Source organism: Colobus angolensis, unplaced genomic scaffold (assembly GCF_000951035.1).
Source record: "Colobus angolensis palliatus isolate OR3802 unplaced genomic scaffold, Cang.pa_1.0 Scaffold137, whole genome shotgun sequence".
NCBI lineage: Eukaryota > Metazoa > Chordata > Mammalia > Primates > Cercopithecidae > Colobus > Colobus angolensis.
This window is the reverse complement of record NW_012114455.1, coordinates 3,894,741-3,966,829: the sequence shown is the minus strand read 5'-3', so window position 1 is coordinate 3,966,829 and position 72,089 is coordinate 3,894,741.

The following is a 72,089-nucleotide window of genomic DNA, read 5'->3' as shown; positions in this document are numbered from 1 at the left end:
AGGTGAGCTAAACAAACTACAGGCGAACAGCCTGAGGATGATGGTGGTAAACTAAGAATGAGTTGAGAAGTAACAGTTAACTCTATTGTGTTTTCACCAGGCACTGTTCTAAGTGTTTTGTGTGTGTGTTAACTCCTTTAATTTTTTTTTTTTTTTTTTTTTGAGACGGAGTCTCGCTCTGTCACCTGGGCTGGAGTGCAGTGGCTGGATCTCAGCTCACTGCAAGCTCCGACTCCCGGGTTTACGCCATTCTCCTGCCTCAGCCTCCCCAGTAGCTGGGACTACAGGCGCCCGCCACCTCGCCTGGCTAGTTTTTTGTATTTTTTAGTAGAGACGGGGTTTCACCATGTTAGCCAGAATGGTCTTGATTTCCTGACCTCGTGATCCGCCCGTCTCAGCCTCCCAAAGTGCTGGGATTACAGGCTTGAGCCACCGCGCCCGGCCAACTCCTTTAATTCTTGCAGCAAACCCATAAGTTAGATGATATTACTACCCTCATTTTATAGGTTAGGAAATGGAGACATAGAATGTTAAGTAAGTTGCCCAAGGTTGTGGGACTAGTGGAGAAATCAGGGATCCAGGGAATCTAGTTTAGAGCCCTTACTTTTACATCACAGTCTAAGCCCTCATTGATAATAGTTCTGCACAGTTAGAAAGGCGTCACATTAGACCCAGTGTTTACATTCCTGTAGCCACGTAAGGGAGACTCATTCAGTAGGACAAGAAATTGCAGTTTAAAAGAAAATAATATTGTAAAAGGAAATAGCTACACTTATTTAAGACCTAAAGTTCCATTCAGTATTTGTCTATTTAATAAATGTTCGATAAACATGTGAGGATGTTCTAGAAGTAGAGATAAAAGACTTACTCTAGAAAGACAGACATAAGTAACAGTGAATGATATGCTGAAAGATACTGGGAACTCTGATGAACTTAGGCAAGATTAATGTAATTTCACAGGTATTTTGGAAATGACACTTTGACAATCTGAACCGTGGTGAGGAGACTACAGGGAGAGAGGTTTGGAAGTAACACATATATCAAAATCAGATATATTGGCTTAAAATATAATGCCATCTTGGCTTTTCTAATTCAACAAGTAAATATATAAACATATATGTGTATATATATATGCATGTTTATATATTGTACATATATATTGTACACATATGTACATATATATGTAAAACATCATCTGAATTGAATGGTAAAATATAGAAAGTGGTGACTCTTAGTTTGGGTAGCATCCAGAAAGAGAGGGGACCCTACTCTAGCTGGATGTTGTAATAACTGTCATATAAGGACCATTTACAGAATGTGTGGGTAGAGTTTAAAACATGCAGCAGGGGTTGCACGGTGTCCTGGAATTGATGCCATCAGCAGGGAGCAGCTTTTACTACCTCCAGGTCCAATGGCCACCAGGAAAGCAGCTGTGTGGAAAAGGATGCCTGATGGGACCTGACCTTGTATCCGGGATGCAGCCGGTCCATGGCAACCCCACAGGGAGAAGAGTGGGACAGTAAATACAGCATCATCCCTCTCCTGCCTCCTCCCATTCTCCTGCCAGTGCTCACCAAAGACCAACCCCAGGGAGCAGCCAGAGGGCAAAGACAGAGCCTGTAAGTCAGGCTCCTTAGGCACGCACTTTGGAGGGAGGGAAAGTTCATCTGGAGGTGCACCTGGAAGACAGCTAACTCGGTAACTGTTCGCATGTGGCAGTCAGAGAGGGGATGGAATCTGCCAGGAGTCTCAGGTCTTTGGGTATGGGCCATTATTTCTAAGTCTTAAAATAGGGAATATGGAAGATGTGCAAAATGAGGGGAAAATGCTGTGTATGTAACAAATTCATGTACAACTTCTAGCAGGTAATTATTTTATATCAACTATGGAGAGGGTGTGAGAGATACAGAAAGTGCTTACCATCAGTTTAAATAGGTGAGAGTTTAAACCATGATGGCAAATGAGGTCTCTAGGGAGCATATGTATGTGGAGCAATTAGAAGAGATGACCAAAGACCAGGGGATCTCAGATTTGTAAAGATATAATGAAGAAGACACCCGAGAGGACGTAGCCTGGGGTTTCTGACCATGTCAACCTGGCTTTTTTCTATGTACCAGGAGTCATGGGTTTGTATTTGCTTTTTAAGGATTCCCACAGTTCTAAGGGGGAAATGCAGAGTGAATGGAATTTTAAGCTGAGAAATTAAAGACCTGAGCTTGTCTACTGGGCCTCAGAATAGAACCTCCACCGATGACCTTTCCTCTTCAAGCCTTCCGTACCTTTCTGGGGTAAAGTTATTTGACTACATGCTGCTCGCAGAGTGTTTTTAAGGATAAATGAGATAACGTCTGTAAAGCCCCTAGAGAGGAAGCCCCAATCTAGATAAACACACCCTCTGGTATTTTTAGCCCGAGAGTGCTGGGTGTTCAGGATGTGCCATTTAGCAATTCCTGGAGCCTTGAAAAGGAAAGAGAAAGGGGTGTTGTGGGGCCAGGATCAGTGGCATACAACAAATGTTTTTCGAGAAATCCCTCCTACCCTAAGTGTAAGAATCCACGTCAAAGGAAACAAACACCATGAGTAGATAAAACAGGAAGGTGACAGGTTTGCTTGCTTGCAATCAAGACAGGGGGATGCCAAAGGGCTAGTTCTGGCTGCTGGCTCACTCGAAGGGGTGGGGGTCCAATTGCTGGCTCCTCCACTGATAATGAAACAAGAGTTAAGCAACTCTCTGTCCTGCAGAGAATGGCAGGAAACATCTTCATCACCCATGACTCCTTGAAAGAGTGGTGGGGTTTGGGGAGGTTGCATTTCCTTTCAAGATTCCAGAAAGGGTGCTCACTCCCCCAGGGGCACGAGTGCTGGCATATGCTGACCCAACACACGCAAGGCTGCCGGATGACCGTGGGGTCCGGCCCACCCTTCTGTCCCTATCTGCTTCATAAGCACAAAGCCCTTCAGAAAGTAACAACAGGAACCTTGCAATGATAACTCATTCGGAGAAAGGTCTTACAAGAGTTCATTGAGCTGCTTCATCAATGCTCTTTTCTTCCTTTCCATTCTGTAGTGAGAATGTTTATCTCTCAGTTTCGTGCTATGGGCCTAATCTCCTTATATATGGAAAGGGAATAAAGTTTGAGTATCTCCCATGCTCCAGGTTCTGAGTTCAACATTTATATACATCATGTCATTTAAATCTACATTTAACTCTATTCTGCTATGTCTAGATTCTTTCCACAACTGTCCTGTTAAACTCAGAAACCAAAGCTGGCACAGAGCGAAATCAGGGTGCTTCTTTCAAGTGGCTCTATCCCGAGTATCCAAACTGATTCATAGTAAGATTAATAGGAGAATGAAATTTTACGTTTCCCTTGGTCATCTTGTTAGTTTTTATTTTCTTAAAGCAGATAGAGTTTGCCCTCTGTAGACACCCACTGAGATATGTAGGTCGTATAGGATGAGTTATTGGTTGTGAAGTTCATATCACATTCTCCCTGGCTTTTTTATTATTATTATTATTTTTTTTTTTTTATGAAGTCTCACTTTGTCGCCCAGGCTGAAGTGCAGTGGCACGATCTCGGCTCACTGCAACCTCCGCCTCCCGGGTTCAAGCAATTCTCCTGCCTCAGCCTCCCAAGTAGCTGGGATTACAGGCGCATGCCACCATGCCCAGCTAATTACCCCCGGGCTTCTTAGGTTGAGTGGTTTAGTACCAGACCAGAAATCACTTGCAAGATAAAGAATTGGGAGAGACACAATTTCCTTAGAAGATGGGAAGGTTTTAATCAAATGAAGTCGTAAAACATTAGTTTTACCAAGAATCCAGTTCTCCTCATTAAACAAATGGAGTAATTGGGAACCGGTTGAGCTCAAATTCTCACAGCCTGCTGAGGGTAGAACTCGAGGTAGAGTCGAACCATCCTCACCCACAGCCTCATCATATTCTCCTTTATGTATATCCTATTCTCTATATCTTCTCTTAGCAGACTCTCCCCCTTTTCAAAGTATTTTCCCCTAAAACAATGGAAAGTGTCTGTAATAGTGTCTTCCCGTGGAAAGGGTTCGTAAGCATCATGAATGACCAACTACACACCTAGGATCATTTTACTCAAATTGTCTCTCAAATCTCTGGCTAGCTCTTCCTGTTAAAAAATTTGGATTTGAATCCAGTTAGTTCAGACAGTGTAGACAGTAATTCCCTTGAAGTTACACAACGAAGAACACCTGCTCCTTCTACAAAATGTGCCAGTTTTTTTTCTATCTTCTCAGGATTGTCCCTCATTTGGGGAATATTAAATATTACAGCTGCTATCAGTGCAAGGAATCACACCCCCAACGACAAGGCAGTGAATGCTTCTTACCAATGGAGAATTAGATAAAGTGACAGGTTTAATTCCCAGCAGGACAAAAAGGTGTTGGCAGTGTGAAGCGATTGTGCTCTGGGAGACACATCAATTACTTCCCTGACAGCCTGAAGGCAGTGGAGAAAGGGCTTTGTCTATGCCTAGAATATTACCTCCTTTCATCATTCATCCCAGCTTTGATGGTCTTCATGATGCGAAGGTGGAGGAAATCAAGGTGCTTTCTTCAAATCTGAGTATGGAAATTCCATTTCCGTCAAGTTTGAAAATGATTGGGTGGAAGTGAACTCCTAATGTGAAAAGGAAAGAGTAAACCTTGCATTAGCATGCCCTTGGTAACTTGAGTCTTCAGTGAACCTCACCAACATTCATCAGGACGGAGGGAATTATCAGCCTATTGAGCGGAAAGGTGAAATGAGTTTTATCATCTTCTCAGTAACATGACAATTCTGATGTCAGGTTTCATTTTGGTGATGAGTGTCACCTTGGGGAGGGACAGCAGCATGCCCGTGGCCTCTGGGGCCGCCTGCCTGAGGGGCAGCTGGGCAGAAGGATGTTGAGAGGGAAGGTGATGAGTTGGGGGGAAGGTACATTGTGCTCTCTGCTCCAGAGGGATGGTCTCTGCTCCCTCGAGAGTGTCTGTGAGTTATGTTGAGTTTCAGAACAACCTCTGACAAATAAATTTATGTCAATACCAATTTATATCATCCACCACAACACAACCATGAGTCAAGCCAATATGGAGTTCAGAACTCTTTTGTAAAAAACTTAAGTCTGTTTTCTAATTGCTTTTGTAAGGGAAGGGATGATTAAGGCTTCATAGAACCAGACTCCATAGCTGATACTCAATAAATTTATGTTGAGTGAAAGAATGCTAATTGGATATAATGTTGTAGAATTTGATTCTTTCCTTAAGACCTTGCTACTCCAACCGTGCTCTGTGGACCACTAGCATCCACGTTATCTGCCAAATTGTTACAAAAAATGTGAAATCCCAGGGTCCGCTCCAGACAGATTGAATCAGAATCTGCATTTTCTTAATAACAAATTCCACAGGTAATTACACATCTGTTGAAGTTTTAGAAGCGCTACTCTAAAATGCAATGCCCATAGTTGGATGGTTTCCACCAGGTGAATAGTAATATCTTTTATGTTTGTTAAGCTTGATTGTATTAAAAGAAAAAAAACTCAGATCTGGATAACAGGAAGAAGTATATAGCACAAAGCCTATTCACATTTTTTTTTCTAGAAAAAAATGTAGGTTTTAAAATAACTTAGTGATAAATCTCTCATTTCTACTTTTATTTGTTGTTGTTTTTGTTTTATTTTGTTCTGATTTTTGTTTTTTTGAGATGGAGATTTTTTTGAGGCTGAAGTGCAATAGCACAATCTCGGCTACTGCAACCTCCAACTCTTCGGTTCAAGCGTTTCTCTTGCCTCAGCCTCCCGGGAGTATCTGGGATTACAGGCATACACCACCACACCCAGCTAATTTTGTATTTTTAGTAGAGACGGGCTTTCTTCATGTTGGTCAGGCTGGTCTCAAACTCCCAACCTCAGGTGATTCACCTGCCTCGGCCTCCCAAAGTGCTGGGATTACAGGCATGAGCCACCGCGCCCGGTCTTATTTTTACTTTTAAATACTATTATTTATCTATCGATGTGCCTGAGTCCCTTAAAAGGTTTTCAGCTCTTGAAAAGTAAGGATCATATATCAATAATTCCTGTATATCCCTACAATTTTACATGGAATAACTACTTTTAAAATGCATATTGAATAGACACTCAAACTTCTAGGTAAAAACAGATATTCTGTCTCATAGACACTGAATACTCTCTCTTCAAAACACAAATCATAATTCATAATTATGTATTTCAGTGTCTGTTTCCTTAATGTCTGCCCTTCTACTAGATAATAAATTATATGAGAACGAGTCAAGGTTTGTCTCATTCACTCTTGTATCGCATCTGCCAAATTGAAAAATGTGTAATGGTAAGTTTAGGTGTTTCTAATGCTTAACTTAGCCCAGTCAACAGGTGCTTTCTACTTTGAGGAAAGTCTTATTTACTTTATACAAGAATAGTTGTAACGATTGTCAGTTCCTGCCCGCTCCACTGCTTAGCGGATTGAAAATATCTGTCATCTCCAAAAAGGCCCTAATTTGGACTTCCCTTGCTCCATCTGCCACCTCCCTCAGAAGGAAATTGTTTTCAATTCTCCAGAGTAGAAACTCTCAGTTTCAAGCTCCAAGAACTATCAGTCTTTTTTTTTCTCACTCTCAGAACTGCCTTCTTCAAAGAAAGTCATATAGTGCCCATCTGTCTGCAGCAGAGCCCCAGTCCCCCAACTTTTCTGCCACCCAACAAGTAAGTGTAGCACCCATTCGTCTGCAGCAGAGCCTCCGTCTCCCAACCTTTCTACCCCCCAACAAATAATGCATCTCCCGCTTTGTTTTTTGTTGGCGCACAGCACGTCCTCCCGCCTGGGGCTTTGGCTCACACTGCTCTGGTGTGTGCATGAGTATGTGCTGCTCTGTGTTTTGTGGTGTCTCTTTAGAAGCCTCTACCATTCTGTGGGTGTTTGCTCGATCTGAAATGGAACCACTGAGTCTATGACACCCGCTGTTGTTTGTGCAATTCTCTGCAAAAATGGCTTCAAGTGTTACCTTGCCTGCTCCACTTCAGGGCAACCACAATGATGAACAGGCACGAACTTCTTGACGCATGCACTTCACCTCCCTGACAGGGCCCGATAAGATCAAATAGCAGGGCTGCAAGTGGTCTGACAGGCTCAGTGTGCCATGATCAGAGAGCAGAGGTGGGTGAGCTGAAGGCCCCTGCTACACTCCTGCCATGGGGGCTTGCTTGGGCTGCAGTTAGCTCTGGGAGGGGCTGGCCTCAGGGGTGGGAGACACAGCTGAGTTTCCAGAAGAGTCGACGGGTGCATTTCAGGCACAGAAATCAATCTAGAAAAATCTCCTTTCTAGGGCCTGGGTTTCTTCCTTTATCTTGTCAGTGTGGTTGTTTATTTCCCTCCTTGGTTATTTCTTCCCCACAAATCACTATAATAGGAACAATTTCACACAGAGTGAGCATTCACATGGAGTCAGGTTCTTTGCTGAGGCCTGTACCTGTTTCCTCTAAGCCACCTCTCTGCTTTGAAAACAGTTCCCTCTCTCTGCTTCTGAGCTCATGAGGGGAGTCACTCAGGCGTCAGCATCCAAACCACAGGGAAGACTCATCGATCGACCCCACAGCCTGGCTTGGGGGATGGTGCATGTGGTGATATTTCTGGTAGGCATTTCAAGTTTTCATCTTTCATGTAATAAGGATTCCTTGTGACTCGAAGGAGAAAAGAAACCCTTGACTGGGATGGATTAGCTAGTAATCGTGTTGTGAGCAGGGATTATTGGGATCTAATCTGTATTGCAAAAGTCATATTCAGTGAACTCTGAATGGCCTGATGGTTCCACACTCGCTATTAGGAGCCTGAGAACCCACAGCATGAGGATCCTGTGGAAATCATTTCTACATGGGGGCTGCTATAAGATCTAGTGTTGGTCTAGTGGCAAGGAAAAGAAAAGTGCCTGGATCTGGGATACGCAACAAGTCAGTGGCACAACTAGCAACGAAAGAAAGGTGCTGGGGCAAGGGAATTATTTTTTCCATAACTCTATAAAAGACTCCTGTTCACAAGAAGACGCTACTCATTTCATTTCTTTCCAGAAAGGTGCTGAAAGGCAAAAATTACCAAGGGTCAAGCAGAGAAAGCTCTAATAGAGAAATGCCATTATGCTTCAGATTCCTTAAGTTTTAATGAAATGTTGCTAGTTCTGTTTCATAGGCAGAGAATTGAAGGCTCTGAGAGGTTAAGGGGCTTGTCCAAGGTCACTCGGCAAATAAGTCGTGGAGTTGCAAGAGAAATGCTGCCAGGTCTGACAGTCTCATCCACACTGCCTCCTCCCGTCTGAAATGCAAAACAGGCAGATGAGGCTCCAGCTCAGACTCATGAAAGCTCATAATCAGCCTTAGCGTTTCTGGCTGTCCATGTTCCCAGCCTGTGAATTGAGCCCTCTCTCCTGGAGCCTGTTTGGGCTGGGAAGCTGTAGTCATTGCTTGGCCTTTCTCCTTAGCCACAGATGGTTGGCCCAATATAAACTGCTTATTGTTTTTGTTTTTGTTTGCTTTCATCTCCAGAGTCAGGGGAATGAGTGCTCCTGAGATTACCTTGTCAGTAACTATGAAAGCACCCCCTGCCCATCTTCATGTTCCAACGAAATCTGACAACCATGATAGCAGCCTTAGTGGCAGCAAGAATAAAATCAAGAGTCCATAAACCAGGCAGAAGGATCATCCAGTTCCCAATGGGAGCCAAGGCAGCAGGAGGAGGACAAAGTTCTGGCAGGCCTATGGGACTGCTGACAAGATTTGGATACCCCAGAGCCCAGGAAGGTGAATCTGAGGATGCTTAAGGAAGCTGTTGTGCCTAGATGTCACTGGCTCATGTGGGAAGGGCAACCCTGGCAGAAGGGAGCCCTCTCCCCTCAATTTGTCTGTGTTGCACCCTTTTCTCCCACTCTGCTTTGGTCTCTGTGTGTCAGCTCTCAGTTGACCTGCCTCCCTTCTTCTAGGCCCGGCTGGAGCTGACAGCTCAGTGCTGCTCAGCTGGCTATCCCTGTTGGAACAACAGCTTTCAGACTTTATTAAGTACCTAAGCTTCCAACCCTGAGCAGCAAGCATGCTGTCTCCAAACGTCAGCATCCCGGCTTCCAAAGCCCCAAAGACTGGACGAGCCCACTCAAGGTCATGCCATCCTCCAGGGGACTGTTTGCTTAGCCAGAAATCACGAGTGAGTAGAAAAATGAGAAGAGAGCATGGGGGCATCAGCAAACCCCCACACTCTTTTCTTCTTCTAAACACCAAACTCGTTCCTGTCACAGTTTCTTTTTCTTCAATAAAGAGTAAGACAGGAGCCACTTACATACACATCAAAAAACGGAGTCGCCTCATGGTGTCTCAGAGGCCACCGGTGCCTCTCTCCTCCCAACACTCTCTCTTGTAGAGGTGTTGGAAAAGTTGACTCAGTCATATCATCTTCTTCATTTAGAAGTTTAGTTTGAATCATCTTAGTGTTCCATCTTTATTAAAAAATGTTGAGCTGCTGGCTGGGTGCGGTGGCTCATGCCTGTAATCCCAGCACTTTGGGAAGCCAAGGTGTGTGAATCGCTTGAGGTAGGAGTTTGAGACCAGTGTGGCCAACATTGTGAAACCCTGTCTCTGCTAAAAATACAAAAATTAGCCGGACATGGCGGTGCACGCCTGTAGTCCCACCTACTCGGGAGGCTGAGGCAGGAGAATGGCTTGAGCCTAAGAGGTGGAGGTTGCAGTGAGCCGAGATCACGCCACTGCACTCCAGCCTGGCTGATGAGAGTGAAACCCTGTCTCAAAAAAAAAAAAAAGAAAAAAAATATATATATATAAAAGAAAAGAAATGTTGATCATTGAGCTGCTAAATGTGCAAGTTTTGCTCCTAAAGACAGTGGCCACTTCAGGTCAGGATGGTCTTATTTTGTTCAATCACACTCTTTCAAAGCTGGGGAAGCCCTTAGAGTCTTTCTCTTCCACCTCTCCCATTTTACAAGTGGGAAACTGAGTCACTAAGAAGTAAAGTGCTATAGCTTTCATGGAGGAAACAGGACTCACTTCTGGCCTCCAAGCCCCCAGCCTGACATGCCCATGACCACTGTTTTTTTCTTTTTATTGAGTGTAGCATTGAGACAAGAAAGCTTTAAAGCTCAATGCTCTTGTCACATTTTCTTGCCTGTTGTTCTTGTATTCCGTTACAAATCTGCCCCTGACCCTTTTCGAAAGGGGTCATTGAGAGAGGGGAAGGAAAGAGAGGCAAATAAGCTTGGGCGTGACCTGATCAATCCATGGTTACTGAGTTTCTCAGCAATGGAGCCTTTTTTCTAAGAGAGAGAAGTGGAGGTGGAAAGAAAGCAGGAGCCACAGAGAGAGGATCTGGGGAAGGGGTAGGGGCCTGGCGACACCATTAGTTCCGGGGTTACATGCACTCCCAGTGGCCCTCACTGAGCCCAAAGCCTAACCAGAACACAGTCATGAAGCAACATCTACCTACAAAATTGGTGGCCTGGAAATTCATGCACAGATTTCATTCCATCACTGACGAAAGAGGTAGGAAGAAAGAAGATGATTATTAGAAATATCTTGAAGAAAAGGTGGTTCTTAAATTTTAAAACTTATTAAAAATAAAGTGCCTTGCCCACCTCCCAACTCTAGAGATTCTGATAGTTTAGTGTGGAGGCCAGAAATACGTTTTTCTTGTTGTTGTTGATGGTGAATGTCTAGTACTCCATTAGTGGCTTAAAAAAATCAACTATTTTGGAAAATCATTTTAGAGTAACAAAAAAAGCTGCACACATAGTATTGTCAATTTAGTATACCCTTCACCTCCATTCCATTTCCCCTAATTTTAATTTAAAAAATTGTAGTAAAATATACATAATATAACATTTACTATTTTAAGTATTTTAAGTGTACAGTTCAATGGCATTAAGAATATTCATTCACGTTGCTGGACAACCATCACCATCATCCATCTTTTATCTTCCCAAATGGAAACGATGTAGCCATTGAATGATAACACCCCATTCTCTCTTGCCAGCCATCATTCGACTTTCTGCCTCTATGGATTTGACTCTGTTAGGTACCTCATATAGGTGGAACCATGCAATATTTGCCCTTTTGTATCTGGCTTATCTCACTTAACGTAGTGTCTTCAAGGTTCATTTATATTGCAGCATGTGTCAGAATTTCATTCCTTGGTAAGGCTCAATAATATTCAATTGCATGTATATACCACGTTTTCTTTCTTCGTTTGTGTGTTGATGGATATGTGGATTGTTTCTACCTATTGACTATTGTGAATAATGCAGCTGTGAACATGGGTGTGCAAATATCTGTTCAAGTCCCTGCTTTCAATTCCTTCGGGTAAATACCCAAAAGCCTAATGTTAATTTCATATACAACAGTGGTACATTACTATTCACTTAATTTTCACATACTATTCACTTACTATTTACAGACTTTATTCAGATATCACCAATTTTTCCACTAAAATATAGTACTATAGTAAGCACTCCAGGAGATTCTGGTTCACGGGTCAAAGTTCTATAAGCATTATTTTTTAAATGACAGATTGGGTCCAGGAAGCAGTGCCATATGTTGGAAAGTTGACCTCGGACTGAGGTACTGTACGCTGAATCCGGAACAAGTTCAAAAGCAGCCTGTGGAGATTCACTGCCCTCCACTGGGCCTAGTTTTCTCCATCTTTCAAAGAGAATGGTTTGAGAATGATCTGGAGTCTTCTAGAGAAAAGAAGCTCTAGCATGTAAAGTTGTTCTCTAGGTAAAAGCTTTCCAGACAGCTGCTGACAAAAGAGAAATTGGCCAGCATTTTTGAACTCTCTTAATAATGGTATTATTATTACTTTGCATAAAAGAAGCAAGATTTCAACTAAATGACAATGGTTCCAGGATTCTTTCACAGTAGTGTTAATTCGTTATAAAGCAGCATGGGAGTATTTTTCTGTAGGAATCAGCCTGACAGAGCCCTATAGAACTGAGCCTCTGAAGACATGCACTGACCAGCACAGGGAAGAAGAGTTAAAGATCTCTAAACATGTGAAAAGACATCATTACTGCTGCTCCAGGCATATGGTACGTTTCAGGCACCCTTTTAAGTTAGTCTTCTCATGAGGAAGATTTGGGAGCAAATGCAAAATGAACCCACGGGAACATTTTTATGACACTGCTTTGGATGCAGCACAGAAGTGTGCCTTTTATGGTAAAAGGATGTGAAACCGTAAACTGGTGACCAAAGATACTCCAAGGAAGCATTAAAACAAGGAAGCAGGCCGGGCACGGTGGCTCACGTCTGTAATCCCAGCACTTTGGGAGACTGAGGCAGGTGGATCGTGAGGTCAGGAGTTCCAGACTAGCCTGACCAACATAGTGAAACCCCATCTCTACTAAAAATACAAAAATTAGCTAGGCATGGTGGTGTGCACCTGTAATCCCAGCTACTCAGGAGGCTGAGGCAGGAGAATCGCTTGAAGCTGGGAGGTGGAGATTCAATGAGCTGAGATGACACCACTGCACTGTAGCCTGGGTGACAGAACGAGACTCCGTCTCAAAGAAAAAAAGAAGAAGGAAATAAAATAAGGGAGCAACGGTAATTCAAAGAGAGGGAAGGGCCTGGGCTGAAATCTGGTTTGGATTCTATTAATCTCAGTGTCTTGGGAAAAGCCCTAGAGGGCCCTTAACAAAGGGAGAGGCAGTCATGACCTAAGCACTAGCATCTTAACATCTTTTCAGAGAGGTGTCAATTCCTGGGGACCCCCTTGTGGCAGCCCTGACTCAGAAAGAAACACACCAGCTACTATAGTACATCATCGCATACCACTTCCTGAAGGGCTTTGGGTTTTCCCTAGAAGGCTATATTGTTATGAGCAGGTCCTGCCAGGAACAAGCTTGAGCTCAATAGCTAAAGCAGGGGTGGGGGGAGGAAAGAAGCAGAGCAGAACATACACCTTTTGTGTGTGTGTGTGTTTACATACATATACATACAGACTTGCCCCCACTCACAGTTTATTATCTGTGCCTTATAATCCATATATGGAAGATAGGCATGGAAGTAGAGAAAAACAAAATGCACCTCTAGAAGGAAGAGGGAAATAAATCAGTCAATGGCCTTTCCCAACTTTGTGAGCTTTGAAATAGCAGATGTTATGCAAAGGCAGAAGTCTATAGTTGGATAAGGAAGAACTACCATTTGATCCAGCAATCCCACTGTTGGGTATCTACCCAGAAGAAAAGAAGTCATTATGTGAAAAAAGACACTTGCTCATTTGTGTTTATAGCAGCACAATTTGCAATGGCAAAAATATGGAACCAGCCCACCAACCAATGAGTGGATACAGAAAATGTAGTGTGTGTGTGTGTGTGTTTGTGTGTGTGTGTGTGTACCATGGAATACTACTCAGCCATAAAAAGGAACAAAATAATGGCATCCACAGCAACCTGGATGGAGTTGGAGATCATTATTCTAAGTGAAGTAACACAGGAAGGAAAAACATTGCATGTTCTCACTTCTAAGTGGGAGCTAAGTTGTGAGGACACAAAGGCATAAGAATGATATAATGGACTTTGGGGACTCAGGGAGAAGGGTGGGAAGAGAGTGAGGAATAAAAGTCTAACACTGGGTATAGTGCGCACTGCTCAGGTGACAGGTGCGCCCCTATCTCAGAAATCACCACTAAAGAATTTATCCACGTAACCAAAACCCTCTGTTTCCCAAAAACTATTGAAATAAAAATAAATAAATAAGCAAATACACACATATAAACATTTACTGTTAGATCTCTTACAACTGTTAATGTGCTGATGGAATTGTACATTTCTTTTCTCACATTTACGTCATTAAACAAATGTTTTTAAAATCATCGTGCAGTAGAACTCTGTGGAGCACCCTTCGGGAAACACTGGACTAGCTTTGCTTGAACAGTAGCACTGCCTGTGCTTCTTGGCAGGCAAGATAATTAGAGAAACATGATGGGCTATTGTTTTATAACCATATACAAGTCTATCTTCTTTTTCAGATTCTAAGTTGTAAATAAATTTTTGGATTAGTTATGTAGTGCAAAGAGTCACTGAACCACATAATGACACATAATAAAGTATCCCTTTAAAAATGGTTTAATTGTACATCTAGAATAATTTTATATGTTTTTATTTTTACTGTATCAAATATTGGGTACAAGACATTTTGCATTGGGAGAAGGGGAGTAGGCCTGTTGCTTTCTAGCAGTCTAGTTTGATAGAAATCACTAAATTTAGAATACCTTGAACTTCTTTTCCTTGAACGCAAATTCATTTATCTATGAATAAGCATTATGATTATGACTGCAGTTGAAATTCCCTAACTTAACTTTCGAGTCTCCAGCAGTATCCAGAAACTGCTTCCCAAATGAACAAATTTCCATAAGCTTTTGATACCAGAACTGCATATGAGACACTTTGGATATTTTGGTATTTGAGAAGGCTGGTCTCTTCTTTCACCTAAACATAAGCTCTGCCATCTCCTCCAAAGATGAGTCCCAGGGCAATCCTACAGGCAGGATTGAGACTTTCTCTGGAAGCTTCCTTGGGTTTGATGCAATGCTCAGGAAGGCACTTGAGCAAGATCGTACAGACCTGGCCAGGATAACTTAATAAAAACATGCCATTAGCAGCAAGGAAGAAGTTGTCTTTCCTTCTCTGATGGCAGAGCGTTTCTTAGAAAGTAGAGAAATGCAGAAAATCTTCATCACAGCTATCTTATCTACTTGATCTCATTACTCCTTATTAACACAAGAAGACTCTGAACAGTTATAGTGAAAGTCCCGGTAAGAAGGAAGTGATCACTTTCAAACTAATCTAGCATATCAAGATGATGATAAACAAAAAAGTCTAATTATTCAATAATAAATAATATTGATTCTTAATTGGAGATATAACATTTGTTCCTCCCTATCTCTTCCATCATCTCACTACATGATGCATTTGCAAATACACACACACACTAACCAGTTGGGTCTGGTTCCTTTTTTTGTTCACCTATTGCACCCAGTTTTGCTGTTTATCAGAAAATTACCACATGATGTTGAAATTAACTGCTTATGTGTCATCTTCCTCATAAAATTACAGATTCTTTGAAGATAGGTTCAACATATTATCATCTTAATATTCCACTGACCAATGCAGAAAATATTTATCAAATGTGTTGAGTATATCACCATTACACTAGTTACATGGACACTCATTTATGCTATGCTTACTGGTAAGTTTGACCAACTGTTTCCTTTTATGATTTAACACACTCATTTTAGATGAGTGGCCCATCAGAAAATAAGTTTTTTAGTACAGACTTTAAAATGGAGATAGCACCTTTAAAGGACCTACATTTATTGGTTTCGAGAGAAATATAACTTTGAGACATGACAACAATATAAACTTTAAGATAAATCTATCAGTATCATTTGAGAATTCAGTTTAACTTGAGAGAATCAGAATAATGATTTGATATGGTTTGGATTCATGTCCTCACCCAATCTCATGTTGAATTGGAAGAAGGGTCTCATGGAAAGCAATTGGATCATGGGGGCAAATTTCTCCCTTGCTATTCTCCTAATAGTGAATGAGTTCTCATGAGACATAATGGTTTAAAAGTGTGTGGCACTTCCCCCTTTGCTCTCTCTCTTCTGACATCATGTGAAGAAGGTGCTTGATTCCTTTTAGCCTTCCACCATGATTGTAAGTTTCCTGAGGCCTCCCAGGAACTTCCTGCTTCCTGTACGGCTTGCAGGACTGTGTGTCATTTAAACCTCTTTTCTTCATAAATTACCCTGTCTCAGGTAGTTATTTATAGCAGTGTGAGAACACACTAATACAGAAAATTTGTACTGGGAGTGGGGCACTGCTATAAAGATACCTGATAATGTGGAAGCAACTTTGGAACTAGGTAATGGGCAGAGATTGGAGCAGTTTGGAGGGCTCAGAAGAAGACAGAAAGATGTGGAAACGTTTGGAACATCCTAGAGACTTGTTGAATGATTTTGACCAAAATGTTGATAGTGATATGGACAATGAAGTTCAGGCTGAGGTGGTCTCAGATGGAGATGAGGAATGTACTGGGAACTGGAGTAAAAGTCACTCTTGCTATGCTTTAGCAAAGAGACTGGCACATTTTGCCTCTGCCCTAGAGATCTGTGGAATTTTGAACTTGAGAGAGAATATTTAGAGTATCTGGTGGAAGAAATTTCTAAGGAGTAAAGCATTCAAGATGTAATCTGACTGTTTTTAAAAGTGTATGCTCATATACATGAATGAAGAGATGATCTGAAACTGGAACTTATATTAAAAAAGGAAGCAGAGCATAAAAGTTTGGAAAATTTGCAGCCTGACCATGCAGTAGAAAAGAAAAACCCATTTGCTGGGGAGAAATTCAAACCAGATGCAGAAATTTGTTAATAGCCAAGAAAATGGGGGAAAATGTCTCCATGACATTTCAGAGACTGTCATGGCAGCCCCTCCCGTTACAGGCCTGGAGGCCTAGGAGGGAAAAATGGTTTTGCCTTGGAACATGGCACCTTGCATCCCAGCCATCCCAGCTTTATCCATGATTAAGAGGTGCCAAGGTACAGCTCAGGCTGTGACTTCAGAGGGTGTAAGTCCCAAGCCTTGGTGGCTTCCACTTGGTGTTGGGCCTGTAGGTATGCAGAAGGCAACAGTTGAGGTTTGGGAACCTCTCCCTAGATTTCAGAGGATGTATGGAATTGCCTGGATGTCCAGGCAGAAGTCTGCTGCAGGAGTGGAGCCCTCATGGAGAATTTCTACTAGGGCAGTGTAAAGGGAAAAGGTGAGCTCCCACACAGAGTCCTCACTGGGGCACTTCCTAGTAGAACTGTGAAAAGAGAGCCACCATCTTTCATGCCTCAGAATGGTAGATCCATTGACAACTTGCCCCATGCACCTAGAAAAGCCACAAACACTTAATGCCAGCTCATGAAAGCAGCCATTGGGGCTGTGCCCTGAAAAGTCACATGGGTGGAGCTGCCCAGGGCCTTGGGAGTCCACCTCTTGCATCAGCATATCCTGAATATGAGACATGGAGTAAAAGGAGATTATTTTGGAGCTTTAAGATTTAATGACTGCCCTACTGGGTTTTGGACTTGCATGGGGCCTGTAGCCCCTTTGCTTTGGCCAATTTCTCCTAAATGGGAGCATTTACCCAAAGCCTGTACCCCCACTGTATCTTGGAAGTAACAAACTTGCTTTTGATTTTGCAGGCTTATAGGCAGAAGGGACTTAATTTGTCTCAGATGAGACTTTGGACAGTGGACTTTGAGTTAATGTTAAAATAAGTTAAGACTGGGGAACTGTTGAGAAAGGATAATTGTATTTTGTAATGTGAGGAGGACATGAGATTTGGGAGGGACCAGAGGCAGAATATGGTTTAGATTTGTGTGCCCAGCCAAATCTCATGTTGAATTGGAGGAAGGGCCTGGTGGAAGGTGATGGATCATGGGGATGAATTTCCCCCTTGTTTCTCTCATGATAGTGAGTAAGTTCTCATGAGATCTGATGGTTTAAAAGTGTGTGGCACTTCTTTCTTTGCTTTCTCTCTCTCCTACAGCCATGTGAAGAAGGTGCTTGCTTCCTCCTCACCTTCTGCTATGATGGTAAGTTTCCTGAGGCCTCCCAGACATGCTTGCTGCACATCCTGAGGAACTGTAAGCCAATTAAACCTCTTTTATTCATAAATAACCCAGTTTCAAGTAGTTCATTATAGCAGTATGGGAACAAATACATGATTGTATGCCAGATAACAGACAAATAAGTAATACTTCTATGATTACTTGAGTTTAAGAGCCCTAGTTCACTCTGTGTTCTACCAAAATTCATTTGTTTCATGTTTAAGAAAGAAACTGATTAAAACCATCATGTAAAAGGGAATTTTTGCTACAACCCTTATTCCTTATACAGTAATTGCACCTATCTTAAAGGGATATGTTCCAAAGCTTCCACTGGATGTCTAAAGCTACAGATAGTATTGAATTCTTTATATACTATGTTTTTTCCTATACAGACATACTCATGATAAAATTTATAAGTTGGTACAGAAAGAGATGAGCAATAACTAAAAATAATATAGAACAGTTATAGCAATATACTGTAATAAAATTTACATGAATGTTGTTTCTCTCTCCCTCAAAATATCTTATTGTACTGTACTCACTTGTTTTTTGGACCTCAGCTGACCCTGGGTAACTGAAACTGCAGAATGCTCAACCTCCCCCGATGAGGTGGGACTACTGTACACAAATAATGTGAATTCCTCTAAAGAGGATTAAGAGGTCAGGTTCTTTACATTTTGGTCTGCATCCTAGCATTTCCTCAAAAAGGTGTTTCAGGCATTGGAAAAGTGTATTCTGGAACAGGATCTCTCCAATAGAAATATAATGTAAGACATGTATATAATTTAAAATTTTCTAGTAGCATCATTAAAAAAGAAACAAGAAACAGGTAAAAAGTATTTTAATAATATATTTCATTTAATCCAATATATCTAAAATATTATCATTTCAATATGTAATCAATATAAAATGATTCCTGAGATATTTTCCATTCTTTTTTTATCCAAATTATTTGAAATCCAGTGTGTATTTTATACTCACATTTTAATTTGGACTAGACACATTTCTGTGCTCAATAGCCACATGTGGACAGTGGCTAATATTGGTCTAGAAAACCCATCACATGAGAACAAGCTATTTATTTTTCTTACATCATGTATGATTTTGTTGAGAAGATATCAGCTTGAGTCAATGGGTCTAGTACTGCTGAGTTGAGCTATAGAATTTGATAACAAATACTTACCAAGTTCTTAATGTGTTCTAAGCTTTGTTTTAGATACTGGGACTATAGTTGTAAATAAGAGTCAAAATTTACTCCCTTATGGAGCTAACATTCTACTATGTGATACAGACAACAAACTAGACACATTTAATATAATGTAGGTTGAATGGTGGTAAGTGCTAAGGCAAAAACAAGGACAGCAAAGAGAAATAGAGAATACTGAGACAGGAAGCTAAGTTTTAGAAATAGTTGCCAGTTGCCTTCTTAGTTAAAAGGTGACATTTGGTTAAAGACCCTCTGGCAATATTACATGAAAATTATGACCTTGGGTAACTGGGATTTTTAAGTAAAAATTGTTGAAATGTATAGATGAGTTTTTCTCTTAGATTTAAAGGTTTCAGGCCAGGTGTGGTGGCTCACACCTGTAATCCTGGCACTTTGGGAGGCAGACATGGGAGGATTGCTTGATCCCAGGAGTTCAAGACCAGCCTGGGCAACATGGCAAGACGTGTCTCTACCAAAAAAAAAAAAAAATTAGCCAGGCACGTTGGCACACACCCGTAGTCCCAGCTACTCAGGAGGCTGAAGTGGGAGGATATCTTGAGCCTGGGAGGTCAAAGCCACAGTAAGTCATGATCATGACACTGCACTTTAGTGTAGGCAACAAAGTGAGACCCTGTCTAAAAAATGGTTTCACATATCTGTGTGAAGGCTGACCATGGGCTAAACAATTTTGGTTGTGATAATGCTAAAACAAACACAGGCTCTGTGTTCTTGGGATATGTATTTTAAAGGCAGACTATTAATTAAATATTTGAAATTATAAATATGTAAGTACACATGAAGATAGGTACTGTGAATTTATATAACAAAAACCCAAACCAGACCTGAGCTAGGCTAAAAGGATGTCTGAGTTACCTGAGGCAAAACTGAAAGAGGTATTGGAATAGCATTCTGGGAGGAAAGAACAATATATGCAAATGTCCTCGGTAGTGTATTTAAGAAATAAAAATACAGCTTGTCTGGCTGGCATGAGGAGACAGCTCCATGAAAATGGAGTTGAAATTGAGGCTGCAGTTTATTGGAACATGTAGACCATGTTCAACATTTGGATCGGTTTGGATAATCCTAAGAGAAGTGGAAAGCCATTTAAGGTGGTTTGTTTCTTTTAAACATTTAAGATTTTAGAGGGTAATGATAAGATTTTTGTTTTGAAATAATCACTGTGGCTGCAGTGCATGAAGGGATTGGAGGAGTGGCCAGAGGTCAATAGGCAGGCTCTCATAGTGGCCCTCAGTTCGAGATCAGAATGTGTATGTCATAAGCTTAGACAACCAATTCCTTGTGGAATCCATGGGCTTTTAGAAAGCATGACTCTCAGGTGAACTTGAGGAAGGACCATCTAAAGGTCTGAGCCCTCAGAAAAGAGGCTATGTAATGACTTCATAGGACAGTAAATGTAAATGAACATGTTAATGAAACACAGATGGAACAAAATTCTAATGAAGAAAAGATTTGGCCAGGCGCGGTGGCTCAAGCCTGTAATCCCAGCACTTTGGGAGGCCGAGACGGGCAGATCACGAGGTCAGGAGATCGAGACCATCCTGGCTAACATGGTGAAACCCCGTCTCTACTAAAAAAATACAAAAACTAGCCGGGCAAAGTGGCAGGCGCCTGTAGTCCCAGCTACTCGGGAGGCTGAGGCAGGAGAATGGCTTAAACCTGGGAGGCGGAGCTTGTAGTGAGCTGAGATCCAGCCACTGCACTCCAGTCTGGGCAACAGAGCGAGACTCCATCTCAAAAAAAAAAAAAAGAAAAAAAAAAAGAAAAGATTCAAGATGGTATGAAATTTTGGCTTAGTGTCATATTATATTGGACAATTTAGAATCCACACTTTAACCTTATATTTTGATTAACTTGCTTTGCAGGTTTCAGTTCTTCTTACCATTGTAAACTTCTTACTTTTTTTTTTTTTTGAAAATGAGTACAGTGCATAGGGCAGTTATCAACTGGTTTTCCTACCTCAAACGATTCCTTTGCACCTAGTAAAATCAAGATCCTAGACTGGCCCCCAACTTTTTAAGGCCCTTTGAAAGTGAACCTTAATGTTGTTTATATGTCATATTTGTGCAGGTCACATGCAACAGTACAGCCTAATCCAGTTGAAAAAAACTTGATAAGGAACAATCTATGATTTCCTCAGAGTCCAACAGAAAGGATAGATGCTGGAGGTTTAAAAAGCTTTTATATCAAAAGAGCTCTCTTGAAGCTTTCCTTTAATTAAAAATACACAGAAAATGATGCAATCAAGTTCCTAGTAACCTGATTATAGGATACCTCTTACACAAGAAATATTACTAGAAAGATTAATAGTAGTGATGGCCAAAATTTATTGAATTCTAACTATGGCTAAGCTCTATTCTAAATATGTCATCACATGTAATCTTCACAATAAATTGACAGTGTCAGCACTATTATCATTACCATTTTATAAAGAAGTAAAAGAATACATGGAACCATCAGATAACTTGCCTCAAAGCATGGACATTATGAGGAATAGAGTTGGGATTTGAGCCTTGGCAGTGTCATACAGAAGCTTCTGTGTTACAGGTCCCTTTACTTCTAGATTAGTGGTTTTCTCCCTTTCTCTGGTGAATCCAAGGTGAGTTACTCGCAAGGAGGCTCCTAAGCAAGTGCCTCTTTTGAACTGAAATGGTGTTGAATGGATGCCCTGTGCAACTGTGAAATTTTCCCTCAGCCTTTCTCAGGGTGCTCCCATATACCTTGGAGTTTCTTTCAGCCAACATCACAATCAACTAGGGCTTTGAAATGGATTTTTGTAAATAATGTGAATTATGTGACACTATTCTTCCACTGGACAATTTTTCATGTATCAGGCCAGGCCCTTGATGCAGAAGGTGGCAGTGAAGGATCTGGAAGGGGTGTCTTTCTGTGTCTCAGCTGTTTCCTGAAAGTTTGCTCCTGGGCACCTCCAGCTTTTCTTCACCTCTACCTTCCTTTATTAGGAGAAACCAGAATGGTCCCCCACTACCCAAAGCAGGTGCCCAGCAAGGAGCAAAGAAACAAAATACAAAGTAAATAAACACTGGGACAAGAGGGCAGCAGAGTAATGATAATGCTGTGAGCATGGAGAGTACTGTGGCCTCTCCCTCCGCATCTGATATGTTTGGATATTTTATCCCCTCCATACTCATGTTGAGCTGTGATCCCTCGTGTTGGATGTGGGCCTGGTGGGAGGTGTTTGGGTCGTGGAGGTGGATCCCTCATGAATGGCTTGGTGCCCCCCTCAAAAATAGTCCTAGGGTGACCCTGAAGTTCTCCTTTCTAGGTTGCCCCTGGACTGGGCACTATGAGGAGAGACCTCACTGCATTCCCTTGCTCCTTGCTGTCCTTGCTGAGACTTGGTCCAGAACCTCACATCCTAGACAAACAGTACATGCTCAGGGCAGATGTGCTTAGAACACCTCCCTTAACTCTCTCAAACTCTCTTCACTGCTTCAAGACTAACACCCCTATAGTGAGCATTCCTCACTGAGAGCCCTCAACTCTTTTTGTTTCATCTGCTTGTTAGTTTTCATAAGTTAAATGTTTGCACTGTACCTCAGAACTATCTTTTAATGAAAATGATTCCAGGCTATTTTATTTAAAAACACAGGCTCATAGAATGCTCGTTTCAGGAAGCAAAAAGGAATAATTCTTCTGAAATTCCTGTAGGAGTATATAGTGATAGGAAGAAACCCACTGGGTTTAGCCAACCAGGGCAATTTACTGAAAAAGGGTCTTGGGCAGAAAGAGCCCCACTGAAAGCAGCAGTACAGGAGAACCCCAAAGACCTCACTTAGCCCTTCCCTTTCCTTCAGAAGGGTTTTCAATAAACCGTTCCAAATACTAAATTTTGATTTGAAATAATTCAAAATTATAGGAAAATTCCCAAAGAGTAGGCAGGCCAAGACAGAGACAGTAATAGCCCCCTTTAATAGGACCTTTACAAGGGAGGCTGGAGCCCAATGAGATCAAAGCAAGGGAAGGCGTTCTGACCTCACCCCGTAGCATGGATTGAACACCTAACCTCAGTCTGCCCAGGAGACAAAAGTTACTGCAGCTGCTTCAAAGCCACAGTCAGTCACATGTGAGAGTTGCCTCATATCGCAGGGCTCACCCTCAAATCTGCCTCCACCACCCTTGCTTGGCTAGCAGGTTGTGAATGGGGAGGAGGCCACTGGATATGGTGCATTAGTCCATTTGCATTGGTATAAAGGAATATATGGGGCTGGAAAATTTATAACAAAAATAAGCTTATTTGGCTCACAGTTCTGCAGGCTGTGCACAAAGCATCATGCCAGCATCTGCTTCTTGTGAGGGGCTCAGGAAGGTTACAGTCAAGGTGAAAAGTCTAAGGGAGCCTAGATGTCCCATGAGGGAGAGAGTGGGCAAGAGAGAGGGAGCTGGAAGTTCCAGGTTCTTTTAAACAACCAGGTCTAACGTGAACTCACAGAGCAAGAATTTACTCACTACCATGAGGGGGGCACCAAGCCATTCATGAGGGACCCACCTTCACGACCCAAACACCTCCCACCAGGCCCACATCCAACACGAGGGATCACAGCTCAACATGAGTATGGAGGGGATAAAATATCCAAACATATCAGATGCGGAGTGAGAGGCCACAGTGCTTTTCATGCTCACAGCATTATCATTACTCTGCTGCCCTTTTGTCCCAGTGTTTATTTACTTTGTATTTTGTTTCTTTGCTCCTTGTTGGGGACCTGCTCTGGGTAGTCAGGGACCATTCTGGTTTCTCCTAATAAAGGAAGGTAGAGGTGAAGAAAAGCTGGAGGTGCCCAGGAGCAAACTTTCAGGAAACAGCTGAGACACAGAAAGACACCCCTTCCAGATCCTTCACTGCCACCTTCTCCTGCATCAAGGGCCTGGCCTGATAGATGAAAAATTGTCCTATGGAAGAATAGTGTTACATAATTCACTTTATTCACAAGAATTCATTTTCAAAGCCCTAGCTGATTGTGATGTTGGCTAAAAGAAACTCCACGGTGTACGGGAGCACCCTGAGAAAGGCTGAGGGAAAATTTCACAGGGACTCTGCACAGCATAAGATACTGAAAGGCCTGCTGAGGCCACATGAAGGAGACAGGAAACTGTTTCCCTAAAGAGCATGGCAAGTGGTTGCTGTGGAACCTCATTAGATGCTGTGATTTAGTCTAATGCACTTGACTCTGTCAGTTCCCCTGTCTTCAGGTTTTTCCTCCAATAGTGACACTGTGGCTCTCAGTGCTGGGGTGGGGGATTTATACCACATGGAGCAGCCGTTTAGCAGATCACTTGAAAGAGACAAGAATAGGGTGTTGGAAGAACAAGGGAGTTCCTAGAAATACTCCCCACTTCTTTTACTCATTCTTATTTTTGTAGGATTTTTAAGCCAAGCCCATGAGAACTGTTACAGGATGTATGTAATAAAAAGACCTCCCAGCTTCCACTCCTGCTCCGGTGTGCAGGGACAAGCTGTGTCGGTGACTTAAGACCCTCCACGTCTGGCCTTGATTTCTTTGGCTCTCCAGGTAGGCAAAGGCAAGTGGTGATAACCGGTCTTTGGGTGATTAGTATGGCATTCCGGAGAGGTAAGCTAGAGGGGTCTACTTATTACTGTCCCTGGTCCAAAGTGCAATTCCCTGCTCATTCCTCTGTCTCTGCATTTGTCCACTCACTTATCCACCAACAAATGTTTACTGATTGCCTACTCTGTGCCAGGCAGTAGTTTGAGTTCTATGGGTAGAGTGGTGAATAAAGCCAAGTCCCGTCCATCAAGGAGCTTAGATTTTGTAACCACACCTGACATCTATGCAGCCACTTTCATCCAGATTTGTCAACACCTGTGCAGATGTACTTTGCAGAATGATTTTGCCCTACCAACGGTGATTATTCCTCAGCGTTGAAAATGCTTTGTTGAAAGTCCAGATCTTTCTTTACTCCCACTACATGTGGCGCCCTCCAGTCTCCTTCCATGACGGTTCACAGCAGTCCTTCAGGTCTGAGCTCATTGCTGCCTCACCTTGCTAGACAATTCTTCCTTCTGTATCTTTGTTCCTGCCCTTGATTTATATTTATAATTGACTAACTTTTTGTCATTTTATGTATAATATTCTGTCTGCCCACTTACACTGAAAACTTTCTGAATGCAGGGTCTACGTCTTTTAATTTTTATCTATTATTCTTGAACAACCAGTGCAGTGGAGTTTTACTATAGACACAGACTCCAATCTTTCCTCCTTTGCATTGTGTTAGTTTGCATTCTGCTATTCTGCTCCTGAAGATATGTGTTGCAAATAGCTGTAATTCACTTTCTGCTACTCTGCTTGCTTTTTTGATGCTGTCCATTGATAATGCTTGAACATTTGTCTTATTCACCACTGTATCCTCTACATGCAGCAGAGTACCTGGTATAATAATATAAACTTAATACATATTTCTTGATTATCTGTTGGTTGACCGACTGGCTGGTGCAGAAACAATCCGCACAATCTGTAGCATGACCAATCTTTAGGAACATTGTGCAACATACAAGAATTCCAAAGCTTTCCTGTAGACGTCTAGAAATACCCACTAATTGGCCTGAAGACACTGAAGTTAAAGAAAAGACTGTCATTGAGCCAAAGAATGAGGCCACATGTAAAATATTTGTATGCCTTATTTTGCCCTTCAGAATGATTATGTTTTGGCTGGAAGGTGCAAGACCCTGTGCTTTTACTGTTTACCTTATAAAAGTGATAGAGAGTGAGGAGGAGAGAGAGAGACTTGAAATTTGAAGATGATACACTGTGGGCATTGAAGATGAAAGAAGAAGCCACAAGTCAAGGGATGCTAAGGAATGCAGGTAGGTTCAAGAACCTAAAAAGGGAAGGAAAACGGGTTCTCCTCTAGAGCACTGAGAGAGAATGCAGCCATACCAACACATTGATTTTTAGAACCTCTGACTACAAATTAGAAGATAGTAAATTTATTTTGCTTTAATCACTAATTTTTGGCCATTTCTTACAGCACTGTTAGGAAGAGAATACTAGGATCCAGTGCAGCCAAGAGCTCAGGGTCTGGCAGTATAACGGCAGTATAATCTGAAATGTATAAATAATGGTAGTTCTGAAACACTAAGGTGGAAGAACTGGATTATCTGAGAAGAAAAGGGAGCTCTGTAATGTGGAGCACACACTGAGTGCTGAGTTTTCTAAACATCTGCAGAAAAACATGTTCCCTTGAGGCAGAAGTACAGAGTTAAGAGCTTGTAACTCCCTGCTCATTTTGACCCCATAAACTTAGTCTGAGAAACCTAAAATGGAAGTTGACTTACAATTTATGGATCGGGAGCAGAATATCCACAAGTAACTTACACGCAAAGTGAGAATAAAGGAAGGTGCAGAACAGAATCTATGAACAGCTTTTTATATGGCGAGATGTGATGTGTTCTCCAAGTCCCATTTGCTCCAAAAATCTTCCTTTCCCAGCAGCCACAGTGTTTGGGTGAAAGTAATATCTCCAATCCCTGTAGTTATCATCTACAAAGAACATCCCCACTATAAAACAGACTCAAAGTCTACAGACCTCCATTAAATAATGGAGGGTGTTTTTTTTATGAAAAGCACCACATGAGGCCCGTTAATAGGTCCTCCAAATAGTATTTGATTGCACAACCTCCAGTACACAAGCTATCCTTCAGGCCAGCTCCAACCTAAACCCAGTGGGAAGCCGCTGGCCTTCACTTAAAAGGGATGCAGAGCCAGACTCCAGAGTCAACAAGATTTGTTTAATTGACCCTTTTTCTGTGTAGCTCACATTTATGTGTTTTGTAGCTCAATCTCCTTTCTATCCTCCCAGCCTCCCTTCAGGCAGCTCTAATGGGAACTGCCCAAGATTTCCGAACTACCTTTACTTTAGTGGGTCAGTGTTCACATGCATTCATATTGTTCACACACATGAATTACATAAAGTGTCTTTACATGCTTACTATTTTTTTTTTTTTTGAGACGGAGTCTCACTCTCTTGCCCAAGCTGGAGTGCAGTGGTTCAATCTCAGCTTACTGCAACCTCCACCTCCTGAGTTCAACCAATTCTCCTGCCTCAGCATCCTGCATAGCTAGGACTACAGGCACACGCCGCCATGCCTGGCTAATTTTTTTTTGTATTTTAGTAGAGACCGGGTTTCACCGTGTTGCCCAGGCTGGTCATGAACTCCTGAGCTCAGGCAATCCTCCTGCCTCGGCCTCCCAAAGTGCTGGGATTACAGGCATGAGCCACCGCGCCTAGCCTACATGCTTACTTATATGTTTGGCCTTTATATCATAAGGGTTCTGATGGCAGGGACTGTATCTGGTCCTCTGTCATATCCTAAGTCACAGAAATAAGATGAAATAAATCCCCAAATCTGAAATACCTGGTAATGCTACTTCCTGGTCTATGTTATTATCTACTTTATCTGTGATTCTTTTCAGATTAATGGATAAGCCACACAATCATTAAAATGTAAACATCTTGAGGTCAGGGACCATAAGATTATCTTTCCTCAAAGAAAGGTCAAATACATCACAGGCTGTTAGACTGGGAGGGAGAATGCTGCTTTGTCAAATAGTGTGCCCCTGCTCATTGGAGGTATTTACCTCCAAAGGTAATGCAGAGGCTCTGGGTACCTGTCTGGTTGTTGTACAGAGTACTTATGCACAGAGGGCAGGTGTTAATACTAAGTTATTTCTAAATTCCTTACAATATTATAATTCTATAACCTTAGTCATTCAAGCCATACCCTCCGAGAAGGTCTATCCAACCAGGCCTTTGGCTGGAAATATACAAAAAACATGCAAAATCTGATATAATCTTCCCCATGCGTTGCTCTCCAAACTTTCTCTTTCAACTCTCCCTTATCTCTTTGTGTTTGTGTCTGGTCAAGCTGGAAACTCACAGTTCCCCTCAGGTACCCTGATATCTCTTACCTTTAGGCTGGGTAATTGCCACCAATGCAAATCCTTGGTCTTTCTTCGCAGGTTTTCCTGTTCTATTTCTTTCAGGATTCAACATGTACACCATGGTCTTCCATGAAGCTTTTCCTGACTCTGTAAGACTGCTGGCTATTTCTGCTGTAAGTTCCCATAGTACCCTGAGTTCAGGACAACTGCATTTTCATGTACTGTTCATTTATGTCTGTCCAGTAGACTGTAAGCTCCTTGGGGAAAGGACCACATCTTGTCTCTCTATATCCCCAGCAGTCCTCATCATGTCTAGTATATAGTAGATGGTCAAAAGTGTTTGTTAACCTCATGCTTAAATAACTGAAATTTAGTTAATGAATAATAGAGTGTCAAAATGCATTAGCTTAGTATTCAATTAAGTCCAGTTGTCATAATTATATACTAGCAACATTGGAACTGTTCAAAAGATTGGGGGATGGGGGGACAGAGAAACAGAGCGAGATAGAGAGAGACAGAGAGAGAGAGAGACTAGAAGACAGAGAGAGAAATGAAATTCACAGTATTTGCATGCCAAGACACTGTTTTCTATTTTTGTTCATGATGGTCTGATTACCCATCCTTTAATTTTACCTTACACTCCACAGTCTGGAAACTTGGGGTGAAAGTGTCATTATCAAGGCATTGCTTGTTTTCCTGCGAGTGAACCACTTATATCAGGAAGTTGTAAAAGTGTAAAGAGAATGTCCTTCCCCCTCAACACTGAATCCATGCATAGGCCATGTGGGCAGCTTTCTGCATGGCATGATTTTTCCAGAGTTTTTTTCAGCAAGGAATAATCTTTTTACCAACCTCACATTATGTATGAAACCTCTGCAACTAAAATCAGTCCTTTTCATATAAAACTGTATCTTCAGAAATTTCCTTTTTATACACAAAGCAGATACCTGGAATGGACATCACAATTAATGTTAACAAAAATGGATGATTTGACGGGATTAGTCCCCATCGCTAGAGAATTGTGCCCCAAGAAATGGATCACAGAAAGGTATTTGATGATGAATCTGACGCCAGCAAATACTTGGGCCTGAAATGCAGGTAGGGGTGGGAGGCCCCAGTGTGAAACTCTGTTGTATGAAGTAGCTCAAAGTCTCAGGTGTCCATTTGGAAAAGAAAGGGGATAGTGGATGAGAAAGATACCACTTTTCGGTTTTGTGATGACGTGGTTCTGCTCATGTCCAAAATGGGCTTTCAAGGTTAGGACATATTTTTCTTGGTATGTACAAGACATCACAAGGTATCTTGGTTTCTCTGTTTTCTTGTGAAGGTGTAATGCTCTTTTTCTTCAGGGCGTGTCTCATCGCCACAATTTAGAAGTGTAACATTTTGATTGCACCTTTGAAAACAGAGTGAACCTTTGTGGCTCCTTATCTTCTATGATTCTGTTTAAAGAAAACAAAACATGTAGACAATGTTATGCACACAAGGCCTGAATCAAGCAACAACATATTTGTCTGTGGAGATTATTAGTACAGTGTGGTCACACATTCTATTTTCCACAAGCATGTGAGAAGCGCTGCTAAGCCCACTCTGTGAAACGCTTTCTATCTTCTGCTGGGGGAGTTTCCTTTCGCTGCCTGGTGTTTGAGGGACTCTCTGTGAACATTTTCCCTTTAGAGCAAAACTGATTATGGGATGTCAAATCCTAATCATTAATACACACAAATATTTAAAGTTTTGGGTTTGATTGAGAGAATCTCCTTTTCCTGTGAATATCCAGGTTTGTTACCTTAGTTGTTAGCCTTGCCTAATGAAACTCAATAGTTCCTGCTGCTTGCCTCTTTGGTCATTTTATACCAACCTAGAGTTGAAAGTTGGAGAAGGACATGATTTTCCAGGCGTTCACTCGTGTTCTGTTTTACTTACAAGTGCGGACTCAAAACAACGGTTCTAATCAATCATGTGTTTTTCTACAGAACCTACGGGAAGATCAAGAAATGTCACTTCTGAGAAAAAAATGTCTAAGGCAAAGAGTGAAGAGAGCTTTTTATATCTTACACTGACCACAACACACAGTTCAGAAAACTTAAATAACCCTAACTAAAATTTTAAAGGTGCTTCAAAGCATAGAAAGTAACTTGACATGCATTTTCTCATTGAATTCTTATAAACCTATAAAATGGTGCTTACACCATTTCAGAAATGAGAAAATGGTGGCCCAGCAAATAAAGCAGCATGCACAAGACGACGCGCTGCACAGGGGACTGATCTGATACCAAAACTTGACTGCAGATTATTTACTTTCAACTCTCACCAGCAAAATGGACAAAAGTGCTTTGGACATGCAAGTGTTTATTATGTTGCATTTTGGAACTCCAGACCTAAAACCAAACATAAATAAATATAAAACAAAACAAAACAAAGAAGCACTAAAGATCAAACCTATCGTCAAACCCAAACATCCAGAAAATAAAAGGAAATTTTTTTTTTCCTTAGGGGAAGCAAGTGGAAACAGACACCTGGTTGATTTCATATGGGATTAGCTCTCAACTCTGATGAGCTTCATGGTCTCCTGGATCTTCCTAAACCAAGGCTCTGGGACAGTAATTAATCAGATGGAAAGTCTGGGAATTTATCTCACCACCATCACTGCTTCTGCTGAATGCTGACTTAAAGATGTGAATCCACTCAATTATCTCACAGTTAGGAAGAAGTGAATCTATAGTTCAACGACACAGAGATGAGAGCCCAGGACAATACCTAAGAGTCTGACTGCAATTAATTAGACAGATAGCATCTCGTATTTGGGAAAGACCTTAGAGGTCTCATCCAATCTCCCTCCTACTACAAGAATCCTTCCCTAGCAAGCCTGACAAATCACCACCTGGTGTTGGCTCCTGAGATAGGAATTTTCATTGTCTCGAGGCACCCATTGCACTGCTGTGAGATGTGCTCTTGTTATTAGAATGGATTGCCTTCTTGGAATCAAATTATTTCCCCTTTTAAGCTGTCAGTCCATTTTCTTGGCCTTAAAGATTATGGTTATTTGTGCATTCACATGCTATTCTTCGAATATTTGAAGTCAGCTCTCTTGACTTCCTTAAACTGTCTCTTCTCTACCAAAATATAACCAGCTTCTCCAACTTTTTCTAAATTCATTGATTTTCAAAACTTTTTACAAATAGTCCCATTTTTGTACTTTTTTGTGGAGAAATGTTCATAACTGAATAGGGTCTATTTTTCCTACTTAATCTGACCCAATATTAATGTACTTTCAATACCTTTACTGGTCATTAGCTCTATACCAGTGAGGCCAAATATATGGTGGTGGGTGATAGTATCAGCTCCCTCAACTCTGCAACCCACTGCAGCTTACCAAATGAGAACTGGTTTTCTTCATGCAATTTACCTCAAAAGCCACACCATCAGCAAGGGGACCAGAACTAATTGTTAAAGTGTAAGCCACAACGAACACACAATTGTCACTTAAAACCAGTTTTTGCTTCAGTAAGCTTTTTTTTTTTTCTATCTAGTATTTTATCTCTTAAAATATAGAGAAAAAACAGGTAAGAAACTAGTTTACCAATAACTTTGACAAATAGCCCCTGAGGTAGAGTTAGTGACATTTGGAAAGTTGGTAAAAGCCTCCAGAGTCAAAGCAACCTAAACAAAACAAAACAAAAAAAACTTGTGGCTATGCTCCTCTTAACCAGGCCACACCTGTTTTCAGAAACCACTGAGTGTTCTGCAGATACGCAGAGATGCCAGGTCTGACAGTCTCTAAGGCAACCAGATACCGATCATTGTCACACAGTAAGAAATAGGAAGAGACACTGGTAACAAACATTAAGCCTGGTTTTCTCATCTGCTCAACCGTGTAACAGTAGGTGGAGTCAGCTCTGCCTTAAGACTCTTCACTTGTCCAGTCTCAAACACCGACTGGAGTGCAGGAGATCTTGCAGTTGGATAAGTAACTGAAGATCTGAAGCCCACCTCTTAAAGTCCACAGCAATCGAATGTGGACTTTGAAACAGGCTTTTGAGGAGAAAAGGACAAGCTTCAGGTTCCCCCCCTTCTAATTTCCTCCTCTGCAAAATAAAACAGAGTGTTTCTATGGCTAGAGACTGGTGCACCAGTGAACTGGGATGACACAAAGAGATAGCTTATCTAATCTGGCTACCAAACGGGTGGGTTGGATTTTAGTTAATAAATCACCATCACGGGAAAATATAAGTAGGTCCCTGCTTTCTGAGCACTTACATCTATTGAAGATGTACAATATCATGCTTTCCCTTTCGGAGACATTTCCAATCTGTAATATGTTAACAAGAGTAAAGCAAACGGGCATTTTTAAGAAGTTGGCAGAGGTGCCGAATGCATTTAGGAATTGGAATGAGTGCTTGTCTACCGCTTTTCAAATCATTGCATTGGGATTACTTAGGCCTGTGTTTTTCTTACTCCCTAGACTGAGCTCCGTGACACCAGTGGCTCATTTTTGTTTATTGGTGTCATTCTCACTCTTCCTGGTGTCATGTTTTGCACCTGTGGATAGTCAAGTAATAGTTGAATAGTTGTTCAGTTGAATCACTCTGTTGCTTTTAGGAGGCTGCAGTTTGAAGTCACTGCAGCTAGACTGAAATCACATGGTCCAGGAAATGGGAAAACATACTGTGAAGATGGGCTAATTAATGATTTATTGTACCTTGAAAAAATTTTAAAAATTATAAATGTTAATGAAAGTATTGGTTTTTGAAGCTTAATGATGATCAGCAGCAGAAGCTATAACTTAAGTGGTACAGCTGGCCAGATAGCTACCGTCTTTATTAAAAGGCCTGGTCAGAATAAGAATTACATAGAATTGAATATGGGACAGAATGTTGAGAATCAATTACGGTAGTAAATATAGCCACCTTTATAGCAACACCAAGAATTACAGTGATGTACAAGTACTGCAAAATAAAATTCTAAATATAGATCTGCAAGGATTTACTTTACATTTTATTGTCAAAAATTAATACAAAACAAAAAAGAGCCTGAAAATCATACAGTCTTACAACCAACAAAAAACTGTTTTAGTATGCTTTCAGTTTGTCCTTCTCTACACATATTACAACACATATCACACAAACACACACACAAATATTTTTGTTTTTAAAAATTGGGCTAACATACTGTTGCTTTGCAAGTTGCTATTTCACTGAACAGTGCAGTATGGCCATGTTTCTATGTTATTTAACTATTCTCTATTTTTCGCAGCTATATATTATTTTATTTTATTTACTTATATACATATTACATATTAATGGACATTTAGGTTGACTCTAAGGTTTTTTGTGTCTTGTTTTCTTGCATATGCTTGTTGTTAAGGCTTTTCATAATATTGTCTTTGGGGAAAGTTCATGGCAATTTTTTTCTGCTAGCAGTATGTAGATGGGACTTTTATCTGCTTTTAATTTCAAAGGAAATGTGGCTAAAGATGAAAAATAACGTGACACATACCTTCCTAATAATTTAAGAACATTTGCTCTTAAAAAATAAGAAAAATGTAGGGAAGTGATCTACTCATCAGAGCTGTCTATATTGATTAGATCTACAAAGTGGATTAACACTACAACATTTTTTTAAAAACGTAAGATTTAGAATCAGGTGAGAATAATATTATCCTAGGATATACTTTACCTCACCAAGAGTTAAATGAATATTATCACTTAAGATAAAGTAGGTTCTCAAGAGTAAGTATTTTCATTTTTTAAAAAAGAGACCACAGAAAAGCTGGGTGAAAACAGCAAAACTGTTACTTCGTCTTTATGACTGAACCCTCTAACTGGCATTCTACCTGCTGTCATCTGTCTCCAAATGCCTCCTAGAAGCATTTTGCTCAAGTTCCATACCTGAGAGGCTGCCAGCTATCATCACAAAATTATTCTTTTCCTTCATTCCTATGAATGCAACAGGACAGTTCAGTGGGTACAAACACAAAATTAGTTGAAGGCAAAACTGCCTCATTTGGGTTATTTAGTTTTGAATACAAGAAAATAAAACACTTCTCCAAAGACCAAGATCATCTGTCTCTCATCCCCAACTAATCAACAGGGAAGAAAAGATGAGGCTTGGATGGTTCAAGATAACTTGTCAACACAACTAGAAAAATTACTTAGCGTAGAAGCCTAACTTGCATTGGGTCAATAGTGTCATCTTGATAGGCAAAACACAGCTGATTTCTCCACTCAACAGCTTTCCCGTAGATCTTTCCACTAAAATCTTCTGAAATATGATAACCACACCATAAACTATGGCTGGCAACCCTATTGGAACAGAAACTAAGCACAATTCTTACTTTAAAATGTCTCCATTGGTAAAGGAAAACATTCTTATTCTTATTCAATGAGTGTTTCATTTCCTTAATGGGTGATGTTAAGGTTAAAGTGAAATAAATCCCAACTCTGTGTTTTTTTCATTCTTGGGTCCCTGAAAAGAGGTCGTGCTGATAGGTTGAGATCTGAGGCTCCAGGCCTGAGCACTTGTTCTTCTGTTAACTAGCTTGAGTGAGTCTTTCACCTCTCTCTGTGCCTCAGTTTCCTCATTTGTCAAAGGTGGATAATGATGGCACTCACTACCAAAAATTGTTGTGAGGGTTAAATTGATGAATCCATTTAAGGGATTCGAATAGGGCCTGCCATGCACTCCCTGCACAATAAATGGCAGCTGCTATTGTCACAGTTACTCCTCGGCTCCGATCAGTTTTGGACACAGGGCATGGTTCTGGCTTTGTGAAGAATTGTCAGCACAGATTTGGTGCTGTCTCACGACGGCACATGTGAGTGTGAGTCTAAGGAGATTTACTGAAAGCTGTAATTCTAAACCCTGAAGGGCCCTGAGGCCTTAGCAAAGACTGTGGGAAATTTGTAGAGGACACCAGAGAGTCATTGCTTTCACTTACACGATTATTGCTTCACCGGTCTTTTCCCACCCATCAGTGCAAAACAAATCCATAGCATAATAAGAAACATGCATGGAGGTTGGGTCAAGAAGGCAGAGCAGAGCAGAAATCAGCAACAGACCGGTCTTGCTGTTAATACCCTGTGTTGCCACCCTCTTTCCTTCTGGGACTAAATGAGCCACAAGCATGTGAACATACAAGCACACATGATTCTCACAGCCACTTAAAGGAGTCCCTGTTTCTGACCAGGCTGAGCTGTTTCCTTGGGTCAGACAGGGTGATTTTCTTGACTGCAGGCTCTGGACTAAGCATGAGGCACACGCCTTCAGAACAGGGACTGGACCATGATGTTGCCTGGAACGTGGACACCTGCCTGCCCTTCTCTCAGTTTTCGCTAGTACATTTAAGCCGGAGAATGAGGCAGAACAGTTGGTTAACCTAGACAGCTACACACCTAGATATATATAATTCCCTTCTCAGCCCACATGCCATGCACTACACCAACCAGCCATTCCCCAGTGGCCATTCCAAATATATTTAAGAACATATTGTTTCTAGATTTATGGTCACTGTAGTAAATCAACTGGAAAGAATCTTATGACCTTAGAAAACACAGTGGGAATTCAATCTCTTTCCTTAAGCATTTGTCAGGCACTGTCTCTTCTCGCCTACGTCTAACTTTGTGCCCTGATAGTAAATGAAACAAATTAACCCTCTGTTAATTTGCCAGAGTGGTCAGGGAGATGATGGGGTGCTTGCGAGAAGCCAGCACTTCCAGAAGGAAAACATGCACTAGCCCACACCCTCAAATCTAATTCAGAGTTCCTCATAGTAAGCCTGACCACCCAGGAGGGCTCCTCTTCCTGGGGCCAAATTCCAGTTTCTAATTCGCAAATGAGCAGAGTCTCCTTAAGCATTGCGCTCAGAGAGCACAGGTCTTGGGTTTGAGCTCCAGTTCTAACCAACTAAACCCTGTACTTGGATAAATCCCCTCTTGGAGGTCATTTCAGTTTTAAATTGGGGGTGGTGATAGTACCCACCTCCTATAATGACATCATGAATGCAAACGCATATTACAGACAGGAAATGTAAAAGAAATACTAAAAGTTCTTGTTGATATTTTTCATTGGAACATATAGATGCAGAAGACTAAGGCATAGAATAGAACACTCTTATCTATTCATAGCAAGTGCCGAAGATGATGCCAGATAATATATAAACAGGCTAGGAGCACTGGATTGCACTAAATATTGCAGTATCATCGAGTTCAAAAATGAAAGGCAAATCAGAGTAGTAACGCTTTTGTGAAAAGGCAAATGTCCCTTTCCAGGACACTAAAAGCTGTAACCTTCCCATTTGCCCTTTTTCAGGAGACAGTCATTCTAGTTTCATGCCCTTTATCATCTTAGTTGTTCCTCCTGAGTGAAAAGTCAGCTGGCAAACTTTGCAACCTAGTACATTTCCTAAGAGGCTTTGTTCATGACAAGCCTGCTTTACTAATCTCAGGAAGCTTCAGTGTTTCTCAAATTTCCAGTTGTAAGTGAAAAATGTACTGGATTGTCTCCCTTTTATATGTTAAAATAATGAGGCACTATTTCAGCACCACCCTTCCCTGTTTCTTTGTTCTAAATATAGAACTCAAGGATTCTGCCAGGTGTTAATTAATCTTCGTTAGTCTCTGGAGAGGCAGGTGAAGACCTAAGAATTGAGAAATTGAGGCACAAATGCTTAAACAATTAGTATAGAGACTTATCCAAGGTCACCAAATGAGTAACAGAAAAAATCTGGAATCCATGGCTTTCTGATCTTGTCCCCAAAATCCTCCAGGAGAACCATCTTGCATAAATACTTGCATGGCCAACATTTGCAAGAGCAGATGTTTTATCAAGCAGACTGTACAGCAAGGCCCACCCTTGCCTATCTATTCCTATCTGCTTTTATTATGCTTTGGGGCTCTCGCATGATAAGACCTCCCATATGGTACTTGTATTAACATTAAATAATGGCCATTGTATTGTGTATACTATCACCATAGAAATATTTACTTAGTTGAACACAGACACCGGTCAAGCATGGTGATTAAAAACAAGCTAATCATAAAAACCATTCATGCTCACATCTATTTATAAAATCTGTTTCACTTGTGCCAGTTAAGTATAGGCTTTGTTCTAAACAAACACACGCAAACCTTCTGCACACCCAGAACCATGAAAGGCACCCCCCCTCCCTCTGCAGAAAGCCAGGCTGCGGGGAATGGCCCCGTGTGAAGTACCAGGCATGTGTCTGAGGCTCAGCTAGGCTCCTCCGCGGCTGGAGCTGGGCCTGCTGTTGACTTTTACTTCTTGCTTCATCATCTCCTCACACGGACACCCTTCCTGGGGTCTCTCAGCCCTCTCGTTCTCAAACTAGGGCGTGCTCAAAGGCATCTGGGGTTTTTGTAGTAACTGCAGATACTCCAGATCCACTCAAGGGGTCCTGTTTGAGCTGCTCTGGATGAAACCTAACATATGACATTCTCAGGAAACACTCAGGTGATTCTGGTCTTGAGGTCCACATTCTCCACTTGAGAAATGACCTCTCAAGGGGCATTTCTTAGGACCTCTTGCCTCCTGCCATTCCCTGCCCACAGCAGTCATTGTGGGGTCATCGCTGGCACTGACGAGGGCTGCCTTTAATGCCCTTAAATTTTATTTCAGTGAACACCAGTGATTGTTATAAATGTGTTCCTTAAGTTGTGTGCAGTAAAGTGCATGAGAGCCTGGGCTTTGGAGCCAGAGAATTTGAGCTTTGCTGGACAACTTGCTAATCACATGGCCTGGCAAAAACTGTGTAACTCTTTGAGGCCCCCTGTTTTTCTTTAGCATTTAAAATAGAAATGATAATAGGATTTGCTTCACTGAGTTGATGTAAGGGTGGTGACAATAATGCATGTAGAGGATGCAGTGCCTGGCACACCATTTAGGCTACCAACATCACCAGTTTGGAAATAAATTGAGTTGAACTGAGTGGTCCTTTTGGATCAAGGTGTTAGAAAATGCCACTGCAGGGCATGTGATGGAGAGGAAAGGACAGAGATGACCTGAATTTGATACCCAGCTCTGCTACTAGAGGGTTGAGTGACTTTGGCCACATCCCTCTTCCCCTCTGGAAGAAGTTTATAAGGCATTATCTATGAAATTAAGGGACAGGTCCAGAGCAGCGATTTCCAAACATTATGAGCAGGGAAATCCCTTCCAGATATCAATACAATCATAAAACATACGATAATTTTTATACTCATGACGGTTCATTGACACTTAATAGCAAAAGGATTTTATATATTTTGTAATTAAAAAAATGAATTTATCTTTATTAATTCCAGCCTCATTTACATTTATTTGAGAAATAGTCCTGCTGCTTTTGTATAAGCAGTATTATTTCTAAGACAACAATGTTAGGCGAATTGTGAAAGAACTCCACTGCCCCGGTAGTCACAGACTTTCAGAGTGGGAGCCCCTGGTCCAAACCATTGGTTTTTTATAGATCCCTCCTGCTAACAAAGGCAGTTGTGGGAACTCTAACTCTGAAACAGACACTCTCAGAGCTGTTCTGGAAATAGGGGCTGAGGGCCTAATTGAGTAGTCTTCTTTCTCTTCCCTCACTCCTCATCTTCAGTCACAAAGATCTGCAAGGCAGTTGTGTTAATTCCCTAGTTTCTGAGCACCTCCTGTAGGCAGGCGCTGTGCTAGATGCTTAGAGTATGTCAGAGAACAAAGCTTCGTGCCATCAGGGGCTTCTTTCTAGTGGTCACCTGCCTCTGAGGTCACTGGCCTGACTTGTCTCCATGTGGCTCTTACTTTCTGATGCTAGATTCCTGAGCAGACCCAGGATAAAGAAGTGAAACTTGCCTTTGGTCACTGGCTCCTCTCTTTTGCCTCTATTTTTTTCTGTCTTTGGTTGTTTCTTTCTCCACCTAGGTCACATTTTTCCAGGATCAGGAACTGTGTTTGTGACTATGGACAAACGTCTTTCTCCTTCCAGGCTTTGGTTCCCATATTTAGAAACAAGGACTGGTCCCTAGAGCTGCAAGGCCCCATCTAACTCTGTAATTGAGTCTAATTAATTCAGCAGAAATAATAGTACCTCACTTAGCCCAACTATCTTATTCTCCCCCCAAACACTCAAATAAGCACTTGGTGGTTTTAGAAACAAGCCAGGCAACGGTAGTTAACTTTGAGGCTGTGTTTGATGGGCAAAGTCTAACACTACTATCTCTTTCCAAATGTGAATATTTCAGTCCCTGCAACAGACACCCAGGAATATTTTCTCTTTAGGCCAAGCAGAGGGGATCTATGGAGAGTCATGGCTATGAAGGCCAAGTATTGGCATCAAGAGCTTCTGAAATACCTGGGTGTTAGATCCAAGACAGAAAAAAAAGAAATTGCTTCCCAACCCATAGTGCCAATCAAACTGCCCTATAATTTTTTTTCTTGTCTGGTATCCATGTGCAGAACTGTGTACTCAAGAAATATTTGTTGAATGAGTGGGCAGACTCTATTTCTGTTCTTCTTCTCCATTTTTTTTTTTTTTTTGCTTGGTTCTACCCATCATTCATCAGCTGGCTCTGCATTGGGAAGGAAAACACACTATATTGGGCAGATTAATCTGCACAAAAAATTGCGAGTGGGCTGAAGTCAACCACATCTCCTGGTTGAGTAATGTGTGCCAGGTCATTCCCTGCCCTGCTTCCTTTTTGCTCAATGGTCTTACTTGCAATCCCCATCGCTAAACATCTGACAGATCAGCAAAAGTCTCTCTATTGCTGAGGGTCTTCTAAGGGAAAAGAAATTTCACCAAGGAAGCAGCAAGAGAGACTTCAGAGGGATGGTTGAACCCCTAAGGCACCTTGGTCTGAAAAGCTGGGGGCTCTGGATGAGCACAAGCCAACCTATGCCTGACTTCCACCTGCCAGCAGGAGTAGCACCTGGTCTACCTCCACGCGCCCTCTACCTTGACTTCCATGGGAGCCCCTCTCAAGTGATCCTGCCTAGGAGCAGAATCTGGCATACAAACCCATGGAGCCGGCCCAGTGAATGCAAAATGGTTACATTAAGGATTGGGGTTCTGTTTATTGACAGGGTCATGGCCTCTCCTGGTTATGACCCCCGAGGGACCCTGGCATGGAAACGGGATTTGTAATGTAACACTAACAATAACATACTAGAGGCAGCCGTGACAGGGCCCTTCTCTCCTACATGCTGCAGCTGGCTCCTCAGGATGAAGACAGAGCAAGGGGCAGGCGGGGCAGGCGCAGGAGAGAGAAAGAGACAAAGGAGTGGGATAGAGTCCATGGGACTGGAGTTTCCCCGGCCAAGAGTCCAGCCCTGGCTTCTGTGGTCTTTGCGGTGGGAGGGCTCATCCCCTGCCTCTGGACGCCTTCATGGTGCCTGTGTTACTTCCACCTTTCTGGATGGAGCTTTGGGCTCTGAAGCAGCCACTCCCTCCTGCCCACCTCCCAAGAGACCCCTCTACAGAGCCCTCCTGTCGCCAAGCAAACCTGCTCTCAATCCACCACACCCTCGTCCTTTGTTTGCGAATTATTTATTTTTTCTCTCTGGGGTTGGGGAGGTAATGAGGCCAGATAAGGAGAGGAATAGAAAACTGAAGTCTCAATAACTTTCTCATGGGTTCTTCACTCCACGGGCAGCCTGGACAAAATTGGAACAGCACATTTTCTTTGGTTTCTGCCCTTGTCTTTTGGGGGAAGTCCTGTGGGGCTGTGAAATATTTTCAGCAGGGAAGAAGGGGTCTCAGAAATCATACTGCATGGTAAACCCCCGTTTGCAGCATTCCATAAGTGGCTTCTTTTCTGGCCTACCTGAAATGAGAAATCCTTGTGATCTTACAGGATCGGAAACAGGAGAATTGTCTGGTAGGCAACGAATGAGGGTTTAGGAGAGTAGCTGTGGTCTCTGCCATTTTTCCCATCAGATCTGCACATCACCTCTCACCCATCCAAGAGGCCCGAAAAGCCAGAGTGGAGATTCTAGAATTGTCTGGCATCCATTCAGTGGTGATTTCCAGAGGAAATGGTTAAGAACCTTTTTCTCCATCAGGCACTCTGGGAGGGTCAATTTCCTTGAAGAGAGGCGTCATGAACAAGAACAGTCAGCAGTCCCTTGGTGGTCTCGAATGAAGCCCTCTCTTCCAGAAATCCTCCAGCGCCTCCTTTGCTGACAGGCTCTCTCTTCTGATGCCAACACTGCTCCATGCCTGGGCCCCCAGAGGTCCTCCAGGAGCCAACTCTTCTTTCGCCACACACAGTATTGCCCTTTGAGATTGAAGTCTTGATGGATAAGCCATCTAACTCCGTGCTGTATTTGAAGGATTAAAAAAAATTCAGAGCAGGTGGTCCTAAATTCGCTTAGATACATCTAGCATTATATTCACATAGAAAGGCTGTCATAGCTGCCTGGCCACTTGTTATTAGTAGCTGGGCATACCCAGGCTTCATCGACAGAATGAGGGCTCTTCGTACACAATCAGTTTTGCCATCACCCATTTCCTGCACCAAATTATCAGAATTCAAAGTGAATAAGAATTTTCTGTGTCTTCTAGTTACTATGTGGAGATGTGAAGCACAGAATGATAGATTTTATGTCCTTGATTGGAAAAACATGCAGATGAGGAAGTGGCTGACAACTATATGTGATTTTTTTCTCGTGATTTCTTCTTCAAAATACACCCCTTCCGTATTATATATAAACTCACACCCACCTTAACATTTAATTCCCACCCTGCTTATGAGACTTCCTAGGTGTGTTTCCTACCTATGTGTACTTGACCTTTATAAAAGATTGCCCCGTATCGTACCTTGCACTTTTCCATTTTATTGGTCATTAGTGTATGCACATGTCTCATTTTCCTCAAACAGATATGTGGCCCACAAGGGCAGAGGCTTTAGGAATGTTCTCATCCTATGCTGGCACAATTCTCAGTAGGTCTGGACATTTGTGCCTCTTCCCAGCACATGGGCAGATATGGTGGTCCCACATCTACGTGCTGGGAAGAGTGTCATGACGGCCTGGAATTCAGTGTTAGTTCAGAGTTATTATCAGGGATTTTCTGAAAGTCAGCCAAAGAAATGAGGCTGAAATTCCTTGCAAGTAATTTAGATATTATTTGCCCAATTTTTGCAAGAAACCTACAGGACCATGGTCTCATATTTCATCATTTTCTGTTCTCTCTCTCCCTATCTCTCCCTCTCTCTCTTTTTCTTTCCCCCTCTCTTCCATTTTTGCAAAAGTAGAGACAAAAGTTACCGGAAGACTCAATTGTCAGCGTTCAAAGTCTTTGCTAAACATTTGACATTTGACAGTGTGTCCCCCCGCCTTCCTCCGCACTCTCATCTCGCTTGCATGGGCACAAGTCTCAGAGAGATAACCATATCAGGCAGAATAAATGAAGCCTGTTTCCTTCTAAATCTGCTTCCCCCTACACAGTATGGCTATGCACTCTGAGGTTGGCATGCACTTTACCCCAGAGCTCTCTCTGTTGACTTTTGGGTGGGGTAGTAGGCTAGACATAGTTAAAGAAAAAACGAAAAACGAACAACAATAAAACCCCATGTACATTCACCAGACAGATAGCAAGGACATTTTGAACCAGAAAGGCCCTCACAGAAAGTCTTGTCTAACATTTTTATTTTATAAACAAAGAAACTGAGGCCTGGAAGAGTTCAGTGAATTGTCTGAAATCAGAGTTTGCTGTGAACAGAGCAAGCATGAGAACTCAGAATTCTTTCAATACCAGGTTTGCTATTTTTTCTGCCTTAACACAAAGGCTCAGAAACTACACATTTCAGCAATAACACTGCAATTCCAGATAGGAGACTTCTCCAATATCCAAGGAGGCTGGATTCTCCCATACATTTATCAGGGAAACACATAAAAGCCTTATCCTCTAGCAACTTGCCTTGGGGGAGGTCTGGAAGAGCTGCTTCCGACCTGACTTGGAGTCTGAGTGAGAGGAAAGCAGCGGGGTATGGCATGTTTTGTGCATCAGCTTCTCCCGTTCCCTGTGTGCCATTATCCAGGATTCACATGGAGGAGCCCAGTCCCTCTTCTCTTAGAAGCCCCAGCTCACCAAGGACCAGTAGGGTCTAACTTCTTGCTCATCATAAGGCAGCACCATGATAGAGAGGAAAGGAAGCTGGAGCTGCTGGAGGCAGGGCTAGGCTCCCCGAGCAGGAAGGGCATGCAGTTCCCTACTTTGTGCAGTTTGGGGCTATCCAAAATTACCGTTTAAAATACCCTTCAGAGGAACAGAAATACCACTACTGACATTCTTTACTTCAGGTCTTTAGGGGATTTTAAAATGGAATCTAAAGAAAAATGAAAATGACTCCTCCAGTGGTAATGGTCTCCATGTGATTAGAAGCATGAATAAGGATGAAACTTGGAAAAGGAAAATGAGGAGAAACCCCCAAAATCTTGACCTCTTCCATCCTCTTCTTTCTGGCATGTGCTTGTGGATGGACAGACAGCCCCCCATAACACACACACTCCTGTCTGTGGTGCTGTCTGGAAGACCAGACGGGGTTGCTGAGGCCTCCTTCATTGGCCACCATCTGGCTGAAGCAAATCTCTTACTTGGAGCCAACACCCTGCCCCTCCCTGTGCCACCTGCGTAGGTGCCCAACAGCTTCAAGATAGGAGCCTCCCTCCTCCCCTGTTGCTCCTCACTTCTGGGGCTCAGCAGGGATGTTCATAACTCCTAGCCGACCTTCTGCTTCTCCAGGGATGGGTGTGTCTGGCCTGCCACGTTCTCGTGGACATCAGCAGCCTCCCTTGTAAACTCTGTTCCTGCTCTTCGAGTGCATTCTTGGCCCACACAACCAGCCTCTGAGGTGCCCCTGCTGCAAGACAGCCTCCCACTCACTGGCTCGCCACTCCGCCTGTGTGCTTCCCAGCCGACCAGGGAGAGTTTTCAGAAAACTATTTTTAGAAAGAGTAACCTCAGAATAAACACCACTCACCAGATGCTGGTGTTTTTCTGGGGCAACCAAGCTGAGGATCATTTGTTTAAAGAGAAAGGTGAAACATTCAACCTTGCTCTTTTGGCCTGGGATGGTTTGCAGACTGCTGGGTTTTACTCCCTCTAGCGGCATGATTTTAGAAGACATGACACTGCCTTGACCCTGACTAATAACTGTATTCTATAATGGCTGGGGTATTTGAGATAACTCAATTTTACTTGACACTTAGGCTTCTAGTTTGATGACAGGTAAGGACAGGTTTAATCCTAAGTTTATAGGTACAAACATGTGTTAGGAATAATAGGACAACCTTTCTGCCTCATTGTCTTATCCCTGGAAGGTTTGACGAACAAAATTCTATTTTGAAAAAAAGGTTACAGTAAAACTGCTGGATATCTTTGATTACATAAAACTTATTCCCTAAACAAGACCTGTGTGTAATTTTGTACTATGTATCACTTTCCTAAATAAGCAGATGGAATAAGGAAGAACAAATTAGAAGAGGGACTCGTGAGTCTAATGTTGGGAAGAAAACAGAACAAAACAACATAAAGCTTTCTGATTGTAAGACTTGAGAGACTAGAAACACCTTACTAAGAGGCATCAAAGGGTATCCCTTTTTGAAAGTTGTAATCGTATTTCTAATCATTCTATTTCTTAGTGAATTTGGTACAATCACAAAATGACAACAGAACAAAATGAAACAATTTTTTGTAGGCATTCCTTCTCAATTACAGGATTCTACAATCCAGCCCCATTTCTCTGGTTGGAAGAAAACTGTAAATGAAAAGATTGTCACTGGCCTGGAGATGCTAGTCCTCTGATTAGCAGAGCTTATCAGTGTGGAAAATAGTCAATGGACAATTATCTAGTCATACCATAAATGACTGGATTTCTCCTACAACCTGGCTTTTACTGAGCTGCAGACTAAAACCAAAACGACTGTGGGTGACCAGAGGGAAAATGTGTGAAGTCATCAATCAGTTAAATCTTGCTCATATCACAGCCCATTTTGACTCAGACTTTGCACATTACAGAACTGCATTCATTCATTCAACAGAAAGCATTCCATTCACAAAGAGTTCAGCTAAACTGACAATTGATTCATTATGAGTTCTTTTGCGGAAGGACTGGTTGGCTTTCCAGAGTAACAGCCTCGTCTCTGACTGCCCTTTTCTCTGTATTCACATTCACCATTTTTGTATGTGTCTGCTCACAGCTTATCCAACTTTCAACAACTACTGATGGGGAGACTAGAATGCGGTTTCCCTATGGCATAAGAGTAGCACATGATACTTTTTTGTCCTCTAGAGTGGATCATAACAAAGAACATGTCGGTGCTAATTTCCGTGAAACATTGGTCTGTCTTCCTTTGCTGCAGTAGAAAGGAAGACCTATATACTATGTTACCCTGAGGGCAAAATTGTCCCTGGTTTAAAACCACTGACTTAAGGAGAGGTACTGGGAGTGAGAGAGATTTCATTCTTTCTTTTTTTCTGTTTATATTTTTCAACAATTATAGCAGACCTAAATTGTGGAGTAGGCCTTAGGGATCAATAGTGAACAATGATAAATTCCTATTGTCAAGTAACTTGTATTCTGGTATATGTGTACAACAGAGACAGATGGTACACAGCAACTAACACATGAGTATTCCTGACAGTGATAATGTTATGAAGACACTAACACAAGGTAGTGAGCCAGGGAGTAACTATGTCAGGATGGACAAAGCACAGAGACCATGGAGAGCTCTCAGTGCCAGCTCTTGCATTTAGCTGAACCTTGAATTGTAGTAGGCAAGAGATTGCCGTTGGTGGCGGCAGCTCTGATGGTGGCGGCAGTGGATGTTGTGAAAGAGAGTAATATGACCAAAGTTATGTTTTAGACATTTCTTCTGATAGTGGTCTATTTGCAGGATACTGGAAAAGAGTAAAGCCATGGAAACCAAAATATTGGTTAGGAAGTTGTGTAATTATCAAGAAAAATGGTAGTAAAAGCCTGAGCTGGGTGATGGCAGTGGGAATGGAAAGAAAGGACCAATGAGAGAAACTGAGAATGAGAAATTTACAGCAGAGTTCACCTGATTTTTAGATTTAACTGATTATTTTTTAAAATAACTCTGTGTAATTTTGTCCCATGAGGACATTAAAACAAATGAACACTACTACCAATTCTGCTTTATGAAAATGAGATGGTGTTAACACATGAAAAGGCAGACAGGACATAATCTTGCTACAAAGGGCAATCCTCTAGGTTAATATTAGTTTTTAGTTTTGTGTTTAACCCACTGGACTGTCTTATTTTTGTCATTGCATTACAGACATGTAACCATTATATACAAGTCTGATATTATTCTAAGATTGGCACTTTACAACCTGTGTGTTCCAGGCTTACCTGAAAACATGATGGATTAGGAGGCTGAAACAAAAAAAAGTGATGTAAATGATGGCTCCCAAGTTTTGTACTTAGTTGAATAAGAATTTGAGGGAATCGTTAACAACAAAAAAATAAGAAAAAGGAGAGGTATCTTTGAAATAAGGACTGTAAGTCTGGAGTGAAGTCTGACATATTTAAGATATCCGAGGAACATTCCTAATAAAATAATGAGGAGTTGTAGGCTTAGTATTGAGATTAAGGATGAGAGTCCGAGTGACACATACAGATTTTGGAATTGTTCTAATGAAAGTAATTGAAGCCATCGGGGTGAGCACAATATCCAAGGGAGAAAAAAGAAGGAAAGTAGACTCAAACCAGAACATCAGAGAAAATTATCAGGCAAGACTTAGCCAGAACTCAAAGTTTAGAGGAACCCAAAATAGTCAAGTGCTTTCGTAAAACAAAACAGCCAGGTGTCAATGAATGAATTGATAGTAAGACAATTGAGGCCAGAACCATAAATAGCCTCTTTCTGGATAACCGTGAGAGGAAGGTCTGAAGATAGTTCATTTGATAGTAACAAGAGCTGACAAAGCATACCGAAGAAGGGTCCTTAGATAACATGTGCTTATTATGGATCAAATCAGCACCATGCTATGAACTTCTTGAGCTACTCTTGGCTGCTGGGGAGTGGGAAAAGAGAAAACAGTAGGCAGAAGATAGCACTAGAAGTAAGAAGAACAGCCAAGCACATGAGGATTCCAGCGTTTGAAAGAGAGAAGCATTGACAAGGCCACTTCAGGACCAGAAGTGGGCAGGAAAATGGGAAATCAGGTATTCATTGAAGGACAACAGATCACAATGAAGGGAGAGAAACTGCTGCGGACTTATTGTGATCAGAAGGCAGGAGGCCTGAGATTAAGGTGAATTCCAAAAGCATGAATGCATGTGAGTTTCGCTCATCAACTCTGCACCTGACTATTGTGATCCTAATAGTCAATACGACATGCAAGCTCCCTGTCTTCACGGAGCTGTGATCTGTAGCAATGGCAGGGGGCAGAAAGAAACAGACAATATGGAAAAAATTAGTAGAGAAATATCAGGTGGTGATGATGATATAAAAAGAGTGATGTGACTGAAGGTGGCTGGGGTTACCATATACCAGTTGGGAAAGAAAGGTCTCAAAGAGCAGTTAAGTCAACACCTGAATGACTAGATAGAGGCAACCATGTAATAAGAGATCACAAGAAATGCTCTAGCATTGGAGAATAAAAGTAACAGAGGCATCAAGGATAACTTCTAAACTTTTGGCTCAAACAGCTGCAGGTCCTGTTTACGGAGATGAGAAAGACTACAGAGTGGATTTGAAGTGGTTGAGGATTGGTATTATAGAAAATCAGGAATTCTCTTTTGCCACATTAAGATCTCAAATGCTGGTCCTGAAAATGGTTCTAGGCACAAAGAGAGCATAGATGAAGGTCAAGGGATTTTAAGGCCAGAGTATTAAGAGTAAAGAACCTTAGCTTGCAATATGAATCGTAAATATCGTTCTTGTTCAATATCTTGAGGTTGTTACAGATGTGGGCAGGATGCCGGTTGAGAAGCAAAACCCAAAACTAAAACAATAAACTTGAATTGAAATTGCAAGGAACAAAGGTTGAATGTCCTAATGACATCCTAAAGGCTAGTGGATAATGGATAATTGGGAAAGGGATATGGAGCTAGACTCTACACATAGTAGCAGTTGACAGAAATTAAATGTATTTCCTTAACAATATCAACAACAGTATTTTGGCAATTGAGCAAAGTGCTTGCTAGCATAGTACACAAAAAATCAAATGTAGGGAGTGAGACACCTTACAGTAGGTGAAAGCATTAATACAGTAACTATGGAGGCAGAGTACTAAGGGATTGATCCAAGATTTTACAACCTAAAATAGTGGCAGAGAGGGACCTCAGAAGATCCAGCTTAGAGCTTGCAATTTGCAGACGTTCAACCTAAGATTTCTTCTTTTTTGCATCTGCTTGTGTGTGTGTGCTTGTGTGTGTGTTTCCAGCACAGCTTTTGGCTACTATTTCTCTAAGCAAACATGTGATTCTAATGAAATTTGCTGAATTTCAAGCAGCCACACGTGTATGAAAGCTGCCCAAGTTGGATATTTGTGGAATGCTGATTTTCCATACATATCAACATTTGGTAATTATCATCAGAACTATTCATGCAAGTTTAAAAGTGGAAATAAAATTAAGAGAGATTCAATAAGGACCTCAGATGACCTACTGGGCAACCCTCCGAGGTAATCAGTCCTTTAATGAGTGGATAACCATCCTGTCCTGTGAAGCTAGGCATTCTCTTTAGTTCAGCCTCTCCTGGAAATCTTAACAGAAACATCTGCAATTTCCTCTTGAAACCCCACACATAGGGTGGGGTGGCACCTCGCTAACTGATGAGCTATGAGCAAGTTGTAATAAGTATGTTTCTAAATTGACATAAATTGGTGTTTGTATTCTTTTCTAATTTTGTAAGTTTCCCAAGGCCTGCTTCTTTCTGTTTTGTTTTGCCGTTTCTCTCTCAAAGGCTTAGCATATAGGTTTTGAATAAGAATACCACTGGCATAGTCTATTAGTTATTGATTGTTACCTTAGCTGTTGGATGAAAACAACAAACACTTCCTTTCCGTGGGTTTCCTTGGATCAGGAATCTGGCTTTGCCTCATCGTTTGGACACGGGGTCTTGTCAAAAGGTTGTGACTAAAATGTCGGCCAGGGTTGCAGTCATTTCAAGGCTCCACTCAGAGAGCATCCACTTCCAAGATCACACACATGGCTGTTAGCAGCCCTCAACTGCATGCCAAGTGGGCAGGGTAGCTGGCTTCCCCCAAACTGAAGTGATCTAAGAGAGTTTTGAGAGAGAACCTAAGATTGAAGGCATGGTTTTCTTATAAACAAATATTGGAAGTGACTTCCTGTCATTGCTACAGTAGTCTATGCATTAGAAGCAAGTCACTAAGTCCTCCCAACAGTGAAGGGAGGGGAAGTACCTGGGGTATGACTATCAGAAGGTAGGGGCCATTGGGGACTGTCTCACAGATTGACTCCCACACGTGAGGAGTCATATGAGGCGCGTGTTGCAGATGGGAAACTGATACTCTGTCAGGAGTTTACTTTACCCAAATCCATGCCTCTCAGAAATGGAGCAAAAATCCATGTGTCAATTTGGAATCAGCCTGATTCCAAAAATCTGTGTGTTTCCTAGCACATTTCACTGTGATGTAATATTATTATGTTGACAGTCGTATATAAACTTGGATCTGCACTGTTAAAATAATTTAATATGGTTGTAAAAATGGCGGAGCAAGTTGCTTCTCTAGAACTTTATTTGTCCAATTAAGATTTGCCAAGGACTTACTCTGTGGCCATACACCGTATGACCACCGCCAATCAAAGGAGATAAAACAAAGTCCATGCCTTAGAGGAATTCAAACTTTAATGGGGAAAACAAATTTATAAGTAGATAACAACAATATGAAATGATTAATAGAACACAGAACTATGGAATCCAGAGAAGGGAGAGAGTATCTGTTTTAAGTTGCAGAGGATGCGACATGTGCTGCAGGGAGATGGGTCTCAATAGATGAGTAAAAGACAGGAGGACAGATGGGGTGACTGATACTACAGAAAGAGAGAAAAATAAGCTGAAAATAGATTTTCCGGATAGCTTAGCAGTTTAAAAGCCTGGGTTGTTTTACAACCACTCCTTATGAACTATGTCAGCTTGGGGAGGTTTGCAACCTTTTGTGCCTCAGCTTTCCCATCTGCAAAATGGAGTACAACAGTAAAGTTCACCTCATGGTATTACTGTAAAGCTAAATAAGAACATAAAGTGCTTAGAATGGTGTCTGGCGCGTAATAAGTCCTCAAAAGTATTAGCTATCATGACCTGAAAGGATATGACCTTTTGCCATGGTACTTTGGAAGATATATAAGACAGATAATTGATCTCTGATTATGGAATTTTTAAAGTGCCTTGCAGGACTTTTGTTAAAGATTTTAGACTAAGCAGATATAGAAATCTCTCTGACTCTGTTCCAAAGCTATGCCATTGCCAGATTTCTTAAAGTTTTAAATAGATAATGTAACTGGTCTTATAAGCATAAATGGACAATTCCATATTAAGAAGAAAAAATCCATTGTGATAGTGATGGGAGTGAGCTGGCGCTACACAGCCATGGGGAAAAGCCAGACGGACCGCATACTACTAAGGGCCAGAGTGTAAACCTCCATCCGGAATGAAAGCTGAGGCACAGATCTCTCATGTGGCAGGAATTCTGAATCTGGAGCTCTGAATAAAACCAGGAGAAGGCAAAACATTGGCTTGTCTGTAAACTGAGATTGAAATATCTTTAAGAACTGGGCTGAAACCTTAGCTAAGATGCAAGCCACCCATTCTAGACCACAGATGGAAATAGAACCACTCATGGGAAATCAGAATCTGTTTTCTGTATTATGAGAAGATTTAAGGTCTCAATTCACAACAATATTGAGGTGGGGAAAGTCTGAGCTGAGAAACTCACCTCAATACTGGTCCAGGTCTCCTGAAATGCAAAGGACCCAGCCCAGGATAACTGTAAAAGTGTCCCCTAAGGAATATCACTATCTGGGACTCTACATGACCCTTATGGCAGATGGTACCAATAGAAGATAAACACTTAAGCAAAAATCCTTAATGCATATAGAGAAATCTAACACAGTTGATTATTTTTATTCATGCTAGTTACGTTCTTTTTACAGTCTTAAATATAGCTATTTTTAATTTCCATAAGTTTTCGGGCAACGGGTGGTATTTGGTTACATGAGTAAGTTCTTTAGCAGTGATTTGTGAGATTTTGGTGCACTCATCACCTGAGTAGTATACACGGAACCAAATTTACAGTCTTTTACCCCTCATTCCCTTCCCACCCTGTCCCCAAAGTCCATTGTATCATTCTTTTTTGTTTGTTTGTTTGAAATGGAGTCTCACTCTGTCACCCAGGCTGGAGTGCAGTGGTGCAATCTTGGCTCACTGCAACCTCCACCTCCTGGGTTCAAGTGATTCTCCTATCTCAGCCTCCCGAGTAGCTGGGACTACAGGCATCTGCCACCACACCTGGCTGAATTTTTATTTTTTTATTTTTAGTAGAGACGGAGTTTCACTGTGTTACCCAGGATGGTCTCGATCTCCTGACCTCGTGATCCACCCGCCTTGGACTCCCAGAGTGCTGGGTTTACAGACGTGAGCTACCGTGCCCGGCCCATTGTATCATTCTTATGCCTTTACAACCTCATAGCTTAGCTCCCACTTATGAGTGAGAACATAGGATGTTTGGTTTTCCATTCCTGAGTTACTTCACTTAGAATAATAGTCTCCAATCCCATCTAGGTTGCTGCAAATGCCATGAATTCATTCCTTTTTAAGGCTGAGTAGTATTTCATTGTGTATATATATACCACAGTTTCTTTATCCGCTTGTCATGCTAGTTATTTTCTATGAAGTAGCCACAAACACCACATTACTGAATACTGAATTATTGCCCATAGGGGAAATATAGGATTTGTTACTCTGAGCTGCTGGTCACATTTTTTTTTTTGTCAAATAAACAATACATAACCTTGTTTTATGTATGTTTCTATTTAAAGACACCTTAATATACGCTCTTAACTCTTTAACATTAAACACATGGCCAGTAGCACTCTAACTCATGCCTGAAGGAAGTTTTTCTAACCCACATATTTCTTCATAAGGCACATCACTGCTTTCTTGACTTAGGAACACCGCACAGCACCTCAGCACAGACTAAGGGCCATTTAAAACAGAGTAATTACTAACAAGAAGCACAAAATGCAAAGAGCATAGAACTAAATACTCTGTGAAAAGGACATTTGTTGGCAGTAGGCAAGTTCAAACAAGAAGGCAGAGCGTCACACCCTTTGTGACTTCAGCTGGAAGCACCGATGTCAGGCGACTCCCATTTCTTTCTGCTTGCCACAGGCACATGTTTATGGATCGTGGCAAAACTGCCTTTAATATTGATTGACTCTGGAGTTACAAATAAATTTTAGTGAGTTGACGAATACACAAATAACAGGGAATGACTGTACCTGAAAATACAGTCTACTGATCCAATAGACAGAATAATTTACATTCAAAGACCTAGAATGTAATTATATGTGACTTTATAATAAATCAAAAATACTGGAAGAAATATAATTCATAAAACAAGAAGAATATTATAAGAAGGGATAAACAAATATAGAAAAGGACCAAAAAAGATATTAAAGTTGGAAAATGTTGTCATTGAAAGTGAAAACTCAATAGATGGGTTAGAAAATGGAGATTTTTTACATATTGAAAAAGAATTAGAGAATTAAATGATAGACATGAAGAGATCATCCAAAATCCATATCAACAAGTTTTTCTAAATGAAACAGAAGTTAGGAAATACATCGTACAGAAAATCCAGCACTCTTTCGTAGATATTCCAGAAAGAGTGCACAGGGAATAGGCAAGAAGCAATATTTGAAAAGCTAAATAATGAGAATTTTCCAGATTTGAAGACATGAATATTCACATTTGAAAAGTGCCCAAAGTATAGAGACAAATTTTTAAAAGTCCACATTGTAGGCATTACAATAAAATATAAGAATATCAAAGATAAACAAAGTATTAAAAACTACAATGGAGAAAAGAAATATTACCTATAAAGGGAGAATATAAAACTTCTCCTAAAGAACTCTGAATGATAGAAAAAAAGGAAAGGATATGTTTAATGTGTTAATAGCTTTGAAACTAAAATTGTATACCTACCTAATTGAGCCTTAAACATGAGAAAAAGATGAAGAAATTTTTAGACATCTAAAAATTCATAAAGTTTCAGTTAAAGAATGATTAACGTTATACTACAGCAAGAAGAAAGTAAATTAGGAAGAGAAAAAAATGGATTTCATAGAGAAATGGTAGACAAAAATATTGGTAAAACATATTAATCAATCTAAACTCATATAGAACATAAAAATAATGGTTTCTGCTTAAAATCAGGATTGAAATAAAACATTAGACAGATACAGCTTAGGAGATACAAGAGAGGGTTTAGGGGAAACATTAATGTACTCTAAAGTCACTACTTTCTTCACAGGGAAGATAAAAAATAATTTATTCTTGTTAGTAAAAGTAGAAGATCCAATTGTTAATTTTAAAAATGTAAACTCCAACAAAATAGAAGTAGAATATATGTCTTTCAAGTCAGTTAAGGAGTAAAAGAAAGTAAAGAAAATTCTATTGAACTTACAGTCAATATGTAGTGTTATTTTCAGCCCTATTACATGGTACAATAGACTAGGAGTTAGAAGTCAGAAGATCCAGCTCTAATCTTGACACTGCCCATAAATAGCTGTATCTGTTTAAATGATCCACTTTCTCTTTAAAGTAGTTTGTTCCTGTAATAAAATATTTTTTTCTGAAGAACAACAACAAAAAGATGTAGTGTTATTTTAGGCTGGGTGCAGTATCTCAACGCCTGTAATCCCACCACTTTGGGAGGTGGAGGTGGGCGGATCCCCTGAGGCCAGGAGTTCAAGGCCAGCCTGGCCAACATGATGAAACCCTGTCTCTACTAAAAATACAAAAATTAGCCAGGTGTGGTGGCAGGCACCTGTAGTCCCAGCTACTCAAGGGGCTGAGGCAAGAGAATCGCTTGAACCAAGGTGGCAGAGGTTGCAACGAGCCAAAGTTGCACCATTGCATTCCAGCCTGGAAGACAAGAGTGACTCTGTCTCAAAAAAAAAAAAAAAAAAAAGAGGTAGTGTTAGTTTGTAATTCGAGAAACCTTCTGCGTTGCTAACACTTAGCAGTAACAGATAAAATTAAAATAGCTTAACAAGAAAGAGAGAAAGCAGAATAAACATGTATAAAGAGAGTTTAGAAATCAATGAGAAAATAATGAGCAGTGACTGGGCTGAAGTCTGAAGTCTGCTGTGTGTGATAGCTTGGGGTGGGGTGGGAACATTTCTTTGGACTTTTAAAGCTCATTTGCGGTTCTGGGGATTGCGATTGCCCTATGCATTGTGGATGCCAGAGCATTGCTTATGATTTAACAGCAGGGGTGGGACAAAAAGCTTATGAAATAAGAATGAACAAAAATAGCTCTATTTTCTGGTTATGACTTAAGCATAGGAATGGGAGGACAGTCACTGTCAGCTGCTCTCTGGCTCATGAACCAGGTTGGAAATTTCACCCATATCACAATGGAACAGCGTGTGTAAACTGCTAATATAAACTCTGCTTCTTGAAGGCAGTCCCAGGGGTTCCATGGGCTTAAAACCCATACTGCTAGGCAACAAGGATATGGTAGGGGAGGGGGAATATGAAGCATGCTAATTTTTCTGTTATTGTCAGAGAAGGACAGAGACATCAAAAAACATCTTGTTAGGAAAAGAATGTGTATATGAGTATGTAAGTTAAAAATGTAAGGGTAAATTTTAACTTCCAGTAAGATGGAATAATGAATGGCAAAGCAATGTTTCTAATAAATTATAACTTAAAAAGCCAGATTAAAATAAAAAAACATTTAAAGGTAAGGAGCGGTGGATGCAACAAAGCTGTCAGAGAAGAAGGTTCTGGAGAGGAGGAATTGCAGGGAGGTGAGCTCATCATCTTCAGGTACTTTGGGAAGTAGTTTCTGATTCTGGTGCAGATAAACTTGTTGTTTACCTAAAATTCAAATTTAACTGTGTATTCTGTATTTTTTCCCCTAGCAACCCTAGGCTTGAGTCAGGGAAGTGATATGTGGCTGGAGGCAGAGTAATTATCGAAGCTTTGGGCTACAGTGACAAGATGGAAGACTTAAGGTGCCTAAAACACACATCTAGACTAGTCTTTGATATGGACACTGAATTACAAAGCCATGTGGGATGGAACACTAAAGAGCTAAGTCAGAAACCTCTAAAAAGGAGAGGATTCCACTCTGCTAATGAGAGAAGACAAATCTAACCGGAAGAGGAGACCTGGTGAACACACAAGCTCTTGGTTAAAAGCCCTGATTAACACCATAAGAAAGAGGTGAGCTAGAAACAGGCTTAGCCTGGCTAAATTTAATATGAAGTCTTAAATCAGCTTAGTCTCTACTGAGTTGATCTGCACACCTCACAATGTACTTACCTACCATTATAAAAAGGGTTACAGTGATCCTATGTACCCTACCTGCCTACAAGAAAAACAAACAAGCAAACAAATGACAACAAAAACAAAACAAAACAACACAGCCCTCTTTAGAGGAAGCAAACACCATCTAAAGCAATAGAAATATATCCCCAAAGATTCAGGATTGAACCTATTAGACAGGGACTGTAAAATATTATGATGATTGTGTTTAAAAAAAGGAGGATAAAATGGAGAATTTCAGTAAAAACTTCAATCCATGAATACAAATCAAACGTAAATTCTAGAATTGAAAGACATAATAAATAAATAATTCAATAGATGGATCTGATGGAAAATTAGACACAGCAAAACCAGAAGATCTTTAAACTGAAGACAGAATAGTAGAAAGTACACAATTTGAATGCCAGCAAGAAGACAGGGTGGCAACTGAAGAAAAGAGCATAAGAGATAAGTGAGTCATGGTGGAAAAAGAAAAAAAAAGACTGACATATCTGCTCTCGGAGTCCCAGAAGGAGAGGGGGAGGAGTATGAAACAGAAGCAATATTTGAAGAAATATTGGCAGAGAATTTTCTAAATTGACTAAAGGCGTCAAGAAAGAGATTCAAGAAATTCAGGAAGCCCTATTCATAATATTCTATGCCATGGTATTATAACTTCTGTAAAGCAAAGACCAAGAGAAAATTTCGAAAGCAGACAGATTACAAATATGTGCATTACCTTTAAAGGAACAAGCATAAGGATAATGGTGAACATGCCAACTGAACAATAAAACCCAGATGACAATAAAATAAGATCTTTAAGGTGCTGAAAGGAAAAACAAAAACAAAAATCTTGCTATTCAGAATTCTCAGCTTAGCAAAAATATACTTTAAAAATGAAGGTGAATAAAATTCTAGCAGACACACAAATTAACTAAAGAAGCTCTTTCCAGATAAACATTCAGTGCCGTAAGTTGGCAGAGAAGTTACAACACACAAACCTAAAAGGAATATGCCTGCAGGAATAATGGGAACTCAGCAATAAATGTATCGATGGATGCGCAAGGAGGTCTTAATGTCATCCTGGTCTTAAATAAGACCCCAGAGCCTCAGCGTAACCCAAGAGATGGAAGGAAACCCCAACAATGAGTAAGGTTGATTCTGCACCTCTCTGATGGGCTGAATCTTCAGAGTGAAAATACTATTTACTAGATAAAATAGCCTTTTGTCCTCTAAATGGTACCAAGCATTTACTGAAAAGAATTGCCCAAGTCCAGATCTCTTTTTCCTGAAACCAAGATATTCACCATTGTGAAAGTGATTTGTAATTTGGTATATTAGTTATTCCTCAGCAGACACACATCTTTTATGTCTTTTGATAAACCTAAAATTATTTTTGATTTCTGATAAACTGGTAAAATTATTAAAAAGAACAAGATTGTGAGAAGGGCTCTGTGACAAACCACTGGACAACCATAGACATTTACTATGTGATCTAGTTTGCTACAGCAACAAAAAGCATTTGGGTATGAATCCACATAAATGTGTTTTTAACCATTCTAGATTAACCTGGAATCAACATTTTGGTCTGTTCATTTTGTTTTTGAGCAAGCTAACATTTTACATTTTTCTGTTGTTATGATTTATCTATCAACTCAATAATTTTGGAGCAGAAGCAGGGAATCTCACCATGTTTCTGGGAATAAAGATTAAATATCTCAAACATATAAAATCCATATATTAATTTATAAATCTAGTATGATTCCAAAAACATTCAGCCTAAGTCTTTTTGTATTAATATTTCTTTAAAAATAATTTGATAAAATAATTAAAGAAGATTTTTGAAAAAGAGGAACAGCCAGAATTCACCAACTCTATCAAATATTAAGATTTATATAAAGCAGTAATACTTAAAGTAGTATGGAACTGGTGACAAGTGAACTTACAACTTCAGGAAAGGTGGCTTAATAAGTAAATACTTTGAGATTCCCTGCTTCTGCTCCAAAATTATTGAGTTGATAGATAAATGGTAATAATAGAAAAATGTAAAGTGTTAGTTTGCTCAAAAACAAAATGAACAGACCAAAAATTTGTGTGAATGAAAGACACACCAATGATAAAGAGAATACTTTAAAAGAAGCCAGAGAAAAAGATGCCTTACCTATAGGGGAAAATCCATAAGAATGACTGCAGAATTCTCATCAGAAATAATGCAAGCCAAAGGATAGTGAGCCACATTTTTAGTGCTGGAAGAAAAATAAAAAATTGTCATGTAACAATTCCATATCAATCAAAACTATCATTCAGAAACACAGGCAAATAAAGGTGTCTTCAAACAAACAAACAAAAAATGTTGAGAAAATTCATCACCAGCAGCCCTGTACTGAAGGAAATATCAGAGGAAGTTCTTCCAGCTGAAGAAGAATGATAGTCACTGGAATCACAGATTTGCATGAAGGATTGAGGAGTGCCAGGGATGAAAGTTTACAGTGCAAATGTGGACATGGCTCAAATTCACAAGGGTAAATAGTTTACCCAGGAAAACTCAACTGTGTGTTGTTATAATGAAAAGAGAGGACACTGAGAGGGTGACAGGGTGCACTTAATCCTGCATGATTCCAAGAAGGAAAACCAGAGTGAATGCAATGTTTTTTGCCCCACATCATTAACAATGCTTAGAACACACCGGGATTCCAGACCTTGTCAGATTGTATACATTTTGTCAATTTAGTGGATGTGAAATTATATGTAACTATAGTTTATTTTACAATTCTATGATTCTAGTGAAATTGGCATCTATTAAAATATTTGTTAGCTATTTGTTTCTTCTTCTGAGAAGAGCTAGTTTATCTCTTTTGCTTATTTTTCTATTGGTCTATTTATCTTTATTCTGAATGATTCATAGAAATTCTTTTGTTAGGTTGAACCATAAGAAATAGCAATATTCTATTATTTTAGATAGACAAAGGAGGCAATTTCATATGGTTCAATGTAATCTATTTTGGGAAAAAGTCTCTTTTTAGTTATATGTATTTTAAAAATTTCCAAGTTTATGGCTTATCTTTCCACTCTACTCGTGGCCTCTTTGATGAATATGTTTACATCTTAGTGTAGACAAACATATTAGTATTGCCATATAGATTTCCAGATTATGTGTCTTAAAAATTATCTTCAATCCTGTGGTAGTAAGAGTATTCTCTAATGTTAAAAGATTTTAAGCTCCGACTTTCAAATTTAAACTTTTAAGACAGAAGGAATCTATTTTAATGTATGGTATCAATTAGATATTCAATTTTGTTTTCTCCTTTATAAAAAAGCAATTACCTTAGCCCCATTTATTGAATTTTCCAAACTTTCTCACTGATCTGTAATATAATTTTGGTCATATTTAAGGGTTTATATGTGTGTTCTGCAGTTCTGTTTCATCATATGTTCCTTGGCCAATTATCTTAATGATTTTGTTTTACACCTGGCTTTGTACCTTGGTATCCAGAAGGCCAATCTTATTTCTTCTTAAGGAGTGGCTTTGTTATTCTTGACATTAGATTTTCAAAAGAATTTTAAGATTACTTTTTAAATTTCACAAAATATCTGCTGGTGTATTTTGTTTTTTTGGTTTTTTTTGGGACCATGATGGCTCTGTTAATTTGGGAAAGAAGTAAATTTATGATATTAAATCTTATTAAAAGGGTGTAACAAAAACATGACATATTAATTCTCATAATTTACTTGAGAATCCTTTGAACTGACCATTTATTATTATGAGAATCCCTCTTCAAATCTGGTAGTGTCTTACTTTAAAGTCTACTTTTAAAGCTTTCTTTAGTGTTTGCATGATGCGTATTTTCTTACCCTTTTAATTGAAACTTATATTTAAGTAGATCTCTTTTTCATGGCAAACAGTTGGTTTAACATATCATTTAAAAAATTTGAGCCTGCCAATGATTGTCTTTCAGTGCTGTGTTAGTCTGTTTACATTTAATGCAATTAATAGTAGAACTGGATTTAAATACTTTTATTACATCTTGTACTTTTTTTAAAATCTTTTTTCCCTTGCTCTTTTTACTTGTTTTGCTTTGGGGATTACTCAATTGTTTATTATTATTTTATTTAAATGCTTATATTTTATTTTTGTCTAATTTTATACTATTTAATTATTCTAGAGATTACAATATCTGTCCTTAATGCATTACAGTCTACTTTGAACTAGTATTTTACCACTTTATAATCAACATAAAAACCTTACAACAAAGTGAAAAAAAGTATCCTTCTCCACTTTATGTACTAAGTTGTCATATATATTGCTTTTGCCTATACAAATCCTAAAACACATGAATGTAGTTGTTATTTTAAACAGTCAATATTTGGATAATTAAATAAAATAGGCTTTTATTTGTTCGGACATGTTTATCATTGTAAGTTCTTGTTTCTGAATCTCTGTTCTTCCATCTGAGGTAAAATACTGCTTTACTCCATTCTTTCTGTCTTCAGAGATTCTAGTTACACATTTTTCAGACCACTAACAGTGTCAAACACTCTTCCTTCTTCATTGGTTTTAGATATGCTTTCAACTATTTGTGCTTCAGTTTGTGTAACGTCTATTATACATTATGCAAAGAGCCTTTCTTCTTATGTATCTATTATACTAATCAGTATATGCAACACATTCATAACTTCATATATAGCACTTTTCACTTCCAAAATATTTATTATATTTTTCTCAGATAACCAATTTCTCCGATAAATTTATTAATAATATGTCTATTTTGTCCTTGTTTTCCTCTATTTTATTTAACACATATAATAATAATTTTAAAATTATTGTCTATAATTCTAGTATGTTGTTCTTGTGTCTGCATCTATTGGCAGTTTTTTAATGCTTGATTATGCGTCATATTTTCCTGCGTTTTTGTATGTTTCCTAATTTTTTGACTGCATGGCAAACATCGTATAAACCATAGACACTGAGGTTGGTAGTGTTTCCTCTGGCAGAGCATTGCCCTTTCCTTGTAAGACAGTTAGAGTGAAAGGCTGATCTCTCACCTAATAAAGAATGGGGCTTGGTCAGAAATGAGTGGCAGCTTAACTTAGTTTCATTCACCTGAATTCAAATGACCTTAAGGTAAAACCTACCCTCTGTGTGTTCCAGTAGGTCTGTAAGCATCAACATATTGTGGACTTCTTCCTCTGCTTATCCCATTGAGCCCCAATGCTTCATTCCTCTATGCTCAGACTCAGCACATGGCCCAGATGATGAAAGAAGCCACTAATCTCTATTACCTAGAAAGGCTTTTCCTATAACCGCGTTTAGTTTCTTCATAGTCCTTTCATCCACAGCTCTCTGATGTCTTTAATTTTTTTTTATTTTTAAATTTATTTTTGTTTTCTTAATGGATGTGGGGGGAATGATGATTTGCTGTCATCTAGATTCTTAATAAGTGTAGAATGGCTGTATATCATTCTTTTCTCTAAGTTTGACAAGCTTTTAAATACTAATGATGTCTAGTGTTTTGATAGATATAGAGAAAAAGCAAATATATAATATAATTATATGCACATTATATATATATATATATAGAGAGAGAGAGAGAGAGAGAGAGATGACAGCATACATTGATAAATCATGTTAGGAAGACAATTTGGCATTATTTTTCAAAATTTTAAATGCATGTATTCTTTAACCATAAGTCTACTTCACAAAATTTATCTCATAGCAATGTTTGTATGTCTGTTCCAAGAATTACATAAAGTATTTTCACAACCAAGTCAGAAAACAACCTTAACTAGATGAGTGTTTGCACAAACCATAGAACATCTATGCCCTGGTAGGCAATATGATCATTAAACAGATGGATATGAATGGAAAGAGATTGAAGACACTACTAAGTGAAAAAAATAAGTATTAGAAAAATGTTGATGATTCCATTTAGGAATTAAAGTTAGGAATTAAAATTCCATTAGGAACCTAAGTCTAGAATCTTAACATGCATGAGTGTACCTGTGTGTGTATGTGTGTCTGTGTGTGGAGGAAAGAGAGAAAGAAAGTTGAAGGCAGGATGTGGAGAGGGAGAGAGAGAAAGCACACATTCAAAATATTCAATAAAGAATTAGAAATAAGCACACTGTTGTCCATACTATTTACCTATGCGAGATTACTGGGATTGGAATGGTTTAGAGATGATTTTCATAGTTTATTTGATCATGATGACTTGAACCTTTTACAATAAGAATTTGCTGCTTAATAACTGAGTAATATAAAATATATCAAAAGGGAAAACAGCAAAAATAGAGTTAAATAATTAATAAGTATTCAAGAAAAAAATTAAATTTTTTTTACAACTACTTGAAGGAATTCAAAAGAAATAAACCAATTGAATTACTTAAATATTCAAAGCCTATGAAAATAACTCAAAAGAAAGGCAAAAAGATTATAATTCTTGCAATAAATATGAAAAATCGTATATAACTCAACATGTAATGTAAAATACAAGAATCACAATATAAAGAGAAACTTTAAGGCTTAATTCATGCATAAAACTCATAAAGGAATATTACACCTTAGAGAATTATAACTAAGTTTAGTTTTGGACAATTTTAGCCTCCATTGAATTAAATAAACTCCCATAACACCTATGAGTTCCATTGAATATCTGGTAAAATGTTTATAAAATTTAATCAGAATCATAACTCTCAGTGCTGTCTAGATGAACATAAAATGGTACCGATGCCAAAGTACATGATCACTTTAGAATGCAATCATGCATATCTCTCTACATCCATGTAGTGCTCATAACATTTGATTTTCTAAACCCATTTTCGGAAATGTGTCCAAATAAACTCTTCCGGGAAATTAAGAGAAAAATTGTATACATCATGTTTTTATTTGGGGAGTATTAATAAAGCCCAAAAAGTTCAGTAATAAATGAATAACCACTGAAATTAGTACACATTTACATGATAGAATATTACGTATTCATTTAAAGTTATGCTTGTGAAATCTAAAAACACAAAATCAAAGCCAAAGAACTCCTAATATTGATCTACTGATAAATGAAAGAATAACATTTAAAAATGTTGAACTACTACCTGACAATGAGAAAAAATGTTTTACATTTGTGTAGGCAGGACTGGGAAAGTCTGAACAAAAATGAATTTTTTTTCGTTAGAATGATAGGCTTATTGGTATATATCTTTCTCTTTTAAAGTGTCTATAATAGCATGGATATTTACAATCATAACACCTGGAATTCATGTATAGCTTTTGTGTTGTGTGATCAATGTTAAGTCTGTTGTTCAGAAATCCATTTGTTTTTGTCTTTTGAAAATAGGATGTATCTCTATCCCTATTTTTTAAGGAACTTTCTAATTATCTGTAGTTTTTACAAGGTTACATGTTATATGTTGACCCTCACACCTGCAAAGGGTGCCCATGTTCTGAGAAGCTATTATTCTAGGCATGAATTTACCAAAAGTGGCTACATGCTCCTTTACCCTCTCTTCTTTAAATTTAATTTTTTAAACCTCTCTTACTGAGTTTTAAATATCTTTTTTTAAGTTTAAACCACCCCTCATCTAGAAGCAAAAGAGAAGTAAAATGTTATTTATGGAGTTTTGTCTTTTTTTCCTGCCATCTGATGATATTATGTAACAACCGACTAGTTACATTTCACATTCATCTTTCTGTTTGAAATGCAGCTAGAAAATCCCTTTTTGTTTTCTTTTGCCTGAACCTTCTTGATTCTATTGTTACTGGTTTCTGACATACCACCATTCATAACTTCGCACCTCTCCAGTCATCAGTATGTACACTTTTAAACCCCAAGTTTCTTATAAAGTAATTTGTACAGGCACATTGGATGCTCAGTATCTCTCCTCTTGTTGATATCTATCCTTAGGTCACTTCATTTATGGAAACTTCTAAACACACTTGGCCCTCCTTTTTTCAAAAAAATAAAATTTCAGGTTTTGATATTAGATCTAATTTTTTCTAATGTTTTTGAAAGGGAGTCCAGTAGATAAAGAAATAGAAAAAAATTACTATTTTGAATTTAAAGTATTTTTCTTATATCCATGCCAGTGAACAGTGAAATACGGTACTATTTGCATAACAATGATAATTTAAGAAACAAAGACTTTTCTCACTATTTTTTTTTTTTAATCATTCTGAGACAGCATTGCACAGGGTACATGCAGATGAGAAAAAACATGCAGTGAACTCATAACACTACAGACCTCTATAATCTTTTCCCAAGTCACTTCTTTCTTTCTTTTTTTTTTTTTTTTTCAGACAAAGTGTCACTCTGTTGTCCAAGCTGGAGTGCAGTGGCGCAATCTCAGCTCACTGCAACCTCCAACTCCCAGGTTCAAGCGATTCTTCTGCCTCAGCCTTCTGAGTAGCTGGGACTACAGGCACATACCACCAGGCCTGGCTAATTTTTGTATTTTTAGTAGAGACGGGGTTTCACTATGTTGGCCAGGCTGGTCTTGAACTCCTGACCTTGTGATTCGCCTGCCTTGGCCTCCCAAAGTGCTGGGATTACAGGTGATTCTATTGCGGATTTGAAATACCATAACATCCAAAGTTTGAAGGTAACATGAGGGGAATATAAAACCATAAGTAGAATGTAGTGGTTTAGTGCTATGTCTTCTGATAGAAATACTGTCAGCCTGTATTAGTCCATTTTTACAGTGCTATAAAGAACTGCCTGAGATTGGGTAATTTGTAAAGGAAAGAGAGTTAATTGACTCACAGTTCAGCATGGGTGGGGAGGCCTCAGCAAACTTAGAATCATAGCAGAAGGCAAAGGGGAAGTAAGGCACCTTCTTCACAAGGCAGCAGGAAGGAGAGTGAATGCAGGAGGAACTACCAAACACTGATAAAACCACCAGATCTCCTGAGAACTCACTCACTAGCACAAGAACAGTATGGGGGAAACTACCCCCATGATCCAATTACTGCCACCTGGTCTCTGGATACATGGGAATTATGAGATTATAGGGATAATAATTCAAGATGAGATTTGGTTGGGGACACAAAGCCTAGCCATATCATGGCCACAGAATAATTCTCACTCTTCTGCAAAGGCTCCGGGCCTAAATTTAGTTTCTTTAGTGATCAGATAGATTATCTTTCCCCCTTTCAAGCTTGTAAACAAGGAGCTGAGGGTCTGGGCTATACTGTGTTCCTAATGAAGAGATCATCAAGGTGTTTTATGTGGAAGTTACAAGTCAACGGAAGCTCCTGGGCAAAGGGATGCTGGACGATAGGGTAACATTCTGAGGGTTAGACACAGATGCACACACACACACACACACACACACACACACACACACTTGAATAAAAAAGACATAGATGGATAGATATACATGCATATGTACATATGCCCATACGTTTTCTGGGTAGTGACATAGTTATAACCATCAAAAATTTTAAATCCTGGTGCTTGGATGATTCGTTCTCATCCTTACCAAAAGCAACTGAAGAATGATCCTCTCCAACTTAAATTGAACAAGCCACCTGAGAACACGAAGGGACACTATTTTTGTGGTGGCCTGAGGGAGAGAGCCAAAGTGGTTTGCCCTTTTCCAAATTGTTCCCTAGATTTTAGATGTCACAGCAAAACATTCAACAACAACCTCCCTTCTCCCATTACCTCCATGGAGTGGAGGGAGCTGAGTGGGGAGGCTCATGCTTGTCAAAGGAAACAAAAAATGGAAGGAGAAGGAAGGAGGCAACTAAATTCACCTGTGTTAAGGCGCTTTGCTAAGGTGAAGAAAGGCTTGTGAAGGTTCTTGAAGTAAAAAGAGAAAAAAAGCAAACCAGTGAACAAGAGTGGACCCTGCACCCGCCAAAGTCTTTACACACCAAACAGCCTCCCTGTGGCAGTGTGGAACAGCCTGTTTGTGGAAACAATGGCAATAAGCTGGCCCCAGAATCAATCATCAGGCCAACAGGTAGATGATCTCCAGTGTTTTTTAATTGTTGCTTTTAAGTGATTAATTTTTTAATAATATTTCTTACTTCCGTTAGCGCTCCTATCTTTCAAAGTTGGGTTAACATCATATGGTGCATAAGTGCTCCACCCTATCAAAAGCCTACTGCTCAATTTTTATTTATTCTTTTGATTTGAATGCATAAAAGCCATCAGTACACTTATATTAATAGTATCTTATTGGAAAATGAGGCTTCAAGAACTGATTCACTTTAATTTAATTATTTTAAAGGGGAGAGGACTCTGCTTCCTACTGGCAAGCAACTTATTATGACCTGATTTAGCAGATTTAATCTGCAAGATAACTGACTGAGTATAACTGAGAATGAGAGTTTAATGGCAAGAAGTGGGTATATGGGTATGTGGGGAAAAGGGTAACTTTGGAACTTAGTATTGTAGGGGAAGAGAAATGTCTCTCTCATCACCAGGTTTGTGACTGAGCCTCCATAACAAAAGTCAGATTAACAAAAGGAAAGCATACGAATTTATTTAACGTAAGTTTTGCGTGACTCAGAGGCCTTCAGAAATGGATAACCAGAGGAACGGGGAAGCCTGTGCATTTTCCTTCTGTCTGATGAAGAGTGGCAGTCACGGGGAAATGTGACAGAGGACAAAGGGTCTAATCTAATCATAATATGCCGGGAGGAACTCAGCAAAGTCTGTTTGTTCAGTTTCTTTCTTGTATCCCTGTGTCTTCAGAGATAAGGATGCTCGTTTCCTTTGGGTATAGGGAGGGCACCACTTGAAAAGGGCTTATAACCTGCTTCAGGGCAGAAGAGCAAGGGGAAGGTAAAGGCTACCCTTCTGCTGTTTTCTCAGGTGCCATATTTTGGGTAGCATGTCCTGAACCCACCGGTAACCTGCCCGTGGAAACTAGAGCTGAGTATACTACTGTTACCAGAACCTTGGTAGCTCCAAAAGGTGGGATCTTTCCCCATTCAGTGTTGCAGAGTCAATATACAAAATTGAAAGTGAATGTCAGTAACAGCAAGCTTTATTTGCTGGCCAGGTAATGGAGAAGCGGGAAGGTGGCTCACAAATCAACTTCTTGACTAGTGAAGTGTGAGTGGGTTAAAATATACAGTTTCCATTGTGGAAAGCCGTGTGGTGATTCCTCAGAGAGCTAAACACAGAGTTACCATTCAACCCAGCAATAACATTACTGAGTATATACCCAAAGTAATACAAATTGTTCTACCATAAAGACATATGCATGTTTATGTTTACTGCAGTACTGTTCACAACAGTAAAAACATGGGATCAAGCTAAATGTCCATCAACTGCAGATTGCATAAAGAAAATGTGGTACATATACACCACAGACTACTATGCAGCCATAAAAAAAGAGCGAAATTATTTCCTTTACAGAAACATGAATGGAACTGGAGGCCATTATCTGTAGCAAACTAATGCGGGAACAGAAAACCAAATACTGCATGTTCTCACTTAAAAGTGGGAACTAAATGATGAGAACACACAGACACAAAGAGGGGAACAACAGGCACTGGAGCCTACTGGACGGCAGAGGGTGAGAGGAGAGAGAATATCAGAAAAAATAACTGTTGGGTACTAGGCTTACTACTTGGGTGACAAACTAGTCTGTACAACAAGCACCTGTGACATAAGTTCACCTATGTAACAAATCTGCACATGTGCACTTATACCCCTGAACTTAAAAGTTCAAAAATAAAAATCAAACAATTAAAAAATTAAAGATATGGCTTCTTTAATGAAGGGGTTGGACATTAAAAATGAGGGGAGGAATATTCACGTATTTTCCAGGAATAGGCAGTGAACTTCTTGGAACAAGTAGTGTTGCCTTCCTTTTTGTTCTTTTACAGCTTCTTCCAGTCACTGTTATGGGTGATTGTCAATTGTCGTGGTGCGAGGAGAATGTCATTTAGCATGGAAATGAGATTCTAATGAAGTCTGAGGTCTTTTTGAAGTCCTTGGTTGGCTATCTTGGTTCTAACCAGTCTCAGCTGGTGTGAGTACAAAGGGAACGTCTCATAGCAAGCGTCCTATCTTTACAAGATAAGCAGAGAGAGGGTGGGGTAGAAATTTTGCTATGTCACATAGGCATTCCACCAAGTAACAGACTATATGTAAGGGGATTTTGCGCAACCAACACAGACCCTGTGAAATCATCATGAACCAAGTTTCTATAGAATTGTAAGGAATATATAACATCATCTGTTCTAGTTCTACATTTTTCAAATGAAAAATTCTTAAGGCCTAGGAAAATAATGATGTCTAGCTCACATTCACTCACATTGGTAAGGCCAGGAGAACTCATTTCACTTGACTCTTAGTCCAAAGTTTTTTCTCCAGTACCACAAAGCCTTCCTTCTCTTCAGCAGGTACCCAGTGATATAAACTTCACTCTGAGGATCTCAAAAAAACTGTTAATTATAAATAATAACTATAATTTTCATTTCCTCTTTTGTCAAAATGCAAAGAACACCAGAGACTTGTACAATGGTCATGGTAGTCTTTATACCTCCAGCCAATTTATGTCAGCTTAGAATTCAGAAGAGTTCCGTATATTGGAAAGTAGCACTGGGCATCAATCTGCAGTGTCACTTTGCTAGATAAAGATCTTGGTTTAGTTTGAGCTGAGTTCATTTGCACAGAAATTTTTCTGCTTGAACATTGCCTGAGTCTATTTGGGTTGCTATAACAAAAAAAATCTCTTAGTCTGGGTTATATACAAACAACAGAACTTTATTGCTCACAGTGCTGGAGGCTAGGAGGTCCAACGTCAAGGCTGTGGCAGATTTAATGTCTGGTGAGGGCCTGTTTCTAAGACATTGCACCTTTCATGTGTCCTCATATGGTAGAAGGTATGAACAAGTCCCTTAGATCTCTTTTATAAGGTCACTAATCTCATTCATGAGGGTGGAGCCCCCATGACCTAATCACCTCCCAAAGGCCCAATCACTTCTTATTAAGTGATCTTAACACATCTCTTTGGGGATTAGGTTTTAACATATGCATTTTGTGGAGACAAAACTATTCAGGCTAGCAAACATTGCGTTGATTCTCTTTGGGTAGCGGGGAAGGGTACTTCTTTTGGGTGGCTGAGCAATTGATTTTCACATATTATCTAAGATGCCTAAAAATGTTATTTTATTTGAACATGAAAGGAAAAAGCATGGGCCTGTGTAGTTATTGAAGAGCAGGTATCTTGTTTGTCATTTCCTTTTGCTGGTACTGAAGCCAGTGTTCACTGCCATTAGAAAGTATACTGTATAACATAAGAGGCTATATTCTAAACCTTGGATTCTCATTTCCAGGGGAATCTTGCAGATGAGATATTCATGTGTCAGTGAGACTTGTTGAGAGACAAAGAATCCCCTTGAGGCTATCACTCTGAAGGATGCCAAGAATGACTTCCCATAACTTTATGCTTTGCTGTTTCTCCTGCTGTCACGACAGCTATCAAAACCCAGCAAGATAGAAAATAAGAGCCTGTCAGTGACTGTATTGGGTATTTTTTGTTTTAGTTATAAAAGCAATACAAGTTCATTGCAGAGGAAAAGCACATACCCACACACACACCCACACACACCCACACACACACACTCTCAACAAGACACAGAGTATAAAATAAAAGGTCTGAATAGGTCCCTTCACCACCCAACTTATATATATAAATGAGATCATACTATACATTTTGTATTTCCACTTGCTTTTACTTCCCTACTTTTAAATATATTCTGGCCATTTTTCCATTTTAACTCACGTAGGTCTATCTCACAGTTAATAGCTCTATAAGGGTTGCATTGGACATTTGTATCATGGACTCAATACACATCTTATCTAGCCCCTGTTCATGGAATCTGTTTTCTTCTAATTTTTCCCAATTATTAAACATATTTTAATGAATGCACTTTCAGGGATCTTCATTGACTGAAGTAGGTATAGAGTAACTATAAAATTGGCAGAAAGCAGCAGTGGTCAAAAGCGATGATATTTTCAATCCCTTTCCAGTGAGAACTGAAATACAAACAAAAGTCTGAAGAACATTTGAGTGACTTGTTCTACAAACAAACTTTATGTTCAGAATTCAAAATGGGATAAACTTTGTAGATGGGAGAGAAATCAGACAGCTCTCTTCTCTACTACAAAAATAAGCCAATTTCAGCAGAGAAGAAAAAAACAGAAGTAATGAATTGCTAAGCAACAGAGATCCTGTTTACATGCAAATATTGGTAGTAATAACAAAAAAGAAAAACAGGGTGCAGGAATAACACAGGAAATATGATCTGAAAACAAAATTACATATAATAAAATATTTGGGTCTTGCTTTGGAGTTTGGTTTTCCACAACAAGTCAACAGCTATTTATGTTGACACCACCTGAATTAATCGGCCTCAAAGCTAACCTGACGTTTTGCAATCTGCCATCTGTCTAGGAAGGAAGTTTATTCTGACAAAGACTAAAAGGTGTTTGTGCATCAGCTTATCCCTTCTAAGGACCTTAATAAGAAAGTCAACTTTGTGGTGCTTCAGACTTTTCTTACTAGCAAGATCTGAGGCATGTTAGAGCATAAATATTTCTACTAGGATATGAACCCTTTAAACTATAGTGGTGTATTCTTTTTACTAGGATGGATTTTTAACCTTCTAGTGGAATGTATAAAGACTAAGTCACTTTTCCTAAGCAAAGTTTTAAGACGATTTTTAGAACACATTTAAGTTTACAGCAAAATTGAGAGAAAGGCACAGAGATACGGCATATGCCCCTGCCCCCATATACGCACAGTCTCCCTCACTATGCTGTAGCCATATTTACAGCCACTTTTCCAGAAATATAGGATTAGAAGTTAGGCTTTCTGTATTTTTTTTCTTTAATTTGTTTTTAGATTTTTAATCTGTGAAAACATTGCTTTTCTTCTGTCAGATGTGTTAGGTTTGTGGTTATAGAATTTTAGACTAAAAATCAGTTTCCCTCAGAATCTTGAACAAGGCCTTGTTCTAATACCTTTTAGCTTCCAGTAACACTGTTCAGAAGTCTAATTAAATTTTTATTTATGATTCTCACATTGTGGTTTTTTCTTTCTTTATTTCCTCTTTCTGTAAGATGTTAGAACTTCTCTTTATCTCTGGTGTACACAAATCTCATGATGAGGTACTATATTGGTTTGGGTATTATTTTTTAAACATTCATTTGCTGAGTACTTGATGTTCTCTTTCAATTAAGTTAAAAGTGTTCTTCAATTATTTTTGAAAACTTCATTAAGAAAGAAGAAAGACCTCAATAATCTAACCTTTCATATTAATACACTAAACAGAGACGAGTACACTAATCAGAAGGCAAACAGAAAGAAGAAAATAATAAAGATTACAGCAGAAATGAAAGAAAAAGAGAATAGGAAAACAATAGAGAAATTCAGTGACACCAAGGAATGGTTTTTGAAAAGCTCAATAAAATAAACAAAACATTAGCTAGATTGACCAAGAAGAGAGACAGAGAGAGAGAAGACACAAATTATCAGAACTAGCAATGAAAGGAGACAAACTACTAAGCTTGGAAACACAAAAATAATTATGAAGAAATACTAATAACTATTGTATACCCACATATTAAATAAATTAGATTAGCAGTCCCCAACCTTTTGGGATCAGGGACTGGTTTCATGGAAGACAATTTTTCCACAAATGGGGGGTGGGGGATGGTTTTGGGATGAAACTGTTCATCAGGCATTAGTTAGAGTCTCATAAGGAGCATGAAACCTAGATCCCTCCCATGCACAGTTCACAATAGGGATCCGCTCCTGTGAGAATCTAATGCCACCGCTGATCTGACAGGAGGAGCTCGGGCGGTAATGCTCCCTTGCCCTCCACTCATCTCCTGCTGTGTGGCCCAGGAGACCTGCTGTGTGGTACGAGACCCCTGAATTAGATAAAATGGACACATTCCTTGAAAGTTATGAACCACCAAAATGGACTCATGGAGAAATCACAATCTGAATAAACCTATAATAAGTAAAGAGATTAAAGTATTAAAAACAAAACAAAACTATCCACAACATAAAGCCCTGACCCAGATAGATTGACCACCAAATTCTATCCAAAATTTAAAAACTAGAATTCATACCAATTCTATTTTCAAAAACTAGCAGACAGAACACTTCCCAACTCATTCTATAAACCAAAACCAAAGATATCACAAGAAAACTCCAGAACAATGACTCATGAATATAGAGTCACACAATCTCAACAAAATACTCACAAACTGAATCCAGTGTCATATAAAAATAATTACACACGTGACCAAGTGGGATTTAGCCTTAACATCTAAAAATAATTAATGTGATACACATTATCAATATTTAAAAATCACATACTCATTTTAGTAGATGAAAAAACAGTTGACGAAATTCAAAACTCTTTCCTAATAAAAACAATAAATAAACTAAGAATAGAAGGAAAATATCTCAATCTGATAAAGGCTATCTATGAAAACCCCACAGCTAACATCATATCTAACACTGGAAGACTGAATGATTTACCTCTAATATCAGGACCTAGACAAGGACGTTTGCTTTCAGCACTTTCATTCAACAATATACTAAAGGCTCTTGCCAGGGAAATTAGGCAAATAACGAAATAAAATGCATTCAAATTTGAAAGGAAAAAGTAAAACTATTTCAATTAACTGAATGTCTGATCACGTGTAGAGAAAATTCTAAGGAATCTACTAAGAACTATGAAAGCTACTAAATGAGTTCAACAAATTAACAGAATTACAAGGCCAAGATAC